General features: G+C 37.2%; 5 protein-coding genes and 2 pseudogenes across 5 annotated transcripts; all 7 read right to left on the bottom strand.

Annotated features, from left to right (window-relative positions):
* Positions 1 to 20,926: 20,926 nt before the first annotated feature.
* LOC148918729 (protein ACCELERATED CELL DEATH 6-like) lies at positions 20,927 to 23,304 on the bottom strand. Its single transcript, XM_089047667.1, is given in 4 exon segments — positions 20,927 to 21,502; positions 21,504 to 21,731; positions 21,895 to 22,418; positions 22,529 to 23,304. Coding segments are annotated over 4 exon segments (1,821 nt in total). The 5' UTR covers positions 23,172 to 23,304; the 3' UTR covers positions 20,927 to 21,076.
* Positions 23,305 to 25,041: 1,737 nt separating this feature from the next.
* On the bottom strand, positions 25,042 to 27,256 carry LOC148918728 (protein ACCELERATED CELL DEATH 6-like; annotated as a pseudogene).
* Positions 27,257 to 39,610: 12,354 nt separating this feature from the next.
* Positions 39,611 to 42,413, bottom strand: LOC103325913 (protein ACCELERATED CELL DEATH 6-like). Its single transcript, XM_089047676.1, has 3 exons — positions 41,636 to 42,413; positions 40,997 to 41,517; positions 39,611 to 40,409 (listed from the first exon to the last, which is right to left on the bottom strand). Exons 1-3 carry the CDS (start codon positions 42,279 to 42,281, stop codon positions 39,804 to 39,806), a joined length of 1,773 nt encoding a protein of 590 aa, XP_088903802.1. The 5' UTR covers positions 42,282 to 42,413; the 3' UTR covers positions 39,611 to 39,803.
* Positions 42,414 to 44,476: 2,063 nt separating this feature from the next.
* On the bottom strand, positions 44,477 to 47,567 carry LOC148918727 (uncharacterized). The gene is made up of 3 exons (XM_089048686.1): positions 47,501 to 47,567; positions 46,832 to 47,186; positions 44,477 to 44,552 (listed from the first exon to the last, which is right to left on the bottom strand). Exons 1-3 carry the CDS (start codon positions 47,565 to 47,567, stop codon positions 44,477 to 44,479), a joined length of 498 nt encoding a protein of 165 aa, XP_088904812.1.
* A 2,735-nt stretch (positions 47,568 to 50,302) lies between these two features.
* LOC148918726 (protein ACCELERATED CELL DEATH 6-like) lies at positions 50,303 to 53,151 on the bottom strand. Its single transcript, XM_089049247.1, has 3 exons — positions 52,367 to 53,151; positions 51,149 to 51,669; positions 50,303 to 51,057 (listed from the first exon to the last, which is right to left on the bottom strand). The coding sequence occupies exons 1-3, from the start codon at positions 52,983 to 52,985 to the stop codon at positions 50,401 to 50,403; spliced, it is 1,797 nt and encodes a 598-aa protein (XP_088905373.1). The 5' UTR covers positions 52,986 to 53,151; the 3' UTR covers positions 50,303 to 50,400.
* A 4,305-nt stretch (positions 53,152 to 57,456) lies between these two features.
* LOC148918725 (protein ACCELERATED CELL DEATH 6-like) lies at positions 57,457 to 59,152 on the bottom strand (annotated as a pseudogene).
* Positions 59,153 to 64,115: 4,963 nt separating this feature from the next.
* LOC103325922 (protein ACCELERATED CELL DEATH 6-like) lies at positions 64,116 to 68,751 on the bottom strand. Its single transcript, XM_089049489.1, has 4 exons — positions 67,549 to 68,751; positions 65,350 to 65,870; positions 64,922 to 65,243; positions 64,116 to 64,475 (listed from the first exon to the last, which is right to left on the bottom strand). The coding sequence occupies exons 1-4, from the start codon at positions 68,369 to 68,371 to the stop codon at positions 64,180 to 64,182; spliced, it is 1,962 nt and encodes a 653-aa protein (XP_088905615.1). The 5' UTR covers positions 68,372 to 68,751; the 3' UTR covers positions 64,116 to 64,179.
* Positions 68,752 to 72,089: the final 3,338 nt, after the last annotated feature.

Here is a 72,089-nt window from a genome sequence, read left to right as displayed (position 1 = left end):
AAATGACCAAAATGGCGACGCTAACACAAATTCTGGGGCCTAACTCGTGGCTGCGCTGTATCTGCCTCATTGCCCTTCTTGAGGATCAAGCCACACGTAGTTCTCTCCTCTGTTCTTGACCTGCATTTTTCGTTAATTTGTAGCTGGTTTACTTAGCAGTAGAACCTATTCTAGGGTGACATTTACAGTATCCGGGACTCCGTTTTATGATCCGTCAAATACTATACGATCCTGGAAATACCTAGATTAACCTTCTTGGACCTAACAACGATCCAACGGCTCAAACCTGCTGAACCCGAAACTCACATACTAGGCGAGATCAGTTCGGGTTCAAGCGTAACGAAATAAAATTCACGAATTCCTACGCGCTCGTGGCGACCAAGGATCACTTTGGGACTGAATTGGGTCTCGACCAATCTGGGACCTACCCAAAAGTGGCGGAAGAGGCTGAAAACGCGATCTCAAAGGCCGAGCCCTAGGTTCGAAATTAACCCTCTCACGCTAGAAATTCCTCAAATCCTACTCAACCATCAGCTAGATCATGAAAAATAGCTAGAAATTCATACCTCACACGACCGGATTGGTGGCCGGAGGAGGGAGAAATTGCTGGCCAAAGTTATCAAAAACGGTCGAAATCATGGTTTTCCGGCGGTTCGGCGGCGGCGGGAAGGTGGCCGGGTTAGGTCGGAGTAGCGCCGGTGGTCTAGGTCGGTCCGATGAGTCGGGGTGGCCTGTGGCGGTGGCTGGGAGGAGAGGACCGTCGGACGAGCAGGGGAGGAGATCGCGGCGGGAGAGAGAAACGAGGGTTTTAAGAAAAATCCTGATTTCCCAAAATTACCATTTTGCCTTTGAGCGTATTTTGACCGTAATTTCTTCGTTATAATTCCGATTCGAGCATAATACGTGTCTACGGACTCGTTTCGTCGCGCTCTACGCAACGGTGTAAGTGAAACAGTCAAATTCTTTCTCGGTCAAAAAGTCAACCTTTTCCTGAATAAAATATTTTAAGGGCATTTTAGTCTTTTCCTCTAATAAATTAATAATTAAATATTAATTTTTGGTTTGGGTTGTTACAATCTTCCCCCCTTATAAAATTTCGTCCTCGAAATTTACTTTCCCTCTAACGGAGGGTAAAGTACTAAGCCTATACATTGCAGGGGTTCTCAAGCTGTCCCTCTAGTACTGTACTCACTACTTGCCTCTCAATAACTGTATCTATAGGGTAATCAATAAAATCTGAGGACCATACATTTATATCTGAATACCTGAGCTGGCTTAAGGAAATATAAAACTCTGAAAAGATTTGCTAATTTCTTGAATTTCGATAGACTTAAAAATCTGCGCCTTAATCGATAATCGACTAAAACCCTTTTTCCCTTTGAGTATCTGACACTGGCTAATGTTGGGCACAAAAGACTAATTTGCCCTTCTTAATTGTAATTAACTGAAATGCAAGTCACGATTTCTACGAAAATTAGTGAGTCTCCCATGAGCATTCCCAAAAATATTCGGCCTGTAAAACAAGGATATATATTTATATAACTCATCTGCCAGCATGCATTAAATCATATCCAAATAATCAAGCATCATAATATTTTGGCCTCAGGCCACAACAATTCAAATAAATCAATCTGCTAATAAAATTCATCCCAACTTCTTGATCAACAAAGATACTCTGGCAATTCAACATGCTAACTTATGCATTCTTATTCATGCATGACTTATCAATTAATAATTCTGCTGAAAAAAAATACTGAATATATATAACTCATCATGTTCTGTAATCCTGGCTGGACTCGGAGACATCAGTCAACTTTGATCCGCAATTACAGCTCCATCTGGATAAGCTGTAATATTCGTGGGGCAAAATATGCTAGAAATACTTGAACTGTTTAATATCATAACCAACAATAAAAATTACAGTCAACAATTTAAGTAACATAAAATAAGATAAATTAAAGAACCCTGGATGAAAATAAAATGAAATAAACAAACTTTGAATAAACTTGCATCGAACTCATTTAAAATTCATAAGTAACCATGCGTGTATATATATACATATATAGATGTAATGCTTAAGAAAATAATGGTAACTGTATAAAATCCTCTCCACCTAGGCGTACCCCCATATCTGATCCGTCAATTCCTGATATTCCGTCAATTCCTGTTATCCGTCAATTCCTCTGGCGGTCTCGGTGACACAAAGTCAACCCGAGCCAGCGAGACTCGAGGGACCGTAGTCGGCTGATCCGCAAACTAGCAGTCTCGGAGACAACCTCTCAATCAGAGCCACAACTGGCACCACACGGTCAGCGTCCCGAACTCGTGGGGCAAAATAACTGTCTCAAGGCAATGGGGGGGTACCCTCACGGTGGGTTTGAAAGCCATAATCTGCTATTTTCACAACTTTCAATAAATTGGTTTTCAACTGAGCTTAAAATATAATCATATATACATAAATATATACATATATTTATATGTACCAAAATCTGATGAAAACCAAAAAAAATTAAATTTCCTCCTTTTCAACTCCTGAATATATGCATCAACTACTTTATACTCTGACAACACAATGAGTTACCTAAACAAATATAAATAGGTGATAAAGAACAGATAATTAAATACTCACTTTGCTAACTTCAATTCTCGACATAGGTGTGTATATACAATAACATATATAACAAAAAATTTATATGAAAACCTCAACAAATTTTTCAAATCCTTCTGGATATCTGTTTTCCCAGTCACACCAATGCAATAAAATAAAATAACAATTGAAATAACAATTGGAAAAAAAACAACCTAATCATTGTCCAGCAATTTCAGAAAATACGGATGCATATGTAATGCAGTGTCTACAGGAAGTTAACCTAATGCTCTGATACCAATTGAAACGACTGATCCAATTTCCACTTTGGAATCCGGGTGAAACTTTTAGAACTAACACTTGGTGTGTGGGTCAAAAATGACCAAAATGACGAAAACGCTAACACAAATTGGGGCCTAACTCGTGGCTGCGTCAGTAGGCTGCCTCGCCCTTCTTGAGGATCAAGCCACACGTAGTTCTCTCCTCTGTTCTTGACTGCAGGTTCGTTAATTTGTAACTGGTTTACTTAACCGTAGAACCTATTCTAGGGCTGACATTTCTGGAGTATCCGGGACTTCGTTTTACGATCCGTCAAATACTATACGATCCTGGAAATACCTAGATTAACCTACTTGGACCTAACAATGATCCAACGGCTCAAACCTGCTGAACCCGAAACTCACATACTAGGCGAGATCCGTTCGGGGTTCAAACGGTAACCGAAATAAAATCCACGAATTCCTACGTGCTCGTGACGACCCAAGGATCACTCTGGGACTGAATGGGGTCTCGACCAATCTGCCCACGCGCCGTCACACGCCGGTGTGGGTGCCCTAAGCGATAACGCCTCGCCAAGAAACTCAACAACTAGGCTCAAGACTCCTATCCTAGGTATAACACCCTATTTGGAGTCACTTTTGTTCTGGGACCTACCCCAAAAAGTGGCCGGAAGAGGCTGAAAACGCGATCTCAAAATCGGTCGAACCCTAGGTTCGAAATTAACCTTCTCACGCTAGAAATTCCTCAAATCCTACTCAACCATCAGCTAGATCATGAAAAATAGCTAGAAATTCATACCTCACACGACCGGATTGGTGGCCGGAGGAGGGAGAAATCGTTGGCCAAAGTTCTGTCAAAAATCGGTCGGAAATCATGGTTTTTCCGGCGGTTCGAGGCGGTGGCGGGAAGGTGGCCGGGCTAGGTCGGCGGAGTGACGCCGGTGGTCTGGGTCAGTCCGATGGGTCGGGGTGGCTGTGGAGTGGTGGGAGGAGAGGACCGATCGGACAGAACAAGGGGAGGAGATCGCGACGGGAGAGAGAGAAACTGAGGGTTTTGAAGAAAAATCCTGATTTCCCAAAATTACCATTTTGCCCTTGAGCGTATTTTGACCGTAATTTCTTCGTTATAATTCCGATTCGAGCCTAATACGTGTCTACGGACTCATTTCGTCGCGCTCTACGCAACGGTGTAAGTGAAACGGTCAAATTCTTTCTCGGTCAAAAAGTCAACCTTTTCCTGAATAAAATATTTTAAGGGCATTTTAGTCTTTTCCTCTAATAAATTAATAATTAAATATTAATTTTTGGTTTGGGTTGTTACAAATTATGTGAATTGCATGAAATTATCTTATGCATGCTACCAGTTGGTGATATTAAATGTGCTTTATCCATGTTGAAATTTTTGGGAAATGTTCAATTTATAGGAGAGACTCTGCCAAAATTTTGGTAGAAAGTCTCGGCCTTTAGTTAGTGGGCCCGACATTGGTGTGATGTCGGAATTTCCACAGGATTCATTCTAGGTTCAGAGGAATTCGGGTCCTGTCACAGTCACTTTCGATAAAATACTAGGTTGCCGATTTCAAAAAGAAAAAGGATACTAGGTTGTCTCTCTTGCACGATATATCCTAAACTTTGCTGTGTATTTTTTATTCAAATAAACAAGAGAAAAAAAAAAGGGAGCTTTAGTTTTCATGTACAATATAGTTTACTATTTAGGTAAACAGGAACTCAATTTTAGCTAATTAGGATAAAGCCAAAAGCCAAAATATAGTACATGCTTTTACCAAAATATAATTAAAGAACATTAAAATTACAACAGATGCCATTATGTGATTTTCAAATTTCAATCTTTAGTTTCAAATTTACAAAACATGCCATTATCCCATTCGTGGGACTGACTATTCGTCTTCACTCTTGTATCAACATTGTGCAATTCAAATAGTTGTTCTTGACTCTTCAAAATAGCAATTACTTCTTGTAATTCTACAGTCTCTAGACTTTTAGTGTTTTCAATCACCAAACAAATAGGATCATATATCTTGCTAAGACTAATCAAAACTTGTTGAACGAGCCTCTCATTCAAGAGAATTTCACCAAATGTTTTCATTTGATTAATCAGATCATTCAGTCTAGTAAGCTAAGCAGACAAGGACTCATTATCATGCATTCTAGTATATTCAAATTCGCGTATGAGATTTTGGAGTTTTACCGATCTAACAAGATCTCCACCATGGTATTCTCCATATAATTGTTCCCAAGCTACTTTGGCAGAATCTGCGTTGGCGATGTGTGGGAAAATTTGATCGGAGACTGCATTTTGTATGATACCCAAAGCTTTTGCATCCTTTATGAGAATTGCAGCTATCTTCTCATCTTCTTCTTCTTCTGAGGTTTCCTCAGATGCATTCTTCTTCTTCTTCGAATTAGAGATTGTAATCCCATTCTCTACCAGATTCCATAGCCCATATCATTTGAATATGATCACCATCTTAATCCTCTAGAAGCCATAGTTCTCACAGGAGAAAATCGGAGTTCTCACCTCTGAGCTTCCAGATCCGGCCATTTATAGTATCAAATTTACTTAAAAACAAGCTATTTTCAGATTTAAAAGTAATCGAGCTCAAGCAGCCTCGTGAGCCTTGAACGAGCTTCAAAATACCCCGATCGTTTTCCTTCACAGTTTGAACACCCAGATTCAGATGATTGAACCTGGCTCTTAGGCCATGTTAGTGTTTTTGAGTGTGTGAACTGAGGATGACAAAGGAGAGAAGAAGAGAGAAAATCAAAGAATGACAAAACTGCTCTACTATACGTGTAGCAGAGGAATGTTCATACTAATTCAGTCTCTATCTCACGAACTTGGAGTGAGAAATATATCCGTTAGGCACAGTAGCTGGATCCCTTACATCACAAGGTGAGATGACATATGTGAACCTTCTATTGAACCCTGAACGTTACACTGGCTATATTGGTCCATCACCGAGAAGGATATGGGATGCTGTGTATTCTGAAAATTGCCTGAAATGTGAGTTCAACCTTTTCTTATATCTTTGTGGACAATTTGACTGCTCGTAACATTTTATGTTTAAAATGTTTTATATCTTACTTTCATATTGAGGTTATCTATCGCCAGTCCAACTCCTACAATAGGGGTTAATGAGACACTTAAATCTGAGGCTAGGTTGCATATCAATATGTTTTACTCAATGTTTTTTGTTTGTTATTCTGCAGTTTCATCTCAGGACATTTGCCAGGAGAAAAAAGTGTTATACAAATTAATATCTGGTCTTCACTCCTCAATTTCGATCCACATAGCTGCTGATTATCTTCTTGATAAGACTACTAATCTGGTTCTCCTTCTGCCTCATATCATGTGACTATTTTTCTTTCCCCTGTGCGCTTTAATTTCTTTTCTAAATGATGCAGTCGAGTAGTTACCAATGAAAGTAGAAAGTTTAAAAGCTTTCTGCCATACTAGTGTTGATTATCTGTAACCTGTGCATTGGTCATCCATTAGTGGGTTGGATAATAACACTTCTTGAAATTTGAAAAAAAACCTTTTTATTCTTGTGTGAGTTTAGATGCGCTTTAGTACGTTGGGTGCAAGTTTTTGTTAACCCTTGTGCTTAGCAGTGGACTGCAGTCCAATACAAGAGTATCATTAGTGAGAAATTGATGACCAAGTCCTGATGTGGGCCTCAGGAAAGTTTGTTTTTTTAACTCTTTAAAGATGATTTGACCAAAGATTTCATCCAAATTAAAGTAGCACTCAGTAAGTGTATGTTAGCTACTGTCTTGTTTGGTACTCGATTTTTTCAATCCCAATTGGGTGGACTTCATTGGAACCTAACCTACACTTTGGGGTAAGTGCATTCCATGTTTTCCCTTAACTACTGAGCAAATGAGCAGACCCTCAACTTTTTTTCTTCTTCTCTGATGTATGTTTTATATCCACAAAGATCAGAGAATTAAAATTTATTCATCAAGAGCGGTGAGCACATATTGAATGATCTAGAATTGATAATTGGATGGTTCATGCACGTAATTTGTGAACTAGAAGAACTACCCTGTCTTTACTTAAGATGCGCAGCATTTGACCTTCCTGCATACAAATTTCAGTGGGGTCAAAATCTGGAGCTGATGCATGATCGCGTTTTGAAATATCCTGATCGTGTCCAAAATTTGTACTTCACATTCCTCTTTGTTCTCCGTGCAGTGACTAAAGTAAGGATGCTTTTGCATGCCCTTCCTTGCTTTGACAACCCAAATTCCAATTCTTCTGCTAAAACTGTACTGATTGTTGTTGGTGAGTTCTTAAATGTTTTTTAGGCAACAGATTACTTGGAGCAGGCTGAGTATGACACTTTGGTAATCATGAGGAAGACCTGAAAACGCAGTCTTTGATGACAACATCGGTTGAATAGTACCGATTCAATTTGAGTGTGAGGTGGAAATCGGATTTGGCGTCCACCCCTAATTTTAACCATAACTTAACACTGCTATGTTATGTAAAACAAAAAATTTGGGCCAAAGCATCTGATGTCAAAGGGAAAATGCACAAGTCGTTTGAGTAATACTTCGGAAGAACTATAACCCTCCGTTTGGATGAGGGAAAATAACTTGAAATTTAACTTCCTTTGTTTCTCAACTTAAGCGCGGAATTTATGAAATGACGTGTGGAAAAAATCGTGGAAATTGGAGCATCAAATTCTTGAGTTTAATTTTCACCAAAATATGTGTCATTTTACAATTTCAGTAGTGTCATTTACAAAATTCGACATACATAACTCCAAAAAGTGAAATCATCAATTGACAATTATTGAAATGATGGAAATCTAAATTATGTCATTTTAGAATTCTATGTAATTTTCAATTCATTCATCCAAATATAGGGTAAAGAAATGTAAAACAAGAAAAGCACAATAAACAAAAGTTCACATAACTTATGAATTGAAATCAAAAGGCAGAGAATGGTGAAACATTCAAAATACTAGAAAATGTCATTGGTTAATTCAAACATTAAGAATTGAAATTATTAATTAAATGAGGATAATATGGTAAATTCACATTTTTTTTCTTCATATTTAAAAAAAATAAAAATAAAAACAAAATTAGATAATAAGTCCTATTTTTATGGAACATAATTACCCATGTTATTTTTTCTTAATTCTAAAAATAAAATAAAAAATAAAAAAGAAAACCGCATGTGCCAATGGGCTAGTATATATAAAGCAAAAGGTGGAGAATGGTTACATTCAAAATGCTAGAAAATGCCTTTGATTAGTGCAAACATCAAGAATTGAAATTATTAATCAAATGAGGATAATATGGTAAATTCACATTTTTTCATATTTAAAAAAAATCATATAATGGATCATATTTTTATGGAACACTGCTACCCATTATTTTTTTTAATTCAAATTTAAAAATTATAAAAATAAACATAAAAGCTTCTTGCAGGCACAGAAGTGCGTCTGAGAGAGGCTAGTGATCGAAAAACTAGTAAGAAACACTTAATAAAACTAATCAGAAAACAAAAACACAAAAACCAAAAAGACTTATAAGTTACACGGTTTACACTGAGCGGTTGTTTCTCCATTTTCAATATGTAGTCCAAATCACGTGCACCGAAACAAGTGCCAACCCGAGCCAACCAATTACTTTGAGAACATTATCAAGCGGAGGTTGACGATAAAGGGGTTTTTCTAAGTGTAAGCATTCAGGCGTTTGGCGTCATTGCTATCGTGGCGAGAAAAATGCTACCACACTACTACAAAATCGAAATAGACGACGGAAACCACCGTCGTGTAAAAGGTTTTGCGGTCGTGAAATCATTGCCGTCTATTTGGGTTTCAAACTACGACGGCTTTTCACGTCGTTGTTTATCGATAAAGATGACGGGTTTTAAAGAAAATCGTCGTTGTTTAGAGGTAAAGATCGTTAATTATAGGAGGAAAGGCGATTGTTTTTAATAAAACCGCGTGTATTGTATGTGAAGATGGCGATTTTTATGAAAACCGTCGTGGATTGTTTATAAAGACGTCATCTTTACATACAATAGACGACCTTTTTCTATAAAAGCGTCATCTTTACATACAATAGACGGTTTTTATAAAAGCGTCATCTTTACATACAATCGGCGGCGGTTTTTATAAAAAGCGTCATCTTTACGTACAATAGACGGCGGTTTTTATAAAAAGCGTCATCTTTACGTACAATAGACGCGGTTTTTATAAAAAGCGTCATCTTTACGTACAATAGGCGATTTTTATAAAAGCGTCATCTTTACGTACAATAGGCGACGGTTTTTATAAAAGCGTCATCTTTACATACAATAGGCGGCGGTTTTTTATAAAAGTGTCATCTTTACGTATAATAGGACGGTTTTATAAAAAGCGTCATCTTTACATACAATACGGCGGTTTTTATAAAAAGCGTCCTATTTACATACAATGAGACGCGGTTTTTATAAAAAGAGTCATCTTTACGTACAATAATGCTTTTTGATTTCCTATGATGCTATACAACAATTTTAACTAGAAAACCAACCATAATGCTTTATCAAAAATAGTTTCTTTCTAAAACTTGAAGATTCAATAGTTATTACATAGTTAACCAATCTTTATTCTACAACAAACATAATTCCTAACAAGACCTACGTACTCCTAATCCAAGCATTCCTCATCCAAACATAGAAATGATGCACAACTGAAGTCTCCTCCATCATCCCTGTAAATAAATCAAAATGACAAAGAGAGAAAAAAAAAAGCTAAGATTATAAACATAAAAAATTAGGTGGAAGAGAAATTTTACCATTGGTCCATATTTCCATAGAAAACTTGTAAAATGAGCATAAAAAAGACCATCGAGAACCTGCAAATTTTCAACAAAAAAAAACATATGTCTCACATAGAAAACCTGCAAAAGAAAAAGTTATAAATCTGCAAGCTTCCTCCTCATCTCCTGATAACCAAATCAGAAAATCTAAAAAGAAACTAGAAAAAAAAAATATATGTAAACAAATCAGACAAATCAAGAAAGACAAAATCTGAAATTAGGGATACAAAGAACATACCAAAACCGCAAAGAGACTAATCCAGAATTCACTAGCAAGATATAGAAGGGTATTAAGAGATTAGGTGACTTTTAAATCAACCTTTCAACCAACTTTGATTCTCAAATACAGAACATCCCTCTACATCTTATGGATTTGCTAAGACCTCAATCTCTCAACTCCTTCATTGATACGATCTTTTGATGATTTTGTAGAGAGTTTTATGAGGGTGTTTTAAAGAGTGCATGAGGGTTTCAAGGAGGGAGAGATAAGGTTTTCAGAGACGGGGGAAAATCTGAAAATTTGACAAGCGCGAATTCACTTAAGTAGACTTTTTTTAGCGTGTTTTAAAAGACGGCGCTTATTAATGAGAGATAAGATTTTCAAAGCGGGTGAAAATTTGAAAATTTATCGGCCGAATTCATTAGCGGCCATTTTTAGCGTTTTAAAAGGCGCTTTTTTAAAAAAATTTGTCATCTTTACATATAATATCGACGGTTTTTATAAAAGCGTCATCTTTACATATAATAGAGCGGCGGTTTTTATAAAAGCGTCATCTTCGATACAATAGACGACGGTTTTTATAAAAGCGTCATCTTTACGTACAATAGGCAGCGGTTTTATAAAAAGCGTCATCTTTACATACAATAGATATTTTTTTCCACTACACTTCTTGACCCTATATGAATACAATGACTGAATTTGATCTTCAATTTAAAATATTTACACTAGTGGATACCACAAAATCTTATGTTATATTTAACGAAAGTATAAATAAACTCTTAATTGTTAGTGAATATTTTTTTTTATGGCATTTGCATTTTAAGAAACTAGTTTCAACGATCCAACCGTCAAATTTGTTTGTTTATACTTCGAGATCATCTACACCAAAAATCGAAAAAAATAAACATTCAGAGATAAAGTAACGAGACAAAAAATTTGTGATTTATAAATGAAAAATCATGATTTAACGGTTATTTTAACTCCGATTTTGATGATTGTTTACCGCTACACTCCTTGACCCAATATGAATACAATGATTGAATTTGATCTTCAATTTAAAATATTTACACTAGTGGATACCACAAAATCTTATGTCATATTTAACGAAAGTATAAATAAACTCTTAATTGTTAGTGAATATATTGTTTTGATGGCATACTCATTCTAAGAAACTAGTTTCAATGATCCAACCGTCAAACATGTTTGTTTATGCTTGAGATCATATCGCCAAAAATCGGAAAAAATAAACATTCAGAGATCAAGTAGCGAGACAAAAAATTTCATGATTATAAATGAAAAATCATGATTTAGGTTATTTTAACTCGATTTTGATGATTTTTACCGCTACACTCCTTGACCCAATATGAATACAATGATTGAATTTGATCTTCAATTTAAAATATTTACACTAGTGGATAACACAAAATCTTATGTCATATTTAATGAAAGTATAAATAAACTCTTCATTGTTGGTGAATATATTGTTTTGATGGCATACGCATTCTAAGAAACTAGTTTCAATGATCCAACCGTCAAAAGTGTTTGTTTATACTTCGAGATCATATACGCCAAATGTAACACCCCGACTCCGTTATTTTTCCTATTTAATTTAATTAAGGGAAAATATTAAATTACTCCTGGGTTAAGGGTGATTTTGGTCACTTTCTTATCCGGGAAGACTTTGGGACCGTGAGTGGTGTGGTTGCGTAGGTGTCTTGAGGCCTGAAAGAGCTTTGGCGATCAAAACTTGTTCGGTGGCGAGCAGTAAATTTTCGAAGGGTTTAGTAAAAATCTGATTTTTCACATTTACCCTCACTCTCTCTCTCCCTCCCGCGCACTCTCTCTCCCTCCCGTTTCTCTCTCTCCCGATTCTCTCTTTCTCTCTCTTGAATCTACTCACCTTGAAGCTCGATCATAACCCACCCCATTTCGAAAACCCGATTCCGGACGGGTTCGGTTTTTCACCCGATTTTCATCAAGTTTTCCGTCGAGTGTGGTATGTTTTCGAATCCTTTCGTATGCTCTAGCTGATTTTGGGGTAGGTTTGGATCGAATTTGAAGTTTGGAACCGAATTTGAAACCTAGGTTTTGCGGTTTCAATTTGAAATTCCGGCCACTTTCCGAATTGGATGTTGCCGTAGTTGAAAAAGTTGCTCCATTCTTCGAGTAGTATCTAGGATTGGAAGGGTGAGCGTTGGTTTGGAGATTTTCCGCCGCCGAAATCTCTCTACACACCGCTGCCGGCGCGTGGGCAAGGTGGGTGAAGTTGTTTTTCGTCCTGTTGAGATCCTTAGGTTGTCACGAGTGCGTAGGATTTCGCGGATCTCAATTTGGATATCGTTTGACTATCGAACGGATTTCGCATATTGTGCGTTATCCGTTCGATAAGTTCACCGTTGGATCGTTTCCAAATTGAAGTATGTTGATGTAGGTACTCTTAGAAACCTATAGGAATTGCGGATCGTGAATTGGAGCCCGGATGTTCGATTCAATAATGTGAAGTTTAGGAAAACGTGATCACCGTGCGATTGGGAAGCGAATAATCAGGACCTTAGGATGTTCCTTTGGGCGTGGCGCACCGGGAACTTGGGATTTAAGTAATTCCTTTCGTGAATTTCCGTTTGGAACGTTAATCAAGGATTTGTATCTTGGAATAGGTACTTGGTTGATCACTAGTGGAACATATGCATGGTTTTTAATTATAAAAGTTTTGTGCATATACTTTAAATGATGGTGACTTTGATTTAATAAGTCTTTGGTCGATGATTTGAATATGTTTATATATCTTGGATATATATTTTGAATATGAACATATATATTTGAGTATGATGATTATGTTGATATGGATTTTGGGATGGCTATCTATATTGTCTATGTATAGAGTATGAGAGGTTGTTGTGGTGAGATTGTGGAAAGATAGGAGTTTGATGGATGGTTGTGAGATGTATAAGTATGGTAGGTGAGTACCATTCCCTAGTTACTAGGCTTCCCACACACGTCGTTTGGGAAGGCCATGGGGTCTCACACATGGCGTTATGTGTGTGAGACACTTTCCAGTGCGTTGGCGGTGCGCGTATGGGAGAGTATATCATCACACACGTCGTTGGCAAGGTGGGGTGATGATACTGCTGTAGGACTTGATATGAGATTTGTGAGCTACACGGGTTGGACTACTCATCCACGGAGCGGGTTAGTGTTCGAAATCCTGCGTGCTAGCTAACAATCCCAGTTGGATTGTCTCTACATTAGTTTGGAGAGGAGTATATTGTATATTAGAGTCTTAGCTATATATATATATTTATATATGGGTATTTATGTTGAGAGTTGCATATATTTTGGGAAATGAGTTGTGAGCTTGAGATGTGGAGATGTTTTGGACTTTGGGATTTTTGTGCTTGAGTTTTGGTTTCAATTGTGCATGCTAGAGCATTATTTTTACATGGTGGGGTTACTATGTTGCTTTAAAGTGAAACTTTATTTCATCCACTCACATCTTTCTTTTGCGCCCCTTTGCTCCAAGGCATTCGAGCAAGTCACGAGCTCGAACTTATAATAGGTTATAAATTCTTTCTACTCCTGTTGTTGTAAACAAATTACAGCTACTACTTGAGGCCGGAGGCCATTTTGTGTTGAATTGTAGTATGTTAAAAGCATCTTTTGGATTGTATATTGATGTAAATTATTGCATTGTTTATTGTTGGTTTGAGCATTTAGACAAAATTTTGGTAGAATGTCTTGGTTTTAGTAAGTGGGCATCGGTATGATGTCGGCACCAAACGGATCCGCCTTTTGGGAAAATTCGGGCGGGTCACCAAAAATCGGAAAAAATAAACATTCGAAATAAAGTAACGGACAAAAAATTTCGACGGTTATAATTGAAAAATCATGATTTAACGGTTATTTTAACTCCGATTTTGATGATTTTTTACCGCTACACTCCTTGACCCTATATGAATACAATGATTGAATTTGATCTTCAATTTAAAATATTTACACTAGTGGATACCACAAAATCTTATGTTATATTTAACGAAAGTATAAATAAACTCTTAATTGTTAGTGAATATATTGTTTTGATAGCATACGCATTCTAAGAAACTAGTTTCAACGATCCAACCGTCGAACTTGTTTGTTTATACTTTGAGATCATCTACACCAAAAATCGAAAAAAATAAACATTCAAAGATAAAGTTACGGGACAAAAAATTTCGACGGTTATAAATGAAAAATCATGATTTAACGGTTATTATAACAAACCATCATCTTTACATATAATAGACGACCATTTTTTATAAAAAAGCGTCATCTTTATATATAATAGACGACCCTTTTTTTAAAAAATTGTCATCTTTATATATAATAGACGACGGTTTTATAAAAAGCGTCATCTTTACATATAATAGACGACGGTTTTTTTATAAAAAGCGTCATCTTTACATATAATAGACGACGGTTTTTTCGGTTTTTATAAAAAGCGTCATCTTTACATACAATAGACGACGGTTTTTGGTTTTTATAAAAGCGTCATCTTTACATACAATAGAGCGGTTTTTGTTTTTATAAAAGCTTCATCTTTACATATAATAGACGAGCGGTTTTATAAAATCGTCATCTTTACATATAATAGTTTTATAAAATCGTCATCTTTACATATAATAGCGGTTTTAAAAAATCATCTTTACATAATAGACGGTTTTAAAAAATCGTCATCTTTACATATAATAGAGCGGTTTTTAATAAAAATCGTCGTCTTTATATAATAGACTACGGTTTTATAAAATCGTCATCTTTACATATAATAGACGACGGTTTTTATAAAAATCATCATCTTTACACATAATAGACGACGGTTTTTATAAAAATTGTCATCTTTACATATAATAGACGACGTTTTTTTATTTTTATAAAAAGCGTCATCTTTACATATAGTATGACGTATGATAACAAAATCAAAGAAATAAATTGATAAAAAAAATTCGTATTAAGACGACGGTTTAAATATAAGGTATGACGTATAAAGGGAATAAATACGACGTTAAATTTTATAATACGTCGTTAAATGAAAAACAAACGTGGTGAGATTTAAAGATACCGTCGTAGAACTATACAAGAAAGACGTCGATATATTTTTATTTTCCGTCGTTGTACATTAATATAATACGGCAATATTTTGTATTTTACCGCCGTGGATTTATTTGTAATTATATGGCGCCTTATACGAAAACTTGGTCGTGTTATTTTCTGCATAAAAACGGCGGCTTTTTGAAATCGTCGTCTTTACTTTCTACGTCGGTCGATTCATAACTTCTGCCGTTCTTTATTTGCTTTGATTTTACACTGCGGAAATCCTGTTTCAAATAGACGTCGGTTTTTAATTAGGTACGTCGTTGTTTATGAACAACCATTTGAATCTCCATTTTTTAGGTGTCTAAGGTGTTATTACACGGCGGTTTTATAGAACCGTCGTCTTTTAAAAACAACGACGGTTTTCACTTAGACCGTCGTTTTTTTCTCGTAAATCTTTGTCACTTTTTGTAGTAGTGCGACATCCCTTCGATGGAATACTGAATGAGATTTTCAGGTGTGGCTATTTCGATTGATGAGATACGTATTGGATTTGATTCGTTATAGATTGCAATAATTGCGAGTATAAAGGTTACCTGGTTGAAAAACTGAAATACTTTGAAAAATGTATCTTCCGATAGAACTGGATTTCCGTCGCTTTTAAATCCACCCGGAGGAGTTAAAGCTGCTGCAAAAGTGACGGTTGCGATAAGCGTCGTCACCACTAGTTTGGCATCTCGTCTTTTCAAGGCTTGATTGGAAGTAGAATGCGGGCTTCGCTTCTTGTGTTCAATGGCCGATGTGTCCGGGCGTATCCTTCTCTGAAGTTTCCGGTTTGTTGAAATCATGGCTGATTTTTTGTTGGAAAAATGGACCACCTACGCAGGACCCCAATTGGTGCAAAACCGGACTGTCAATAGTTCCCTAAACAATACACAGAGAGAGATAGAGTAAACTTGTCAAAGATTATTAATAGATCCTTTTCAAAACAGGAAAAAGAAAAATAATAGATCAATTTCAATTCCAATAACATTATTTTTTTAATTTGTCCGAAGTTGATCCACATTCAAACCATTTCAAACTAAATACAAGTTTATGACTCCTTAAAACGTGATTAGAGCATCCTTATGCTTTGTTTTGTTAGTGATTCTTAAACTTTATTTTGGTGCAAATTAGTCCCTTTAGAGCATCTCCACCCACAAGGGCTAAGTCTAGGGTAAGGGCAAGCAAGGGCTGCCACTATTCATGTGAATAGTGTTAGCCTTGCAATTTGTGGTTCCACCCATGAGGGCTAAGTCTAGGGCAAGTCTAAGGCAATTACTATTCACTTAAATTTATTTTTTAATTTTTATTCTTAAACCATTGATTTTGATAAGCTTTTCGGATAAGATTTTCAATTCCCAAGTGTTAATATTTATCGTAAAATCCTCACCTAAAAATCAAGATAACATTTTTGGATAAAATTTTGAAATTAAATTGGTGTGGAAAGTGAATAATATTGGTAGGAATGTATAGAAAAAATTTCCAGAATTTTTTGATATTTTTTTTAAAATTTTTTGATATTTTTTTCAATTTTTTAGCCAAAAATTGGACAACCATTGGATTGTGCAAGATTTTTTGATCGGAGGCTCCAGAAGAAGCCACATGGCTTGTAATCATTGGGCAATGTGGGCTGGTGGGTCCAACAGTAAAAAAATTTGAAAATCACTGCGACGTTATCGACTTGAGCCCGAGTTTTGGTGCCTGGCAAGATTAGCCTGGGCTTGCCCAGTGGTGGGACCCACCATTTGCCCGGGCTCATTCTGTCTTATTGGAGCTGGAAATGGGCTGCCAGGGGGCCTTTTGCCCAGGTTTGGTGCAGCGGTGGACATGCTCTTATATGCAAGGATCAAAATACTGAGCTATACTTCTGACCAAAGTAACCCAAAAAAAAAACCACTGTTTATTTCTTATATAAATTTTTATGTGTGTGTGCACCTGTATTGCGTACCTGTTCGTCACTATTTTGACCAAGAAAAATATAAATGGCTTTTGAGAACTTTTTATTGACAGCAGCCTTGTCCACTCTATGGTCGGCCGTCAAAATGGAGATAATTTCTACTTTCTTGTTAATAACAGCGACATGCAAAGGAGTGTTTCCGTCTTCATCAGCTTCATTAATAAGTCCCGCAAGTTTAGGCATCCTTAATATGTACTTAACCACCTTGCTTTGTCCACCTAAAATTGCAGAATGAAGAACCGTTTGACCTTTTGAATTAAGCAAATCGCAAGTATCAGAAGATGTTGCAAAAAGGAGATTGTGGTTTGTATAAGAAGATGTTGTGCTTCTTTGTTTGGGACAATTTTCATATAGTTTGTTTGAGCATCTAAAATTCCTAAGAAAGTTGTTGTGCATATATTTGAGATAAATCATCAAGTGTTCCATGTTTACTTGGTGATTTATCAAACACTTTAACCATTCATATTGCATTCATTTGCATTGATCGATGACTCATGTGGTTGAGGGCACTAAGACCGTGGTGACGGTTTTCCTCTGGCGAGCTTGAAGCAATCGTGGTCAGTATTGCGTTCAATATAAGGAATGTTGAAGATCATCCCGTGACTGAAGCTGAGTTACAAAGAAGTCGGTAAACATTATCTAGAATGTGTCTAGGATAAGTGTGTGAGTACTTCTTGTAATCATCTTTTTATAGTGGATTTGCCTTGGACTGTCAGGTCCCGTGGATTTTCCACAGAGGTGGGGTTTTACCACGTAAAATAACTTCGTGTTTTTATCTGTTTTACGTTACATCTGTAGAGGATTGATACATCTTATCAATCCCTTTGGCGTGGTTTTATATATTATTGTATTACTCTTCACTACTCAAAACGCAGACTTTACTCTTTCACTCTTTTAGTGTTTTAAGCCATCCTATAGATATTTTCAGAAGCCTCTCGCTGCTGCGTGGTTAAGCATAGAAGATAAGACATCATTGACAATTATGAATAGATATGGAGATATAGGGTCCCCTTGGCGAATTCCCCTTGACGGCTTGAAACCACCCTCTGTCTTTCCATTGATTATCACATAGAACTCCACTAAAGAAACACAGTTCATCACCTTTTGCACCCAAGTCTCTTCAAAACCCATTTTCAACAACACTGCCTGGAGGAAATCCCACTCGATTCTATCGTAAGCTTTATTCATATCTAGCTTCAGCCCCATTTCAAAAATTCTAATAGCTCTTCTAATCTTCAGAGAGTGAAAGGCCTTAAGTGCAATAAAAATATTATCTTGAACTTGCCTTCCAGGAATAAATGCACATTGTTGGGGAGAAATGATTGCATTTAAGTAGGGCTGAAGGTGATTAGCGAGAATCTTCGAGATTACCCTAACCAACTTTGGGCTCAGAACCTTTGGAACAAGAGCAATCTCTGTTACATTCATAACAGAAATATTTTTGTTCTCTGAGAAAAATCTTTTAACCAGCCCACACATATCCTCCCCAATAATGCTCCAATACTTTTGGTAAAAGATACTGGAGAAACCATCAGGCCCTGGGGATTTTAGGACCCCATTTGAAAAACAACATGTCTAATGTCCTCATAATTTATTGGGGCCTTTAATATCCTTTGTGATGATTGGAGAGACAAATGATAAGATATCACCCCACTCTCTTTGACCTTCAGAGTAAACAAATTTTGCAAGTTAGTGTTACGAACCTGAGCATTGTTACACTCCCAGTCTCCATTTTGGTTTTTTATCCGGGCAATCTGATTTCTCCTCTTTTTATGAACCGTACTATTGTGGAAAAAGGTTGTATTTGCATCTCCTTCTTTGAGCCACTTGGTTTTCGCCCTCTGCTTCCAATACAATTCCTCATGCCTCCAAACATCATTGAGCTTGTTCCTTACTTGCCCAATTTCCCCATAGTTTGCATCCCAATTCAGCTGAAGTTGATCAAGCTCTACCAACAAGGAATTTGCAATTTTTCGATTATTTAAGAATTTCCCATCACTCCACTTTTGCAAATCCACACGACACCCCTTAATTTTCCTTCCCCACACATGCATTCTAGTTCCATGAAATTTCCTACGCCAGCTTCTGTCAATCACTTCTCTACACTCCGGATCAGAAGTCCAAGAAGCCTCAAACTTAAAAGGCTTACAACCTCTTCTTATTCGAGATTCTGTCTCCACAAGAATGGGACAATGGTCAGAGCCCATGACAGGCAGATGAGTAATGGAAGAATTTGGCCACTCTTCTTGCCATTGGGTATTAATTATAATAATATGATCTCCTTAATGTTACTCTCAAAAATCAATATATCAATTCATTAATTCATTACTCTAAAATGTCCCTTTTATCTACTTCTTTGTTTTGTATGGTTTCCCGCTTGAACATAGAATCCATTGCATGCGTACTGTCAATGAGCTGTACATTTCTAATTAGTCTAAGTCAATTATTTGATTCTGCAAGATTATAGGAACATAATTACTTTCCTAGAATAGTTTCCTAGGCTCTATATATATAACCTTCCTATTGTTATATATCAATATGAATGAAATATTATTTTTTACCCAATTTGATATGGTACCAGAGCAGTCGATCATGACTGTCTCTTGACCTAACCCTAGCAATCGCTTGCGCAACAGCATCCGTCAACAAACCCAGCACCAGAAAATCACTCAATCGTTCCCTTGCCTTCTTTTTCCCAAAACCTCTATTTCTTATTGCAAACCAGCCTAAATTCCATCTATATTCCATCAGTTTGTCTTATTGTCCTCCTTCGTCAAATCCGTTTGTCAAACCAGCCTGTATTTCATCTCACAACCCAGCACCAGTCTGTCAAACTAGTTTGTCACGGCATTCAACAAATATTCAAATCTCACAAACCAACTCAAATCACCTTTTTCCTTCGACCCAATATTTTTGTGTCCTTTTCTCATAAGTTACCTAGAGTAACGTTTACAGTTTTCTTTTTGCCTCTTTTTTCTCTCATCACTTGTAAGCCAATATCATGGCCAACGATGATGGGTCAGCAAACACCAATCAATCCTTGGTGTCAGGAGGCTCCAAAACTGCCACACAAATCGTCACTTTGCAGAGTGACACCTCCAACTTTTCCGCAGGCATCAAATTCTTGAGTTTAATTTCCACCAAAATATGTGTCATTTCACAATTTCCATAGTGTCATTTAAAAAATTCGACATACATAACTCCAAATAGTGAAATCATCAATTAACAATTATTGAAATGATGGAAATCTAAATTCTGTCCTTTTAAAATTCTATGTAATTTTCAATTCATTCATCCAAATGGAGGGTAAAGAAATGTAAAACTATAAAAGCACAATAAATAAAAGTTCACATAACTTTTATATATATATATATATATATATAAATCAAAGGTGTAGAATGATGAAACATTCAAAATGCTAGAAAATTCCTTTGATTAATGCAAACATTATGAATTGAAATTATTAATTAAATGAGGATAATATGGTAAATTCATATTTTTTCATATTTAAAAAAATTTATTAAATTTTTAAAAAAAATCATATAATGGATCCTATTTTTAAGGAACACAACTATGTGAATATCTTTTTTAATTCAAATTTAAAAATTATAAAAATAAACATAAAAGCTTCTTTCAGGCATAGAAGTGCGTGCGGAGAGGCTAGTGATCAGAAAACTAATAAGAAACACTTAGTGCCAGTTTGACATTGTTTATTTGGGGTGATAAGTGATTTTTAAAAAAAAAATTGAGAAGCCCAACCCGTTTGGTAAACTGTGAGAAAATCACTTATTGTTAAAAATTGTTGTGAGAGAAAGCTATAAGAGAAATCAGCTAATGAGGTGATTTCATTTTCTGATTATGCTGGAATCAGTTTCGAAGAGGCGCTGTGTTTAATGATTATGCGGCAATTATATCAATACCAACAACACTTTTAACAAAAATTTTACCAAACGCCAAACTGCTTTCTCTCACAGCTGATTTCTCTCACAACAAATCTGACAGAGATTATTTTCACAACACAGTAATGCCAAACTAGCCCTTAATAAAACTAATTAGAAAACAAAAACACAAAAACCAAAAAGACTTATAAGTTACACGATTGACAGCCCTGCCGGTTGTTTCCCCCTCAATTTTCGATGCATAGTCCAAAGCACGTGCATCGAAACAAGTGTCACCCCAAACCCACCAATTACATTGAGAACAATATCCAAAGGAGGTTCACCTGTAAAGGGTTTTGTTCTAATTGAAAGCATTCTGCGGCGTGTGGGCGTCACTGCCAATGTGGCCGTGAAAAATGCTACCAGCAACCCTCCGATGGAATACCGAATGAGACTTTCAGGTGTGGCTATTTCGATTGACGAGATACGTATTGGATTTGATTCGTTATAGATTGCAATAATTGCGAGCATAAAGCTTAACTGGTTGAAAAGCTGAAATACTTTGAAAAATGTGTCATCCGATAGAACTGACTTTCCGTCGCTTTTAAATCCACCCGGAGGGGTTAAAGCTGCTGCAAAGTGCCACGGTTGCGATAAGCGTCGTCACCACTAGTTTGGTATCTCGTCTTTTCAAGGCCTGATTGGAAGCAGATTGCGGGCTTCGCCTCTTGTGTAAAATGGCCGATGTGCCGGGCGTATCCTTCTCTGAAGTTTCTGGTTTGTTGAAATCATGGCTGATTTTTTGTTGGAAAAATGGACCACCTACGCAGGACCCCAACTGGTGCAAAACCGGACTGTCAATAGTTCCCTAAACAATACACAGAGAGAGATAGAGTAAACTTGTCAAAGATTATTAATAGATCCTTTTCAAAACAGAAAAAAGAAAAATAATAGATCAATTTCAATTCCAATAACATTATTTGTACTGTGTTTATTTACCTCATTTGTATTAGTGCACCTGTTTTGCGTACCTGTTCGTCACTATTTTGACCAAGAAAAATATCAATGGCTTTTGAGAACTTTTTATTGACAGCAGCCTTGTCCACTCTATGGTCGGCCGTCAAAATGGAGATAATTTCTACTTTCTTGTTAATAACAGCGATATGCAAAGGAGTGTTTCCGTCTTCATCAGCTTCATTAATAAGTCCCGTAAGTTTAGGCGTCCTTAATATGTACTTAACCACCTTGCTTTGTCCACCTAAAATTGCAGAATGAAGAACCGTTTGACCTTTTGAATTAAGCAAATCGCAAGTATCAGGTTGATAGTGAAATAACACTTCCATCACTTTGGTGTGGCCTGCATAGGCTGCAACATGGAGAGCTGACATTTTTGATGATAAGTCCATGATATAAGAAGCAGAACTATCAGATTCCATCAGTAGTTGAGTAGCTTCAACGTTCCCTGTGAATGCTGCGTAGTGCAAGGCAGTCCATCCAATAGCATCAACTTCTTTGATTAGGTCACGGTTTTTGGACACCATAATCTCGACAACGCCTACCATGTTGACATAGGAAAAGCTAAAGAGGTGAGAAGTAGCGAAAATTTCTACCCAAATAAAATTATAAAATCAACACATTTCATCATGTGATGTCATGTTCATGTACCTTTGTCTTTCAGTTGTTCTTGAGTCACTGCAGCATGCAAAGCTGTCACTCCATTAGTCCCCAGGAAAGAAGGAGAAACGCCAGACTCATATGCCTTTAGAATACTATGAACAATGCTTGGAGTGCCTTTTCTAACAGCTAGGAACAAGGGCGACTCATTTGCGTTATTAGTGAAACAACACAATTGAGGATCGGCTTCCATTAACCGAGTCACAACTTCATCGTGATTGTATCGAACAGCAAGATGCAATGTTGTGTCGTTATCCGAGTTTTTCACTCGGAGTAACTTGTTTTGAGATTCACCATCAGCTGGTCCGCTCTCCTCGTCACCTCTTTCCATGTGATGAAGCGTTATCCTTGCATGTTCAATGAGGAACTCAACTACTTCAACACATCCTACTTTGGCAGCAACGTGCAGTGGAGTGTCACCCTTCTTGTTGGTCGCCCAAAACAGTGAAGATCCATATTCAAGTGGGATGTCATTGAAGAATTTTATTTGCTTGAATTCAGCTGCAATGTGAAGAACATTGTTGTCTTTGGGTGTTTTCTTATAAAGAACATCTGGTAATTCATCACCATCTTTAATCCTTCTGAACAAACCCACATCGCCGGATGTTGCCGCCTCATATACCAAACGATCCATGGCTTTGAACTCTCTGAAACTTGCTTAATGTAGCACAGAAGCAGCAATGCCTTGAAGAGGATTGTGTTGTGAACCGTGCTTAGCATTCGAGGCATAAATAATTCTGAACAGGCTTGTGCTAATTACCCGTCACAAGCAAAGTCCCTTTTGGCGCCGTGGATTAGTCAATAAAGGTTCTCGATCAGGCCCCTAGTTTTGGCTTAAGGTACATATTATATATTTAGTTGTTGCTATATGTTTTGTCTTTGTTCACTGCAGTCAATCTTTATATATACTTGTTGAAAATTTGGATCTGCCCGTTTCCACTCTAACAACACCGACATACTTTACCTAGGTGTGGGGTTTTATCACAAAAGGCCTATAGTTAGAGTGTGGTAATTCTATTTAAACCCATTTGTTTTCTTTCACTCCACCGATGTGGATTCCAACACTCCTCACGTGTGATCACACGTGAAGATCCACACATCGGCAATTGAAACTCAGGTCGGCTCAATGGAACATTCATTGGCATTTTCAAGAGTCCGACTTGTTTCTTTTTTTATTTTTTTATTTTTTTATTTTATTTATTTATTTTTATTTTTATGACAAGCGTCGTTAACACGCCTTGGCTCATACCATGTTGAAAATTTGGATCACTCTAACAACACCGATACACTTTACCACCCGCCTAATCCGTGTGGGGTTTTATCACAAAAGGCCTCGGTATTAGTTAGAGTGTGGTAATTCTATTTAAACCCATTTGTTTTCTTTCACTCCACCGATGTGGGATTCCAACAATACTTACTGTTTAATACCCCAGGCCGCCCCTATGTCTAATTAGGGATGACGATACTTCAATGCATTCATTTGAATAAATAAAGACCCTCACGAGAGCAAGTACATGGCCTCAAGCGCGCAGCCACCATTCGCTGCTAAAAACGTTGATGGAATCGTGAGAAATTGAGTGTATATTCAAGTTGAACGATGTAACTTCTGATTTAATGTCTAAGAAAAACTCAAAACTAATTTAAAATAGATGGAACGAGCTTCATTTGCTATGTGTGTACAAATAAGGAGTCAAAGATGGACAAGTCTTCAAATTGGCAACTAGCTTTTGGTATGGTTTGATTCTCTTTCCAAATTGGCAAGTTGGCAAGTTGGCAACTAGATCCTAATCTCATCTCCTCCGTTGGTTTAAAAAATCTTTAAATGCTTTACATGGTTTTTGAAGACTGAATTATCTTTTTATTACTTACACCAAATAAACAATAAACAAACAGTATTTAGTAGACTTATTTTTGTAGACTTCTTTAAATGCTCAAGTCGTTGGCTCGTTTCTGTGTACGGACTCATATTGTGTATGGACTTGAGTCCTCTTCTGTATTAAACTTAATACTTAATTATCTACGTTGACTGACTACAAGGAAAAGATACAAGAGATCTAAAAGTGCTAGCTAGACTTGGATGTGGAGCCAATAAAGGAGAACCAGGAAGAAAGATTTACGCACCAAAGCCTGTAAATTTTCAAACTTCTTAATCGAGTTGCTTCTTTTCGATATGGGAGTGCCTATATTAAATCAACCATTCTAGGGGGATACTCGTTTATATCTCCATTGAAAAGCAAATATATATATATATATATATATATTAAAAAATTTATATTAGTTATTCTAGAAGAGAAGGATATGAGGGAAGATGGTGCTATTCCCTTGCCATATGATGACAAAAATCCAATTGAAAAATTGTTAGTTCTCCTCGCAATGAGCTGAATGTTTTTCCAAATATTAATGCCCCGCCAAAGCTTTGACAATAGAGGACAGCATTGAAGTGCTTTTCCTTTTTCATGATTAAGCACAGTTGGGCAAAGACAAACTTTGATCCCAACGCATCCTCATATACAGAGAATAATGTTGGGAAAAAAGAATGACACAGGGATTATGAAAGCAAGTACCAGCACCAATTCAAATACTACACCGAGAAAAGCATCGAGTAGAGTTGTGCGTATAAAGGGAAAATGTTTAAACGAAACTCTCTTTATCTGGCTTTTTGGCACCATTGCAAGCCTGCCCGAAAAAATGGCTGCCAGCAAACCCTCCGATGGAATACCGAATGAGACTTGCAGGTGTGGGTATTTCGATGGACAAGAAACGTATTGGAGTTAATTCATTATAAATTGCAAGAATTGCGAGTATGAAGGATAACATGTTGAAAATCATAAAAACTCTGAAAGATGAATTTTTGAACAAAACCAGCGTGCCGTCGGTTTAAAATCCTCCAGGAGGGGTTAATGTGGCTGCAAAAGTGACGGTTGCGATAAGTGTCGTCACCACTAGTTTGGTATCATGTCTTTTCAAGGTCTGATTTGAAGTAGCTTGCCGGTTTTGCCTCTTGGTGTGTTCAATGGCTGGTGTGCCGGGCGTATCCTTCTCTGATGGTTCCAGTCTGTTGAATTCATCTCTGATTTTTTGTTGGAAAAATGGACCACCCACGGAGGACCCCAAGTGTTGCAAAAACGGAGTGTTAATACTTTATCCTACAACATGGGGGGAGAGAGTACTGTATCTAGTACACAGAAGATGTCAAAACGTATTAATATGCTTTCTAACCTAACTGCACTGGGTAATAAAACACAATAGATCAATTTCAGTTAGTTATAGGATAGGACGCACCAACAACTTACATATCCAAGTGTCTTCACATCCCTCGTTAATCGAAAACTTCCTAGAAGGAGTTGTTTTTATTTGTCTCGAATTTGTATGTGCACTTTGCGTACCTGTTCTTCAATATTTTGTCCAAGAAAAATATCAATGGCTTTTGACAATTTTCTATTGACAGCAGTAGTGTCCACTCTAACGTCGGCCGTCAAAATGGTGATAACTTCAAATTTTTTGTAGATAACCGCAATATGCAAAGGAGTGTTTCCGTCTTCATCAACTTTATTAATAAGTCCCGTAAGTTTAGGCGTCCTTAATATGTACTCAACCACATCTCTTTGTCCACCTAAAACTGCAGAATGAAGAGCCGTTTGGCCTTTTGAATTAAGCAAATCGCAAGTATCAGGTTGATATCGAATTAACTCTTTCATCACTTCGGTGTGGCCTGCATAAGCTGCAACATGGAGAGCTGACATTTTTGATAAGTCCAGGATATAAGAAGCAGAACTATCAGATTTCATCAGTAGTTGAGTAGCTTTAACGTTCCCTGTGAATGCTGCGTAGTGCAAGGGAGTCCATCCAATAGCATCAACTTCTTTGATTAGGTCACGGTTTTTGGACACCAGAATCTCAACAACGCCTACCATGTTGATATAGGAAAAACTAAAGAGGTGAGAGATAGTGAAAATTTCCACCAAAATAAAATCCTCGTAATATAAAATCAACACATTTCATCAGGTGATGCCATGTTCACGTACCTTTGTCTTTGAGTTGTTCTTTGAGTCACTGCGGCATGCAAAGCTGTCAATCCTTTTGTCCCCTGAAAAGAAGGAGAAACGCCATACTCGTACGCCTTCAGAATACATTGAACAATTCTTGGAGTACCTTTTCTAACAGCTAGGGACAAGGGCGACTCATTCGCGTTATTAGTGAAACAACACAATTGAGGATCAGCTTCCATTAACCGAATCACAACTTCATCGTGATTGTATCGAACAACAAGATGCAACGTTGTGTCATTATCCGAGTTTTTCACTCGGAGTAACTTGTTTTGAGATTCAACATCAGCTGGTCCGCTCTCCTCGTCACCTTTTTCCATGTGATGAAGCGTTTTCCTTGCATGTTCAATGAGGAACTCAACTACTTCAACACATCCTACTTTAGCAGCAACGTGCAATGGAGTGTCACCCTTCTTGTTGGTGGCCCAAAACAGCTGACCAAATTGATTTGGATTGACATTTTCGAAGAAATCTATTTGCTTGAATTCAGCGGAAATATGAAGAATATTGTTGTCTTTAGGCGTTTTCTGATGGAGAAGATCAATTGATACACCACCATCTCTAATTATTTGTCTCAAGAAACCAACATCACCTGATGTTGCCGCCTCATACAGAGAAGGATCCATGTGGCTAACTAGCTTTGATCTCTCTCTCTCTCTCTCAAAGTAGTGGGCAAAACACCTATTAATTATTGCAATACAAGCTGTGTATTGCTTACGGCTGTTCTCTCTTTAATTTATTCTCTCTTATCAGCCATGATCAGAATCTCACACAGGACCTGAATCGTCGTCTTCTCAACAAAAAGCATTTATACAAAGAATGATAATTACTCGAGTACCCGAAAAAGTCGTCCATTTCAGATTCTATGCTCTGCGTATATATGCTTATTAGTATCGAACTGAGAGTGCCTTGTTATACTAGAAAAGCAAAGTCTCCACCACACAAAATCAATGACAGAACTAATTCTTTTCGTAAAGAATTTTCCAGTTGCATGGCGAGGAAAGTACATGTATACTGTGGGAACTGAATTTTAACAAAACCCTATGTCAAATATTTCTTTTTATTTGGGGATTATTTGATTTGGGAATTCTTACCTTGAATTAGGGATTTGATCCTTATCAAATCCCTAATCGATTTAAATCTCCTAAAATTAGGAAAAATAATTCCTTTCCCAACAATGATTATTTTTCTCCAAACCCTAGCCCTACGAGGCTCTATAAATACAAGGCTATGCAAGACATTAGGTAAGTCATTCTAAGCTCTCAAACTACTGCAGAAATTCCCCTCCTTGCTGCCATCTCCCTCTCTCTCTTATACAAGGCTCCGGCCACAGCACACGGCTCCAGCTACTCGGTTCTCTCCTTGCGAGAGCTTCGTACCATTTTTAGCTATTATTTCTCTACAAATCAATCGAACTAACTTAGGCATCGGAGGGTCTTTGGCCAACACTCCCCCGGGTGTGGTTCTTTTACTCCGATTGGTTTTGCAGGGAGAAAGAGTTCGAGGAAGGAGAAAAGGGAATCTATTGATTAAATATTCTAAGGGGCGAAAATCACTCCCACATATACCATCCATCTAAGATTAACGAATATAAGAAGTGAAACAAATCATTACTAGGACTACCACTTTGATAATCCAGTCTATAACAACCCGGTCCTAAATAAATTGGTAATTATTGATTTATTCAGATAAAAGACCATTTCGCCCTTAGAATATTTTATTAGATTTAGAGTTGACTTTTTGACTATGAAGGAATTTAGGAATTTCAACTGTATCATTGCGTAGAGCATGGTGAGACTTGAGAATAGAGACTTGCGAATGAAACTGTACCAACCCCCCATGGAACACAGCCCCCACCAACTACCATATATATTGGCATCGGGTTTGTTAGGTCTACATGATAACCAAATTCTCTTGAAAAAAATCTGTTTTCTTCCCTAGCTAACAATATTATCAATCAAATTTTTTTTTAATTTATTCTAAATGGGAAATTGACATTCAAACGTTTTTCCGAGAGGACATATTTCTCCTCGAAAGTAGTCAAACAATTCAGACGAAAGGAGAATGAGGACCGCCCGAATTTCAAACCGGGCGGATCCCGTCTTGGTGCCGACATCTCACCGATGCCGGGCCCACTTACTAAAACCCAAGACAATCTACCAAAATTTTGGCAGAGTCTCCCCTGTAAAATGCTCAAACCAACAATAAACAACCTGCAATAATTTACAACAATATACAATCCAACTGCCAGCATGCTTTTAACATACTACAATCCAACACAAAATGGCCTCCGGCCTCAAGTAGTAGCCTAACATGGGCAATAACAGAGCGTCTACAGAATTTGTTTACAACAAACAGGGGAGTAGAAAGAATTTATACAGACCCTATTAACAGACGACAAGTTCGGAGCTCGTGACTTGCTCGAATGCCTTCAGGAGCAACTCTGTCTGGGGGGCGCAAAACAGAAAGATGTGAGTGGACAGAAATAAAATTTCACTTTAAAACAACATAGTAACCCCACCATGTAAAAATAATGCTCTAGCATGCAGTTTCACAATTCAGAAACCAAAACTCAAACACAAAAATCCCAAAGTCCAAAACATAAATTTCACTTTAAAACAACATAGTAACCCCACCATGTAAAAATAATGCTCTAGCATGCAGTTTCACAATTCAGAAACCAAAACTCAAACACAAAAATCCCAAAGTCCAAAACATCTCCACATCTCAAGCTCATAACTCATTTCCCAAAATATATGCAACTCTCAACAACCCGTAAATACCCATATATAAATATATATATATATATAGCTAGGACTCTAGTATAGTATATATATACTCCTCTCCATACTAATGTACCGGGGAGACAATCCAACCGGGGGATTGTTAGCTGGTACGCAGGATTTCCGAACACTAACCCGCGTCCAGGGATGAGTAGTCCAACCGGGGGACGGAACTCCATAGCTCACACGCCGGCACTGCCAACGACACGTGTAGCTCACAAATCTCATAACAAGTCCTACGCGCGCAGACAGTATCATCACCCCACCGGCACTGCCAACGACGTGTGTGATGATACTCAAGCAATATACATACTCTCCTCATACGCCGGCACTGCCAACGACACGTATGGAAAGTGTCTCACACACCGGCACTGCCAACGCCATGTGTGAGACCCGTAATCTCATGGCCTTCCCACCCCACCGGCACTGCCAACGACGTGTGTGGGAAGCCTAGTAACTAGGGAATGGTACTCACCTACCATACTCATATATCTCACAACCATCCATCAAACTCCTATCTTTCCACAAACTCACCACAACAACCTCTCATACTCTATACATAGACAATATAGATAGCCATCCCAAAATCCATATCAACATAATCATCATACTCAAATATATATGTCTATACTCAAAATATATAACCAAGACATATAAACATATTCAAATCATCAACCAAAGACTTATTAAATCAAAGTCACCATCATTTAAAGTATATGCACAAAACTTTCATAATTAAAACCATGCATATGCTTAAAACAAAGTCCACTCACAAGTAATCCCAAGATGCCCGGCCCCGTGAGGGTCCCGCCTGCTGCGAGTGATCAACCGAAGTACCTATTCCAAGATACAAATCCTTGATTAACAGCACGTACTTCCAAAACGGAAATTCACTAAAGGAAAAACTTAAATCCCCAAGTTCCCGGTGCGCTCACGTCCAAAGGAACATCCTAAGGTCCTACTGATTGGAATTCGCTTCCCAATCGCACGGTGATCGCGATTTCCTAAACTTCACGTTATTGAATCGGAACATCCGGGCTCCAATTCACGATCCGCGAATTCCTACAGGTTTCTAAGAGTACCTAAATCAACATACTTCAACTTGGAAACGATCCAACGGTCAGAACTTATCGAACCCGGATAACGCACAATATGCGAAATCCGTTCGATAGTCAAACGATATCCAAATTGAGATCCGCGAAATCCTACGCACTCGTGACAGCCTAAGGATCTCAACAGACGAAAAACAACTTCACCCACCTTGCCCACGCGCGCCACACGCGCCGGCAAGGCGCGGGTGTGTAGAGAGATTTCCGGCGACGGAAAATCTCCAAACCAACGCTCACCCTTCCAATCCTAGATACTACTCGAAGAATGGAGCAACTTTTTCAACTACGGCAACATCCAATTCGGACGGCAAGTGGCCGGAATTTCAAATTGAAATCCGGCCAAAACCTAGGTTTCCAATTCGGTTCCAAACTTCAAATTCGATCTAATCCTAACCCAAAATCAGCTAGAACACGTAAAAAGGATGAGAAACCTCACCTTACCCGTCGGAAATGGTGGCTGGAGGAGAGAGATCGAGCGGCTGGAAGTTCCAATGGCCCGCCACGATTCTCGCATTTTCCGCGAGTCCCGAGGGTTTCGGTGTCTTGGCGGGAAGAGAGAGGGAGAGGTCATGCGGTTCGAATCGGACAGTCTCGCTTGGACGGGGTGGTGAGGTGGCGGCTGTGTGGTGGTTTCCGATCGGTGAACAGTGACGGGAAGGAGAAAAATCGCAAGGAGAAGAAGAAGACGCGGGAGGAAGAAAGAGAAAGTGAGGGTAAATGTGAAAAATCAGATTTTTACCCCAACTTACTCCGAAATAATTACGGTTCTGCCACCGAACAAGTTTTGATCGCCAAAGCTTCGTTAAATCTCCGATTCAGCCTACCACTGTCTACGGTTTCGTCTTAGTACCACCTACGCAACCACACCACTCACGGTCCCAAAATCTTCCCGGATGCGAAAGTGACCAAAATTACCCTTAACCCAGGAGTAAATTAATATTTTCCCTTAATTAAATTAAATAGGAAAATAAACGGAGTCGGGGTGTTACAGAGAACCCCTCGGAAATGTTCAAGCAATTTCGACGGAATAAGAAGCCCCTCGGAAATAGTCAAACAGTTCCGACGGAAAGAGAAAGCCCTCGGCAATAATCATCCTATTTCCGTCAAACGTACTTTTGGTTGTTAATAAAGTTGGCGCCAAGTCTTCCCACCAAATAAATTACATTTCCGACGACAATTGAGACTGTTTCCGAGGGTATTTCCTTTGTCGGAAAAAAATTTCAGGCTCGTGACATATTTCCAACTGACATTATTTTTTGGTCGGAAAAAACACTTTTACCGAGGAAATTTCGGGGCCCTCGGATAATGTTGGTCGGTAATGACCCTTTTTTTTGTAGTGTGAGTCTGTAGACATGTAGTGTGCTCGAATTGGAGTTGTAACGAAGAAGATACGATCAAAATACTCTCAGTGGCATAACTGTAATTTTGGTGAAAAGGGTTTGTTAAAAATTTGACTCTCTCTCTCTCTCGGCAGCCTCTCTCTCTCTCTCTCTTTTGAAACTCGACACCGCCACTGCGACGGACCGATGCTAAAGGACCGGCTCAGCCCGGCGTCACGACTGCCCTTCCCGACATCACCGCCGCTCCATTGTTGGAAAATGTGGTTTTAGGCGGTTTCGCTCAAACTTGGCCGACTTCGATCTCTCTCCTCCGGTAGCCATTTTTGGCGATCAAGGTATGAAAATTCATCTTTTCTTCATAATTTAGCTGATGGTTGGGTAGGATTGCATCAATTTTGAGCTTAGATTGTCTGATTTTCGAATTGGATTTTGGCCAGTTTTGATATCTCGATTCCAGCCACAAAAGTGCTTATGTAATCAAGCAAGAAAAGTTGAAAACTACCAGCTGCCCTGTATCCAACTAAGTCTCTAAAAGCTTTGTAACTTTCCTCCTCTATTCAAATAAATTTACCTTGTTACTCTTTCAAAAAGTTTTCCATTCCAGATCAAGCTATTGTCCTAAACACTAAACCAACTATTTCCTAAACCTTTCCATCCCAAAAACCAACACTTTTAAGTCCTCCCGGCATGGTGAAAGCTGCTGCAAATGTGACAGTTGCAATAAGCATTGCTACTACTAGATTGGTATTGAATACTTTTGAGGCCGCCTGCGTAGAAGTAGCTTCCAACTTTTTTCTATTGTCCATAATTGCTCATGTGCTAGATGTATTTTTCTGATTTGGATTCCGAAGTTGTTTGGGCTCATTAGTGGATAAGTTCGCTTAATAATGTATGATTTTGTTGGGACATTGTGGATGCTCTAAACAAGTATGAAACAAAACCAAAAAGCACTTATATGTTATAACTAAACCAATAACAAACACTTATGATAAGCGCTTATAAATCACGCGGTTACTGACTCGTCTCTCCCTGAGCTTTTGACATACAAACGTAACGACGGGGATGAGAGCAAATGCTATAACAAAAACTTGGAAGATATTGAGAAAAATATCAACTGGACTTGGTCCAATTGGAATAATTTGAAGCGGACCTTTGCTGTGGCCTTTGGGCTTCACCGCAGCCGCGATCAAACAAACGCTACCAGCAACCCTCCAATGGCTACTTCGATTGACAAGAACGTATTGGATTTGATTCGTTATAGATCGCAAGAACCGCCGAACGGCGATACCGATTGAAAAGCTGAAATACTTTGTAATAATAATTTTCGAATAAAACCGAGTCCCGTCGGTTTTAAATCCTTCCGGAAGTCTTTTCAAGGCTGATTTGAACTAGCTTGCGCCGGTTTTGCCACTTATGTCCAATGGCGGCCGGTGTGCAGGCCGTATCCTTCTCTGAAGGTTCTAGTTTGTTGAAATCATTGCTATTTTTTGTTGGAAAAATGTACCACCCACGGAGGACCCCAACTGCTGCAACACTGGACATCTGTGATAATTTCCGAGATAGAGAGAGAGAGAGTGAGTACACCATATGACAGACTACCTGAATTTTTGAACCCGAGATTTAACCTCGGAGACCCCGCATCACCCCACGCCAGTTCACTCCTTAAATCTATGTCCTCTTTTACCATAGAGGATTAAGGGCATGAGACTTCTGCGAAATTTGTAGTCTCCCCTGTAAATTGAACATTTTCCAAAATTTTCACATGCATAAAACACATTCTATAACCCAACCGGCAGCACACACAATATAATCTCATGCAATTTACACAAATGGCCTCCGGCCTTCAAATGATTCTAGCAGAACTGCCCACAAAGTTTTTAAAATAACTTAATGCATCAAACATGCATATAACAAATTCAAAATCTATTCATGCCCACCTTCACTCACTCAGTCCACAGGACAAGCCTCAATTCAACCAAGTTTCGGACCAACAACGGTCCGAACTAATCGCAATAAGACCACCTAAGTGGGGTCTAATCTGTGGCTGCACCTAGTAACTTCAGTCGCCTCGTACCCTACTAAGGGATCAAGCCACACGTAGCTCTTTCAGATCTATCCTGGCTCCTAATATCAAATAAACCATTATAGCCATACAAATTCATACATTCTAGGATTTATCCATCACAACACACCAAACACAATCATAATATCTCCTCATACGCCGGGACGCACCGCCACGTATGGAGTCTCAACACGCGGCTAATCCAAAGACGCGTGTGACCTCACACCGGGCCCGCTACATTCTCACCACTCACACAATCATATCTCCCCTCATACGCCGACGCACCAGTGCCACGTGATGGGTCACAACACGCCGGCTAATCCAAAGACGCTGCGACTCACACCGAGCCCGACTACATTCTCATCACCCTCATACAATCATATCTCCTTCATACGCCGGACGCACCCAACCACGTGTATGGTCCTCAACACGCCGGCTAATCCAAAGACGCGCGTGCGACTCACACCGGGCCCGCTACATTCTCACTAGCCTCATACAATCATATCTCCTCATAAGTCGGGACGCACCCGGCCACGATGGGTCTGTCAACACGCCGGCTAATCCAAAGACGCGCTCGACCACACCGGGCCTCGCTACATTCTCACCACCCTCACACAATCATATCTCCTCATACGTCGGGACGCACCCGCCACGCATGGGGTCTGTCAACACGCCGGCTAATCCAAAGACGCATGTAAACCATTTAACTCAACAACGCTCAAGACCTGTCACTAAGGTCATTCTAACCCTCCTGGGATGGTAGAACTACAACGAAAGTCTAGCGGTCAACCTAGGGTCAAACTACCCAAACTTGGTCAAACAGGCCCGCGGGGCCCACGACCTCCAAATTATGATCTGAAAGTTCCTATAGGTTCTACAAGGTCTATGACACACATCCTGCAAGTTTGGTCCAGATCGGACGGTCGGATCGCTCACGATCGGACGGTCGGATCGCTCACGATCGCACGATCGGAAGATCACTAAAACCCTAACCCTAGGGTTGGCATTTTCGGAGTATCCGGGACTCCATTTTATGATCCGTTGAATCCTATACGATCCTGGAAATACCTAGATCAACATATTATAACTTCAGGACCATCCCACGGTCCAAACCTAGCGAACCCGGAAAATACGCAATATGCGATATCCGTTCGGGACTCTAACGGTACCCAAAATCAGATCCGAGCACACCTACGCGCTCGTGACATCGAGAGGATCATAGTGGGACAAAATGCCCTCAGCTACAGTGCCCACGCGCCGCCACACTCCCTGTGGGTGTCCAAAGCGATATCGCATCGCCGGAAAACTTCCAAATCGAGAGCCAAGACTCCTACCCTAGGTAATACCCCTAATTTGGAGTCACTTTTGTTCTTGGGCATACCCCAAAAACTGACCGGAAGTAGCCGGAATCTCATCCCGAAATCCGGCCGAAATCCAATTCGAAGATCAGACATCCTATGCTCAAAATCGATGCAATCCTACCCAACCATCAGCTAGATCATGAAAAATAGGTAGAAATCCATACCTTATACGTCCAATTTGGTGAAGAAATGAGAGAGAACGAGCGATTTGAAAATTCGGAAAAAACCGCGGAGTTTCTGCAGCTTTCGACGAAACTCGCACTTGGCGACGAGCTTGGCTGGGGTTAAGCGAAGACCAGCCGGTCATTTTGGGACCAACACCACCTCGAATGGTGGCCGGAGGAAGCAGTGGTGGCGGAAAAACCGCCGCTGCTGTTTTGACAGGAGGACCGAGGTGCGCAGGAGAGAGAGAGAGAGAGACGGGGCGTTCCGTCTTTTAACCAAAAACCTATTTCAAAATATTTATGATTTTGCCACTGGTGATGATTTCCCGTAACTTCTTCATTACAGCTCCGATTCGAGCCCACTACGTGTCTACGAACTCATCTCCCGTGCTCTACGTAACGGTACAACCTGAATTCTCAAATTCCTTTCGGATAAGAAAATAACTAAAATACCCCTATCCCACGGGTAAATTCTTAATTACACTTAAACAATCATTAGATGGATAGGGCCATACGGAAAATATTTATTTTTTTCTTCTTCTTTGTTTTGTATGGTTTCCCGCTTGAACATAGAATCCATTGCATGCGTACCTGTTCTTCAATACATTGACCAAGAAAAATATCAGAGGCTTTTGAGAGTTCTTTATTGATATATAGCAGTCGCGTCCACTCTCGTGTCAGAAGTCAAAATGGAGATAATTTCAACCTTTTTGTAGAGGAGTATTTCCGTCTTCATCAGCTTCATTAATAAGTCCCGCAAGCTTAGGCGTCCTTAATATGTACTCAACCACACCTCTTTGTCCACCTAAAACTGCAGCATGAAGAGCCGTTTGGCCTTTTGAGTTAAGCAAATCACAAGTATCAGGCCGACATCGAATTAGCTGCGCCATCACTTTGGTGTGGCCTGCATGGGTTGCGACATGGAATTAGCTCCGCCATCACTTAGATTGTGCTTCACGTTCCTCTTTGTTCTCCGTGCAGTGACTAAAGTAAGTATTCTTTTGCATGCCCTTCCTTGCTTTAACAACCCAAATTCCAATTCCTACTGTTAAAACTGTACTGATTGTTGTTGGTGGGTTCTTAAATGTTTTTTAGGCAGCAGATTACTTGGAGCAGGCTGAGTATGACACTGGTAATCATCAGGAAGACCTGAAAACGCAGTCTTTGATGAGGCAGCTACTCTACAATCCTAAACTCCAAGAGTCATGTCCTCTACCATTTGATGAAGCAAAGCTCTGGAAAGGTCAAGCGGACCCCCACTAAAGCAACAGATTCAAAACCAATTCAGAAACATTAGGTTTGTCTCTCAGCATTTGCTTCACTAGTAATTAGTTTATACTGGATGAAGCATGAGCACCTTGATGTGGAAAAAGTACTTAATTTCATCCACAAACTGCAGTGCATCAATGGGATTGTGTGGGCTTCGAGAAGTGTCGGCTTTGGGGAAAGCTTCAGGTTCTTGGTCTTGGTGTTTCATTAAAGATCCTCTTCTGTTGATGGCCAAAATCATCCAAATCAACCTGTGAGTTCTTGCGGCTCTTTTTTAATTTCTCTCTCCCTGTATTTTCTTACTGTTCTAAAAACTAGACCAGATTGGTTGTTTCTAAACGCATTAACCAAAAACTTGCCTGCCGGTTTGGTTTATCTCCATGGCTACTAAGAAATTTGAGGAAAAGAAAAGGAAAAAAGAAAACTAAGAAAACAAATCAAAGCAAGACAATAAAATTTTCAAAACTAAGGAACAGCGTTTCATGCGCATGGTTGGATCAACTTCGAAAGTCATGGATACTGGATAGCTTAATTCATCCCATTTATTCAATTAACTGCCATAACAGGTCAATCGGGTGATGAGGGTTATAGGTCAATCAATTAACTGACATGCATTCATCCCATTTTTCTCTCGTGTGCAACGCTGCCCGGAGATTCCGGTTTCAAGAAATCGGAAGTGATGTTTTGTTGGAAAAATGGGATACCAACTGAAAGCCCCAGGTGATGCAAAACCTGACGATCAAGTAAACTTGTGCTTTCCTAAAAACATATCGAGAAAAAGTAGATATTATAAGCGCACATTGGAAAATCGACTATGCTTTGTAACATTATTATTAAATAGGGTACAAAAACACATCGCAAATGATTATTTAGTATTGCAAATGGTTATTTAGTTTAGGGACATTTCCATGTTATGCTTGAAATTTCGTCATAAAACAAAAACCTCAAGCATTGAAAGAGAAAATGAAAATATATGCACTTTTTTCTATACAAATGTGTAAGCGAAACCTTTTTGATGGGTAACATCTCATGGAATTTGTTATGATTGAATAATAAAAAATAGGGTAAATTTTTCATGGCTATCAACTATACCACGAGTTCAATTTTTGTCCATAAACTCCATCATGGACAAAAATAGGTTCTTATCCTCCTTAAATTTATAAACATATGTTGTTAACGTACTGGTTCTATTTAGTGGCCAATTTTTTAGGGGCAATTTTAAGACCATAAATTTGGGTGCAAATAGGTCTTTCCCTGTTCTTTCTTCTTTTGGTTTTAGTTTTATTTAATTATTTTTTTCTTATTTAATTTATTTTGTTAGTTCAATTCTTTTTTTATAAATATTTGGAATGAATTTACAAGTTTACCCATTAACTTAACGGATAATTTGAAAAAATTTCCAAGTTCACCCTAGGGCCAAATTATGATCAAACTTTACTCAACATATCCTAGAGCTAGTAGAAATTTTTTTTTTCTTCTTTTTTGTTGTTGTTGGATAGAGCCAGTAGAAGTTGAAAGAGAAAATGAAAATATGTGTCTTTATATCTATACAAATACGTGTCCGTACTGCATACCTGTTCTCCAAAATTGTCACCAAGAAAAAAGTCATTGGCCTGTGAGAATTCCTCATTAATAGCAATCTTGTCCACTCTTTTTTAAGATTCTCATTTCCTTCCGCACTAAAACCGTCATTATTAGTTTTGTGTCTGCTTTCATGAGAGGAAATTCCCTATTTTTAAAGTTTTACGTAAGTTGTTATAATTTTTGCAATTGTTAGAGCATCTCCAACAGTCTTTTCAATATCTTTAGAATGTTAAAATAGGTGAGTCACATCATCAAAATCTGTTTCAACAGCCTTGTCAAACTTAGTATGTTGCTGGGGCACATGTTTTCCTATTTTTCACATGTTTTTCATATTTTTCATTCTTTTCCATAACATTGTATTAATTGAGTTAAAGAGTCTGCTGGGGCACAAAATATTAAAGTAGTAAACAAAAGGCTATTTGATAACTATTTCAATTTTAGTTTTTAGTTTTCATTTTGTGCTAGAGTATAGAGGAAAATGAGAGTTAGAATGGGAGTGAGGATGAGATTGAGAGAAAGGATTAGAGGAGAGGATGGGAGGGATGAGTAAAAAAAGTGAAAATAAAAACTTAAAAGGGAAGACAATCTCAAATAGATTTTAGTTTTTTAGTTTTAGTTTTAACTTTTGTTACTCTTCCCTCCCATCCTCTCCTCTCATCTTCTCTCTCATTCTCACTTCCATTCTCCCTCATTTTTATCTATACTCTAGCACAAAAAATGAAAACTACAAACTAAAATTTAAATGATTATCAAACTGGCCAAAAGCTTTTTAAATTGCCACGTAAGTCAACAAACTTCAATTTAAAAAGTTTGGTTTGCTACTACTGTTGAAGATGCTCTTAGCGAATGAAATATTGAGAAGATCATTATTTTCCTTTTTACATTTCATTCTTTTTCTTTTTATATATAGTTAATGAATGAAATATTAACAAGATCATTAATATCGTTAGTCCATGCCTATACATTCCATTATTCGAAGAATATTTTTATTTTTTGTGAGATTACTCGAAGAAATATCAGTAATTAGCAATCGACAATTTTTATATCAACAGTCAACTACGATCAAGGGGCTTGAGTAGTTAGAGCATTTACCCATGCACCTGAGGTTCTAGGTTCGATTCCTCATCCCTCAATATTATTTGTATTGAAAAACACGACAATAATATACTATCTTTTTGGATCCTTGTGCTAATTAAATACAAATACAAAAGATTAGGTGCCCCAAACAAATAAAAACCTAGAACCAATTATGCTGAATTATGAATTACCTAACTTATAAAAATACTTTGGAAAAATTATACAGCACTGTAAAACAAAAAAGAAGCACAACAAATAAAAGTTGACATAACTTATGATAAGGAAACCAATAAGAAACACTTATATTAAAACTAATTAGTAAAACTAAAACAAAAAAACCAAAAAGACTTATCATGAACTTCTAAGGGCCTGTTTGGGAGAGAAGCATCTCCTACATGTTTCATCATATAATCACACTAAGTGATTTAAGCAATTTTTAAGATAAACATCTCCCGTGTGTTTCTCCACAAATCACTTAAAGGAACGACGTGCCATGTGTTTCTCCCTCAATTTTTGAATTATAGTCGTATACGCTGCGATCAAAGCAAGTAGCAGCCCCACCATACCAATTATACACAGAAGAAAAGCAAAGGGGTTTTTACGTGGAGCCATTCTTTGGTGTTTGGGCGTCACTGCCATCATGGCCGACGTAAATGCTACCAGCAACGCTACGATGGAATACTGAATGAGAACTGCAGGTGTGGTTATTTGGATTGACAGTAAACGTGTTAGAGTTGATTCGTTACAGATCGCAAGCATTGCGATCATGAAGGATCCGAAGTTGAAAATCTGAAATACTTGGAAAAATGGATCTTCCGATAGAACCAGCTTTCCGTCGCTTTTAAATCCACCTGGAGGGGTTATAGCTGCTGTAAAAGTGACGGTTGCGATAAGCGTTGTCACCACTAGATTGAAATTAGATAGCGACTTTTGCCTCTTGTGTTCAATGGCCGATATGCGGGGCGTATCCTTCTCTGAAGTTTCCGGTTTGTTGAAATCATTGTTAATTTTTTGTTGGAGAAATGGATCACCCACGCAGGACCCGAACTGGTGCAAATCCGTACTGTCAATAGTTCCCTAAACAATACAGAGAGAGAGAGTAAACTTGTCAAAGATTATTAACTGATCCTTTTCAAAGCAGAAAAAAGAAAAATAGTAGATCAATTTCAATTCCAATACTATTATTTGTACTATATTTATTTACCTTATTTGTATTAGCGAGGTGATCAGTTAATATTGTACAAATACTCGGCTGTCTAAGATCTAGAAGTTGAAAGAAAAAAAAACCAAATAACTTTTGATACAGTGATATTTATCCTCCTCAAGATTTGGAAAAGTTGCAATTTTCACCTCCCCAAATTAATCCAATAAATAAAAATGTGGGAGATCAGGCGAAACTGAGTTTTTAAAATTTGTCTGAAGTTGATCCATATTCAAACCATTTCAAACTAAATACAAGTTTGTGACTCCTTAAAACGTGATTAAAGCATCCATATTCTTCGCTTTGTAAGTGATTCTTAAACTTGATTTTGGTGCAAATTAGTCCCTTTATATGCAAGGATCAAAATACTGCGCTATACTTCTGACCAAAGTAACCAAAAAAAAAAAAACACTGGTTATTTCTTATATAAATTTTTATGTGTGTGTGCACCTGTATTGCGTACCTGTTCTTCACTATTTTGACCAAGAAAAATATCAATGGCTTTTGAGAACTTTTTATGGACATCATCCTTGTCCACTCTGTGGTCGGCCGTCAAAATGGAGATAATTTCTACTTTCTCGTACTTAACAGCGATATGCAAAGGAGTGTTTCCGTCTTCATCAGCTTCATTAATAAGTCCCGCAAGTTTAGGCGTCCTTAATATGTACTTAACCACCTTGCCTTGTCCACCTAAAATTGCAGAATGAAGAACCGTTTGACCTTTTGAATTAAGCAAATCGCAAGTATCAGGTTGATATCGAATTAACTCTTCCATCACTTCGGTGTGGCCTGCATAGGCTGCAACGTGGAGAGCTGACATTTTTGATGATAAGTCCATGATATAAGAAGCAGAACTATCAGATTCCATCAGTAGTTGAGTAGCTTCAACGTTCCCTGTGAATGCTGCGTAGTGCAAGGGAGTCCATCCAATAGCATCAACTTCTTTGATTAGGTCACTGTTTTTGGACACCAGAATCTCGACAACGCCCACCATGTTGATATAGGAAAAACTAAAGAGGTGAGAGGTAGTGAAAATTTCCACCAAAATAAAATCCTCGCAATATAAAATCAACACATTTCATCAGGTGATGCCATGTTCACGTACCTTTGTCTTTCAGTTGTTCTTGAGTCACTGCAGCATGCAAAGCTGTCAATCCGTTTGTCCCCTGAAAAGAAGGAGAAACGCCAGACTCATACGCCTTCAGAATACAATGAACAATGCTTGGAGTGCCTTTTCTAACAGCTAGGAACAAGGGCGACTCATTTGCCTTATTAGTGAAACAACACAATTGAGGATCGGCTTCCATTAACCGAATCACAACTTCATCGTGATTGTATCGAACAGCAAGATGCAACGTTGTGTCGTTATCCGAGTTTTTCACTCGGAGTAACTTGTTTTGAGATTCACCAGCAGCTGGTCCTCTCTCCTCATCACCTCTTTCCATGTGATGAAGCGATTTCCTTGCGTGTTCAATGAGGAACTCAACTACTTCAACACATCCTACTTTGGCAGCAACGTGCAGTGGAGTGTCACCCTTCTTGTTGGTGGCCCAAAACAGTGAAGATCCATATTCAAGTGGGATGTCATTGAAGAATTTTATTTGCTTGAATTCAGCTGCAATGTGAAGAACATTGTTGTCTTTGGGTGTTTTCTTAAAAAGAACATCTGGTAATTCATCACCATCTTTAATCCTTCTGAACAAAACCACATCGCCGGATGTTGCCGCCTCATATACCAAACGATCCATGGCTTTGAACTCTCTGAAACTTGCTTAATGTAGCACAGGAAGCAGCAATGCCTTGAAGAGGATTGCCTTGAAGAGGATTGTGTTGTGAACCGTGCTTAGCAATTCGAGGTATAAATAATTCTGACCAGGCTTAGTGCTAATTAGTTACCTGTCAAGAAAACAGTATTCTAATATATAATATATTTTATTTCTACTAAATGTGAACTACACAAATCCCTTTGATGAAAAGTTAGTTCAGAGGTTTTTCTCTCTTGATACATATAAAGGAGTTGTGTTGTTGTACACTCTTTGCACACACCTACCTTTACCGACTAAAGTAAAAGCTGATATTATCTACAATCTTTATATACCTACTTTTTAGTATAAGCGATAGTCTAAACTAGAGGGGAGTGGGATTTCTCACACATACACACACAAATGATGTTATGGGGGTTCAAACCTGAGACCTCTTAGGCATTTTCCACTGTGTTAGACTCCATTGGTAATAATGGGTAAATATACTTTTTTACTTAGACAGTCTGGTACAGTAATGAAATGGTATTTAATTATAATTATGTTGAAACTCATCAAGAGTCAACTACCTTAAACAAAAGTATCCGATATTTCTCCCAAAAAAAATACAGTACTGGTTTATTTTTATTATTAATCAATTACCTACAAATACATACTTGACAATAGTTTAAAACACTTAGAAACACTCAATATGATTTATTTAACCCGACATGGAGACCCCGCATCACTTTCACTCTTAAATCTATGTCCTCGCTTAAGAGAGGACTTAGGGATATAAATTGAACATTTCAAAATTTTCACTTAAAACATTTTATAACCCAACCGGCAGCATGCACAATAAAATCTCATGCAATTTACATAAATCCTCCGCCTTCAAATGATTCTAGCAAGACCCCACAAAGTTCTTATAACTTAATGCATCAAACATGCATATAACAACTTCAAAATCTAAAAACGCACACCTTTACTTGCTCAGCATTTTGGGACCAACAACGAGGTCCAACCCAAACTCAATAAGACCACCTGTGGGGTCTAACTGTGGCTGCACCTAGTAACACATTGGGATCAAGCCACACGTAGCTCTTTCAGATCGATCCTGCTCCTAATATCAAATAAACCATTGCATACAAATACATACATTCTAAATTTATCCATCACAACCCATCAAACACAATCACAGTATCACCCTCATACGACGGACGTGCTGCTTGTTGCATGCCGTAAACTCCCCATTTAATTTCACTAATTTATATCTTAAGCTCACGGTCTCCGTTTCACTCAACAACGCTCGAGACCTGTCACTAAGGTCATTCTAGCCCTCCTGGGATGGTAGAACTACAAGGAAAGTCTAGCGGTCAACCCAGGGTCAAACTACCCAAACTTAAACGATTCAAAGTTCCTATAGGTTCTACTGTGCTCTAGGACACTTTGGTCTCGGACGGGGATCGCTCACGATCGCACGATCGGACGGTCGCTAAAACCCTAACCCTAAGGTTGGCATTTTCGAGTATCCGGACTCCATTTACGATCCGTCGAATCTACACGATAATACCTAGATCAACATATTATTACTTCAGACCATCCAACGGTCCAAACCTAGCGAACCCTAAAATACGCGATATGCGGATCCAAAATGATCCGAGCACACCCACGCACTCGTGACATCGAGAGGATCACAACAAAAATGCAAAAAAGGTAATACACCTAATTTGGAGTCACTTTGTTCTGGACATACCCGACCGAAGTGGCGAATCGCGATTGCAAACCGAATTTCAAAGATCGAAAGTTACTTAGCTCAAAATTTATGAAATCCTACCCAACCATCAGCTAGAGCAAATTTCATACCTTGATTGCCAAAATGGCGGCTTTTTCAAAACGGCGCTTTCTCCTCGCTTTCTTTTTTTTGGTAACTTTGGTGGTCGGACGAGAGCATTTTCCAACCAAATATTTACGATTATGCCACTGAGCTTCATTTGACCATATCTCTCTCGTTACAACTCCGATTCGAGCTCACTACGTGTCTACGGACTCATCTCCTATTACCCTTATCCCACGGGTAATTTTTCAATTCCACTTAAATTAATTAAACATTGAATAAATTTGGGGTCGGGGTGTTACACAATATATTTATTTAAACATATACTTTGTCTAATTAGGGATAAAGATACTTCAATATATTCATTTCAATCAACAAAGACCCTCATGAGAGCAAGTGCATCACCATGTGATTCAGACATTGGCCCAAGCGCCACCATGTTGCTAAAAACGTTGAAGGAGTCATGAGAGAGATTTTCTATTTAAACCCCGCACTTCTTTTTGTTCACCCAAATACTTAAATCATTAAGCTGTAAGTTTTAGGGAGACTTTGGAAAAACACAAAGGAGAGACAAATTTTGTAAAAGAAGCAAAAATGGACAAAATTGCCCTTATTTATTTTTGGATTTCCTAAGGAATCCTTTACATTTGCATGTCTTTGATTTGAAAGTTAAGAGGTTTTTCCTGTCTTTTTTGAAAAAGCTTTGGCTTTTTCTAAAAGTGAAATTTTTTTTTTAATAAAACCTAAATTTACTTAAGTTTTATTATTGTGTAAAAAACAAAAAAGGTCATTCAACTTATTAATTAACCCTAGTACATCTATACACCCCACCACTCTTCATATTAAGTTTTGGAAACCTCCTTCCAACTTCCTGTTTACAAGCTCTCTCTCTCTCTCTCTCAACAATACTCAAGTGTTATAATTCCAGTTACAGTTCTTGGAGATATGTAAAACTATTCTCTTTCTCTAGAAAATGTTAAATTTTGGATTTGAGATTTCATTTGTTTGTGTTTTTTTTTTGCTGGGAACAAAGAAAATTGTGGGGTTTAAATATAAATTCTCTTTTAGTTCTTATTTTTTCAGTTTGGGGTGTGTTTAAGGGTAGTTTGGGAAGATAGTGAGGTTTTCTTAGAAATTGTGAAAATTTAAATTAAAAGTTGGGGTGAACTTAGGACATTAGGGGTGAACTAAGAGAAGTGTGGGGTTTAAATAGAAAATCTCATGAGAAATTGAGTGTATATTCAAGTTGAACGATGTAACATTTTGTTTTATAGTATTTAAGAAAAACTCAAAACTAATTTACAATCAATGGAGCACAAATGGAACGAGTTTCATTTTAAGCTCATCATGGGTCTTCGCAAATTGAATGAGCTCTATCTGTGTATTTGACCCCTGCAAAGTTTATGGAGACTCATAGGGATGTAGTCCTCAACTTTAATCACTTGTTGTTATGTGTTTGGAAAATGCTAGCAACCTTCTCTCCAACATTCTCTTTTGAATCTTATATTTTTTTCTTCATGACATGTGTTACTTTCCTTACACTTAAAACAATGTAACTAATGCATCAAACAAGCTAACATTTGTTTTTCAAGTTTATCCTTCTTAAATGTTTTGTCCTTCAATTGCATTTTTTTTATACCACTAAATAAAGTTAAAGAGCATTTTCAGTAACAACTAAAAATATTTTTAAAAAACCCCAAATAATCAGATTTCAAAGGAAGTTCAATTTTTTTTAATATATTTTTTATATCTCTTATTGCTTTTGGAGTCTGATTATTTGAAGAAAAAAAAATCCTAAAATTCTGGCATACCAAATTTTCGATTTAAACCAATTTCTCTCCTTACTCCCTTTGGAGTCTTTCAGAAAACCAAAAATAAAACTAATGCCTTTTCTTATTTAATTTTTAGTCTTATTTGAATGCCTTGTTGCCTTTAGAGTCTTTAAAAAAACGTTTTTTTCTTAATTAATTTTAAACAAGGAAGTAAAAAGTTTGTAAAAAAAATTAGATAAATTAAAAAAAAAATTAAAATCAATATATTTAATAAAGGTAAATTTGGAAAACAAATGATAGCTTGTTTGATGCATTAATTACATTGTTTTAAATATAAGGAAAGGGACACATGTCCTGAGGAAAAGGGTAAAGGTTCAAAAGAGAAAATTGGAATCATAAAGAGGAAGAAGAAAGAGAAAGAGAGAAAGAGAAAGAGAAAGAGAAAGAGAGAGAGAGAAAGAGAAAGAGAAAGAGGAAAGGAGGAAGAAGAAAGAGAAAAAAGAAAGAAAAGGAGAGAAAGAAAATGATAAAAGATAAAAAAAAAATAGAAAGAGACACAAAGGAAGAAAAAGTAAAGATAAGGGAGAGAGAAAAGAAAGAAGAAGTGGCTTTAGCATCTAAGGTCGGGTGTTGGTTGATGGGCTTTAGTTGTTGGGCCACCAAAATATATTTACATTATTTATTTTTTATTTGATTTTGGGGCTCGGTCCGGTTTTTAGAGATGTCAAATCGGAATTGGAATTGGTTAGAATCAATCTAGTTTCTTTTGTCAAGAATCGGTCCGATGTGTTGCTGGAAAAATGGAACACCACTAGAGCGTCACAGGTTGAACAAAAGCGGACTATTGAAGGCATCCTAAATAAACATATATATGGAGAATTATGGTCTTAGTCAACAAAAATATAATGCAATAATATGCTAGGAAGACCATATATTTGTAGCGTACATACCCGTCCAAAATTATCGCATACAAGCCAAGAAAAATATCGGCAGCCTTCGAGAAATTTTTATTGATGGCAGTCTTATCAACTCTACGATCAGATGCCAAGAGTTCAACAATTTCCAAATGAGGGTAAGCTGCAGCGAGATGCAAAGGAGTGTTGCCATCTTTATCTGCTTCGTTTATAAGCCCATCAAGCTTATTCGTCTGCAATATGAACTCAACAACATTTATTTGTCCACCTAAAACGACAGCGTGCAGAATCGTTTGGCCTTTGGCATTCAGCAAATCACATGCATCGGGCCGATATCGAATCATCACTTCCAAAACTATGGCACGTCCTACATAGGCGGTGACGTGGAGAGCTGACAATAATCCAGATTTGTCCAAGAGGTAAGCAGCAGAGCTATCACATTGCATCAACAATCAAGTTGCTTCAAGGTTTCCCCAAAACGCTGCGTGGTGTAAGGGCGTCCACCCAAGTGCGTCCACTTCTTTGATCATCTTGGGATTTTTGGATAACATTGTGTTCACAATATCTAGCATGTTGATATACAAAAATTAGTGAGGAGTTGAGAAGAGTCGTATTAAAAAATATATATATTGATTACAGTTTGACCCCTTCTTTTGCACTCTGCAATAGGTGTTTTCTGACACTCGAGATCAATTGATAACTCACCGTCTCTAATTCTTCTCAAGAAATCAACATCACCCGATTTTGCTGCCGCATAGACGGAAGGATCCATGGCTTTAAACTCTCTCTCTCTCTGCGGAACATATATATGTGGAATTTCAGAAACAAACAACTATAAATGGTTGACTTTCTAAAATTAAAAAAAGTACATCGTTCATGGTATGTTCGATCGCACACTAGAGGTTTACCATGCATAATAACAGCTGTCCGAAAATTGACCACATTGGCTTAACTAATTATATAGGGTTTGGTCGATGTTTGGTTTTATCGAATTTGTTTTTTACGGAACATTTGGGATTGGTCTACACTGTCTTGCATGCATATGGATTTTGAAATGAGTTGTGATGTGTTTATTTAGTTTTCTCTTTATGGTGTTGGTTACTTTTCAACCAATTAACATGTGATTCTCCTCTCAAGGAATTTGAAAAGAAACCAGTCTTCAATTCGTATCGTAATATTTTCATGTTTTCATTTGTTTGTGTAAGAAAAGGAAATGTAACAAATAGTTTCTGTTGGTTCTTGATATTCTTCAATACGAAAATCAGTATTGAAACAGATTCATTAATTGAGACTGTCTTATCTCACAAGCAAAACCAGAATTATACTTATTAGCCTAATTTTGTTTTTCTGTCTTTGTATTTTAGATAGCTGTTGTGATCCTGCTTTTGTGTGGCTGTTTTTCGAAATGCTTGATAGCTTCTTTGACTACAGGTTAGTGTTTCATCCATTTTTCAAAAGATTGCATGCATGGTGGCTGTAGCTTATTGATTGCCAAATATTATGACATTTGAAAATTCTCATTTCTATGGTTCTGTCAATATCATGGTGCATTTGCTTATAATTTAAAATTGTATAAATGCATGTTTTTTCTCCTTTCCAGTTATCAATCTGTTGCTTGGGGTTTTAAATTTCTGTGCATAATGCGTAAAAGGACTAGAGATAGCAAACGAAATCAGATGATGCAAGAAGCTCATAGTTTTGCCATTTCAAATGGTATAGAAATCTCTTATGAAAGTGTTTGTCTTGCCGATGATAAACATAAAACCAGAGAAGAAAATGTGTGAGATTCTGACAATTTACTAATTATCGGTTTGAAGAAGAAAAAAGCCCAAGGCAGTTCCAAAATTGCCTCTCCTACTTCCACATCAGAGTTTATGCTCTTTCCTTTTCAATTCATTCATCTCATTAATGTACACATTATATACATAATATTTCATTGTTCACAACTTATTTCCCCACTCAATTTCTCTATATTAAGTGGTAGTTGATTGCATTGAATTTGGGCAAAGTTTCCTTTCTCATAATTGTCTTCAATTATGATTCAATTTTAAAGAAAATTTATCAACTCTTCTTTTAAAATATGATTTTTCTCAAACGTCTTTTAGAATGCAATTTGGTTTCAAAACCCGCAGCATTGGCGCGGGTGCCTTTGCTAGTGAAGACTATTATTCATAGTGAAAATTGTTGATGACTTATATGTTGGCTTGAGGAAAGCTTCCTTCTTTTTTCTTTTTCTTTTTTAAATTCATAGTGAAAATTGTTGACAACAACATAGACTTATAAAAAAAGACCAAACTGCATCAACTTAGCAGTGACTAGTTCAACTGTGAATTTGGAGGTGAAAGTAATCTCTTCTAAATTTATCTTGCAAAACGTGGTACAACTGAAATTTCCATACACAGACTAAGCTTTGCACTCTCAACACCAGCTGCTCACACTCACAAACACAAGCAAAAATAGCAAAATGAAAATGGAGGAGGAAAACAGAGGAGAGACAAAAGCTCTCGGCTTTTTCACTGCTGCTCTACATATTAGATTGTGTTTTAGAAAGGCTTTTCTCTTTTCGGGTTTACATAAGCGCCGTCAAATTTTACGGTCTTGCAGGCAGATCTTTCCTTCCCTCTTCATTCTTGCTAAATGTGGATTATAGTTCCATGACGAAAACATAAAAGCATAAAACAACATAGAAAATAACAACCAGAGCATACTCTCAGTAGGACAACCCTTGCCTTTATTATCCTGCACTGCCATGAAGCCTGAAAAAAATGTAAAGACAAGTCCTCCAACAGAACACCGAAGGACAAGTGCAACCCTTTGGATTGCTAAGAAACTTTCCTCTAGTAATTCATTGTAAATCACAAAGGCTGATAGAAAGAAGGAGACAATGTTGGAACACATAAACACTTTAAAATATGCACTTCCGTCTAAAACCGTTTTCCCGTCACTTTTAAGTCCTCCAGGAATGGTGAAACCTGCCGCGAACGTTACAGTTGAGATAAATGTTGCTACCAGCAGTGTCGTATCGCGTCATTCCATCTCACAATCTGAATAGAATTGAGGCGTCTCTCTTGTTTTTGTGATTTTGGCCGATGTATTGTTCACCGGAGCTTCTGGTTTCTCAAAATCACGCCTGATTTGTTGTTGGAAAAGTGGCACACTGACAGAGTACCCCAGGCGATTCCACAAATTTAAAGTAGAAGTATCAAACAGCCGCCAAAACATAGAGAAATTGTGTAACCTTGTTCACTTAGATGGCGATCCTTAAATATGACAACATTTATAGCCTATTGCCCGTCACATTTTAGTCATTATTAATTTAGCATCGATGAAAGAGGACATAATTGCTTTATAGCCTTTTTTCTGTTGTTCATAATTGCTGATGATTTATTTTTCCGATTTGGATATTCCAAGGTTGTTTGGGCTCATTAGTAGATGAGTTCGCTTAATAATATATGATTTTGGTGGGATATTGTGGATGCTCTAAAAAAGTATGAAACAAAAACACAAAACACCATAAAAAGTTGACAAAACTTATGTTGAGGAAACCAATAACAGACACTTATAACTAATAAACCAATAATAACAAACACTTATGATAAGCGCTTCTAAATTACTCGGTTGCTGACTTGTCTCTCCCTGAGCTTTTGATATACAAACGTAACGACGGGGATGAGAGCAAATGCTATAACAAAAAGTTGGAAGATATTGACAAAAATATCAACTGGACTTGGTCCAATGGGAATAATTTGAAGTGGACCTCTGCTGTGGCATTTGGGCGTCACTGCAGCTGCGACCGAAACAAACGCTACCAGCAACCCTCCAATGGAATACTGAATGAGTCTTGCAGGTGTGGCTACTTCGATTGACAGAAAACGTATTGGATTTGATTCGTTATAGATCGCAAGAATTGCCAGAACGAAGGATACCTGGTTGAAAAGCTGAAATACTTTGTAATAATAATTTTCAAATAAAACCGGAGTCCCGTCAGTTTTAAATCCTCCCGGAGGTGTTAAAGCGGCTGCAAAAGTGACGGTTGCAATAAGTGTCGTTACCACTAGCTTCGTATCAAGTCTTTTCAAGGCCTGATTTGAACTAGCTTGCGCCTCCTCTTGCCTCTTATGTCCAATGGAGGCTCGTGTGCAGGGCGTATCCTTCTTTGAAGGTTTTACTTCGTTGAAATCTTTCCTGATTTTTTGTTGGAAAAATGTACCACCCACGGAGGACCCCAACTGTTGCAACACTGGACATCTGTTGATAATTTCCTAGAGAGAGAGAGAGAGAGTGAGTACACCATAGAACATGTCAAAATGAATGATTCCCTTTTTTATGTGTGTGCGCATCTGTTTTGCGTACCTGTTCTTCAATACATTGACCAAGAAAAATATCAATGGCTTTTGAGAGTTTTTTATTGATAGCAGTCCTGTCCACTCTAGGGTCAGACGTCAAAATGTCAATAATTTCGATCTTTTTGTAAATTACCGCCATATGCAGAGGAGTGTTTCCGTCTTTGTCAGCTTCATTAATAAGTCCTGCAAGCTTAGGCGTCCTTAATATGTACTTAACCACACCTCTTTGTCCACCTAAAACTGCAGCATGAAGAGCCGTTTGGCCTTTTGAGTTAAGCAAATCACAAGTATCGGGTCGACATCGAATTAGCTCCGCCATCACTTTGGTGTGGCCTGCATAGGCTGCGACATGGAGAGCTGACATTTTAGATTCGTCCAGCATGTAACAAGTTGAGCTATCACATTTCAACAGTAGTTGAGTAGCTTCAACGTGCCCTGTAAATGCTGCGTAGTGCAAGGGGGTCCATCCAATAGCATCAACTTCTCTGATTATGTCATGATTTTTGGACATCATCATCTTGACAACGCCTACCATGTTTCATGTATAAAAATTATTGGACCCAAATGGAGTTATAGTCAACAAAAACAATCCTTGTTATATAAAAGTAACAGATTTCGTAGTGTTAGTCCCATATAAAACTGCAGCATGAAGAGCTGTTTAGGCCCTTCTATTAAGAGATCCATCAAATAAAAATTATTTGAGGGACACCGTTTAGGGTCCCTTACGATTTTTTTTTCAACGATCCAAACCATCTATGTTTTAAGTCTACATTCATAGATTATCCTTGCAAAAAATTAGAAAAATTGGAAACCGTTTCGATATCCAATTGTGTCTTACAAAATCAATGAACATGATGCTTCAGGAAAGTACTAAAATTTCAATAATTCAATTGAGTGAACAAATGATATCGGATTCAAGTAATTTTTTTTTTGTAGAGATGATCTTTGAATGAGTATCTACAAAATAGACGGTATGAATTAGTGAAATACAATACGGAATGGGCCTTACAAGGGTGTCCCTCAAATAAACTAATTTGAAGGATCCCTCAATAAAAGCTTTCTGTATGTATATACATATACACACGTGTGTGTTCATTTAAATACCTACGTAGTAAGTCCACCTTTATTTTTCCTATTAATATAATATGACACCACACAGCATACCCATATACTAATGAATCGAGCTCGAAAGCTCTTACAATTTGGTGATGTCATGTCTGCGTACCTTTGTCTATGAGTTTTTCTTGAGTCACTGCCACATGCAAAGCTGTCAGTCCTTTAGTCCCCTGGAAAGAAGGAGAAATGTTGGAATCGTAAGCCTGTAGAATACAATGAGCAATGCTTGGAGATCTTTTTCTAACAGCAAGGAACAAGGGCGACTCCTCTGCTTTATTTGTACTACAACACAATTGAGGATCAGCTTCCATTAACAGAATCACAACTTCCTCATGATTATATCGAACAGCAAGATGCAACGCTGTGTCGTTATCCGAGTTAGTCACTCGGAGTAACTTGTTATGAGATTCACCTCTTTCCATGTGATGAAGCTTTTTCTTCGCATGTTGAATGAGCAACTTTACTATTTCATGACAGCCTACTCTTGAAGCAACGTGCAGAGGAGTGTCATCTTTCTTGTTGGTGGCCCAAAACAGCTGATCAAATTGATCTGCATCGACATTTTCGAAGAAATCTATTTGCTTGAATTCAGCTGAAATATGAAGAATATTGTTGTCTTTAGGCGTTTTCTGTTGGAGAAGACCAACTGATGCACCGCCATCTCTAATTTTCTCCCTTAAGAAACCAACATCACCTGATGTTGCCGCCTCATACAGAGAAGGATCCATGGCTATGGCTAGCTAGCTTTGATCTCTCTCTCTCTCTCTCTCTCTCTCTCTCTCTCTCTCTCTCTCTCTCAAAGTAGTGGGCACAGCACCTATTAATTATTGCAATACAAGTTGTGAATTGCTTACGGCGGTTCTCTCTTTCATTTATTCTCTCTTACCAACCATGATCAGAATCCGAGTCGTCGTCTTGTCAACAAAAAGCATTTATACAGAGATCGATCCTTACTCGAGTACCCGAAAAAGTTCCATTTCAGATTCTATGCTCTTCGTCTTAAAGATATTCTATGCTCTGCGTATATATATGCTTATTAATATCGAACTGAGAGTGGCGAAGATGGTTGAATATATAGGTGGACAATGCACAAGGTTTTTTCCATTTTATTTACTCGTTCTGTCACGATCAAACAATTCCCTGGTATACTAGAAAAGCAAAGTCTCCACCACACAAAATCAATGACAGAACTAATTCTTTTAGTAAAGAGATTTCCATTAACAGAATTCGGGACCGGCTTTCATTAACAGAAGCACCACTTTACGATGACCGCATCGGAAAGCAACATGCATGGCTGTATCCTTTTGCGAATTAGTCTTTTCAAGTAGTCGTTTAAAATTATGAGTTTCACCATCAGCTAGTCCACTTTCCTCATCAGCTCCTTCAACTGATAGCGGTTGATTCGCCACTTGAATGAGCAACTTTACCATTTCATGACAGCCTACTGAAGCAACGTGCAGAGGAGTGTCACCCTTCTTGTTGGTGGCCCAAAACAGCTGACCAAATCGATCTGGATCGACATTTTCGAAGAAATCTATTTGCTTGAATTTAGCGGAAATATGAAGAATATTATTGTCTTTAGGCCTTTTCTGATGGAAAGATCAATTGATGCACCACCATCTCTAATTATTTTTCTCTCAAGAAACCAACATCACCTGATGTTGCCGCCTAATACAGAGAAGGATCCATGGCTAGCTAGCCTCTCTCTCTCTCGCTCTCTCTCTCGTAATACAAGTTGTGTATTGCTTACGGCGGTTCTCTCTTTAATTTACTCTCTCTTACCAGCCATGATCAGAATCTCACACAGGAACTGAGTCGTCGTCTTGTCAACAAAAGGCATTTATAAAAAGATCGATTCTTACTCGAGTACCTGAAAAAGTCTTCCATTTCAGATTCTATGCTCTGCGTATATATGCTTATTAATATCGAACTGAGAGTGCCGAAGATGGTTGAATATATAGGTGGACAATGCACAAGGCTTTTTCCCTTTTATTTACTCGTTCTGTCACAATCAAACAATTCCCTGGTATACTAGAAAAGCAAAGTCTCCACCGACCACACAAAATCAATCACCGAACTAATTCTTTTGCTAAAGAGATTTCCAGTTGTCGATGGCAAGGAAAGTACATGTATGTATGTATACCATCCATCTAAGATTAACGAATATAAGAAATGAAACAAATCATTGCTCTCACTTCCGATAATCCAGTCACATGACAATGGACGGCATGTATACTTTGCATGGATTTCAATCTGAAATTGGATTGTAAAATCCATAACTTCTGAAGCAAATTATTATTTCAAAATTTTGAAAAATAAATTAAATAAGTAATAATACTAACAAACAAGAAATTTGTAATAATAGAGATCTTGAACAAAGGTGCTCAATGGGGAAATGGTTTTTGTTTTGGGAATATTTGTTCTGTTTTGTAAAAATTGATTTATGTTGGTAGCACGGAGTGTTACTTATACGAGTGGAGGAGGCATGACAGATCTACTAAGGCTCATGGTCCATGGATTGAATACACTCCCCCTAATTATCGATCTTTAATTACTTGGGCTACACGGTACAATAAACAAAATATAGTATTTAGTAGACTTGTGTTCTGTAATTCAGTCAACTACACCAAAACCAGCAACCGAGTAGAGGGACTTATATCCTTAGGAACACTTATTTAAAATGTACTTGCTTAGGTGACCTAAATTGTAAAGAGCAATGGCACGTTAACGTTACATTAGGAACACAACTGAGGCACGGCTTCCACTAACAAAATCACCACCACTCTAGCATGTCCATTATGCAACGCAGTATTCAGGAATCGGGTTAAACAGGATTCAGAGTCAAGCATTCCAATTAAGTTGTTTACTAACTGTTAGAAATCATAATGAAAACAAAAAAGAATTCTCATTCAAACTGTTTACTATTGTTAAGAATCGGAATGAAAACAAGTTTAATTACCAAAATGCCTTGGAAACACAAATTCAAATTGTTCAACTACTTACACAATTTTTCAAGTGATAAAATTTTTTGTTTTAAACAAAAATAATAAATACATAGAACAAAGGACAAATGTTCTCTAATCGTTTTTTTTTTTGTTTTTTTTGTTGAAGTTCTCTAATCTAATAATAAGCCTTTTTTTTAACCCAAAAAAAAAACCATCTTTTCATATAGTAAGAATAATAGAAAATTAGTTAAATACCAATTCAATATATGTAAAAATAACCGTGTTTTATAAGTTTAATTATTACTTCCTAGTATTTCTAAATATATAGAATTAAGTTAAATATATTTATGTTCAAAGAAAATGGGAGCAACCTTTTTTTTTTTTTTTTGGTTTTTTGGTGTTTTCACAAAATATATGATGGCAATTTGGATAGAAAAATGTCCATTTTGATTCATCCATACCCAATACCACCTTCACCATCCGGAATGCCATTTCCCCTATACCAGGAGTAAAAGTCATGATTACATGTGGGCTCCACATCACTTTTCATTCCCAACATGCAAGTAAAACAAAGGAGTGGTCAGGAATGGGAATGACTCTTATACCTCTCATTCCCTTTCCAGATAAGTAAACATGCCCTTAGAGTTATGATCTAGCCAACAAATCAGTATATCAAAACAATTGTTATGTCCCTAATTTGATTTAGGGTTAAATCCGTTGAGTATTGAGTTGGGGCAAATTTTCTGAAATTTTTCTGGGTTTTGCTTGAAAATAGTACTAGGTAAGGAGCGTTGCTCTTTTTCGTGATTACATAGACAATAAGAATAGCATTCAAGTTGGGGGGTTGGAGATTTGGAATTGGAAAGCTAATTCTATTCTTAATTTATTGTGAAAAGCTTCTCTACCTTTGTAATGCTGATAGCTCAAAGTGAATTCTTAGGTTTTCAAATGGCTCATTTTGAAAAAAATGGAATATCTGCCTTTGAAAATGGCTCATTTTGAAAATGACACCTTGCCAGGAAAGAATCCACATGGCTATAGTTGAAGTACTTAATTAATATTGAACTCTTTCGCTTGATTCAAATTGTCTTGCAGTCAACTTGAGTAAATTAATAGACAAGAAGTTTCTAAGCGATCAACACAAAACTTCCTCGTCGCTGACTTCTATGAAACTTGCTCAACTTGTCATCCAACTACTGTTTAGTTAATAGGCCACTTCAGAAACTTCTCAATAATTTTAACGCTAAATGAAAGATATTATAAAGAGCGCGAAGTTTGGGAAAACTTTGAAAACTAGCCAAGTTATGGGCATGTTAAAGACTTTTAGCCCATCTTTCGATTTGAAAGATAGGCTAAAAGCCTTTTCATGTGTTGAGGAAAATATTATTTTTCCAAATTTCCCAGAGTATAGAGAGGTTTCGTGTTCACATAGAAATATTTGGGGGGATGAAGCATTGTTAAATCTAAATAGTAAGGGAAGGTAGGGAATCACTTTTCTTAACAACGATAATGTACTCTAAATCAACCTAAGGGAGAGGAACTTGAACTAGGGTATAAAGTGGAGGACTCACTCACTGTCCCGGCCAACTAGCCTAACTCGAACCAGTTTGAGCATCACAAGAACATGAAGGGAAGATTGTTCAATCTAGGCTTTAATTTTATAGAATAATACAGAATTAAAAATACAGTACAAGACTAACAGAACTCAGTTTACTGAACTGAAGTGGAGCTAGCATATAAATAATATGTTATATTACGCGATCCCGGAGGCAGATATTAGTTTCTTTACCGGTTCTTGGATAACACCTAGAGAAAAAAAAGCAGAAAAAACATGTAGTAGAACCAGTCGCCAAGACGAGGCCAAACCGAAAGTTCATCCAGTTGTTGTCTTTGGCCGCCGTTGCCATCGCGGCCGCAACGAATGCGATAATCAATGAGGAAACGGACCACTGAATCAGTTGTGCTGCTACTTTGATTCGAACGACTTTTCGCTCCAATATATCATTGTAAATCGTGAGAGCTGACACCATGAAGGAGAACCAGTTGCAGATTAAATACACTGAATAAGCTGGTTTTCCTTGTAAAACTGGCCTTCCGTCTGGTCTTGTGCCTCCTGGAACCGTGATAGCAGCCGCAAATGAGATGCCTAGGATTAGTGTCGCTATCAGCAGCCTGGTGTCGCGTCTCTGCAGGGGCTGCTCCTCCGCGTTAACTTGTGGCTTTTCTTTCTTGGCTGTAACGTTAACAGCCAGGGTCAGCATCTGCGACTGCGGCGTGTCGTTTGAGGCCTCTCTTTCCCAAGTTTCCGATCTCCAAAATGGAAATTGACACCCTGTTGAAAAGATTGCACGCCAATGGACTTTCCCAGGAGCTTTGAAAGCTTAGTAGTAACATGGCATATGCCCTACAACACAAAGAAATTACATTATTCTTTAATGAAAACATTGTAAATTACTACAAAGAAAGTTAAGTACTCCTTTTTCTTTACTAAACTCTTAAACTAAAAGTAGATATAGAAAATACCACCTTGAGTAAAGGGATTAGATATAATATAAATTGTGGGGTACCTGTTCTTCAAGTTTGCCGCTATGAAAAATGTCGGCTGCCTTTAAGAGTTGACGATTGAAAGCAGTGTTATCCAGTCTCCCGTCTGCTGCCAAAAGTTTCATGATTTTATAATCTTGGTTAATAGCAGCTAGATGCAAAGCGGTGTTACCATCTTGGTCTTTTTCATGTATTATTCCCGCAAGATTAGGCTCCTTCAATATATATTTGACAACAGTTTCTTGTCCAGCTAAAACTGCAATATGCAGAGCCGTTTGACCTTTGTGGTTGACCAAATCGCAAATATCAGGGTGACGCCTAATAAGCTTTTCCATTACTTCTTTGTGACCTGCAAAGGCCGCCACGTGAAGAGCTGACATTCCAGATTTGTCCAACATGTAAGAAGCCAGAGACATCGTCTTTCTCCAACAGTAGTTTGGTTGCTTCAAGGTTCCCTTTTAATGCTGCGTAGTGTAAGGGAGTCCATCCAATTGCATCAGCTTCTTTAATTGCATCACCATTTTTGCGGATCATAAGCTTCAAAGTTTCTAGCATGCATAATAAAGATTAAAATATAGTTAGATAGCTTACAATATGGACTTCAATTAAAATATCATAAAGAAGATACACATACGTGGATTATATGTTTGATTTTAGAAAATATGTATTTTTTCATGTCTTAGACAAGTATACGAAAAACGAAAATATTTTAAAAAATACATAATCAACCAACAGTTGATACTGTATCAAAATAAAGCATATAGATAAGGTCACTAGTCTTACTTATGGCTAATTCACTTTTGTGAGTTACCACGGCATGCAAAGCTGTGACACCATTGACACCTTGGAAAGAAGACTCGGGACAGTGCTTTAAAATCATATTGGCAGTCTGCATATAGTCCTTAGACGTAGCCAAGAACAACGGCGACTCGTTCACCATGTTAGTTAGAACAAGTCAATTCAGGATTGGCTGCGATTAGTAAGTGGGCCACTCTTTGGTTGCCATACCGGAGGGCAACATGCAATGCTGTCTCCTTTTCCATATTAGTCCTTTCGAGTAACTCTTTATGAGCTTCGCCGCCGATTTCCAAATCGGCTCCTCCAGTGGGCGGCGGCTTCTTTGCATGTTCAATAAGGAACTCTACGATCTCATCGGAGCCAACTCTGGCCGCAACATGCAGGGGAGTGTTGCCCTTGTTGTTAGGGGCCCAAAACAGTGGACGACATTGATGATCATCAAGTGGGGTACTTATGAAGAAAGCTATTTGCTTGAATTCAGCAGCAATGTGGAGGACATTGTTGCCTTTAGGCGTTTTCTGAAGAAAAAATCCAGTAGCCTTCTTCTTAACTATTTTCAATAGACCAACATCACCCGATCTGGCCGCCTCATACAGTGAAGGATCCATTTCAACCTTTTTTTCTGCACTCAACTTTCTCTAATGCTCTGTGAATGACTTAATTAGTGTTGATCCTCCATGTCTACTTATATAGGAAGCGATGATGACACATTCAGTGCCAATTGCTCAACATGTACAATATTCTAATATGTAACATTTTAACGGGGTGTAGATGTAGACAGTGCCACCATTGTGTCAACCATTTTAATAAATCTGACAATATATTATTGCCAATTGCCTGTGAATAAAAAAAATATCACACTTGCAAAAAATATCAAGTTGGTGTCATTTACCTTTTTTATATTTAGTCAACTATACATGCATGCAGGTTTCGTGACATGTTGTACGGAGATTCAAAGATGACCAAGTCTTTAAATTGGCAACTAGCTTCTAGGGATGATTTTTTATTTTTATTTTTTTGTTCTCCCGAGAGCCCGAAGCCTACCGTGATCTCGAAGCTGGATGGGCCCGATCTTAATCGGCTCCGAATGGCCTGCTCGAGCGCGAGATGGCTGCACTGAAATGGTGAGAAGAGAATTGAGTTATGATTAAGTAGTTGAATTGAGCGAGAAGGACTAGAGAGAGAGAGAGAGAGAGAGAGCTGGAGGGAGTGGGCAGTGCCTAAGGCGGCACCATGAGGACGAAGGGTGGGGGTGGGTGGTGGCTCTTCCGTGTGAGACTTTTTTTTAACTTAGTTTTATATTCAAAATATAATAATTGGATATTAAGTCCAGCTGTAAAAAAAACTTAAATTGTTTTTTAAAAATGAACATCACATATTTTGAATGGAAGTATAACAAACTGAGATGGTAGTATAGTACTACTCTATAATATTTCTACTAGGAGTTCATTCTCTCTCCACTTATTTAGGAGCTAGATATATAGGGAACATGGTTGGAGGTGAGTTTTATCACTTCTTCCCTAAAGTTTATTTAAGGAGGTAGTTTAGAAATTGTTCCATTGTGGATTAAGGAATTGGAATTGGAATTGGATCAACTAGGAGTCCATTCTCTCTCCTCATATTTAGGAGCTCCTAAAGATCTCCTTTATTTTAGGAGCTCCTAGAGAATCTCCTTATTTTAGGAGCTGGATATATAGGGAGCATAGTTAGAGGTGAGTTTTATCATTTCCTCCCTTAGGCCCCTTTTGTTTCATGGGAAAGGAGGTCTGGGGATGGGAAATCAATTGTTTTCCTATGTTTGGTAAGTCCATACATGAGAAATCGTTGCCTTGCACATATGAAAGTAGGGGGAAAGTCAAGCCCTTCTCCTCCCGTTGAGTTTTGTTTTCCTCATCGTAGGAAAGTTTGGAAAAATGAGTCAACATTAAATACATATTTTTCATGACCATATTATCCTTATTAACAATTTAGAATTACAATATAGCATTAAATGCATTCTTTACAATATAGCATTAAATGCATTCTTTTTTTTTTATTTGATCATATGGGTATAATTGGAAAATTAAATAAACTTTGTTTTACATTCCTATACAAACCAAACATGTGAAAGGAAATAAAGTGGTATTTTTTGGTTACTTTCCCAACATTACCAACCATGAAAAATGCATCTCCATTTCCCATCCCTTGGAAAATGGCATGGGAAGTGAATTTACCCTCAAATTCATTCTATGAACCAAACGGGGCCTAAAGTTTATCTAAGGAGGTGGTTTAAGGAGTCCATTGTGGAATCAAGGAATTGGAATTGGATCAACTACTCCCCTAGTTAATCCCATACTTTCCCTAACGGATCCATGCATGATTTTGAGTGTAATTGATTACAGATTTTAACGTGGAACTCACATAATTTTTTATTTTGAGTGTATTTGATTATGGATTTTAATGCAAGGAAAGTGAGAATATGAACTCACTTCAATTATGCGTTAATAAACACAGGAGAAGTAGGAATTAGAATAATTTAAACACCCATTCTTGATTAGTATACTTGTCATTAAAGACTTAAACCGCATGGAACAATAAACAAATAGATTTTTTTTTGTTACATTGGAAGAAAGAAACTTCACTAGGGTTCAATCCTGGGTGCAATGGTGGGGAGGGGGAATCCACCACCACTGTGGTGGGAACCCATTGCCAACAAATAGATTTTTGTAATTAAGTTAATTACACCAAAACCAGCAACGTAGTATACAGACTCGGTTTGGTTTTTGGAATGCATCATATCAAAATTAGAAGATTCCAATTCCAATTCGAAAAGTTTCGGAATGAAGATTATCTTCCAATTCCATTTTGGAAATTTTTGGAATTACATCAATTTCGATATGGAAAAAAATTTCGGAACTTACATGTTTCGATTGGAAAATGCAAAATTTTAAACATGCCCAACTATTTGAAATGTTAAAATTGGCTCAAAATTGAAAACACATACCCAAAGCCCGGAAAACTATTAATATGCTAGTACTTAGATGTTGTTATAATATTTATGAAAGAAAAAAAAAACCTCATCTATGTTTATTTGGTCATTAATTCATATTTAGTTGAACATGGAGTTAGTCATGTAGTCTAAGCTTGAAACTCTAATGTATTTTGAGATTATGAATTTTTAGAACTTTTAGTTACATTCCAATTCCAATCCAATTCTTTTCGGAATTTTTTGATTTTGGAATCAATTTATAAATTTAATTTGGCACCTAATCAAATAATTACCAAAATTTAACACTTGCTAAGTTCCTCTTCATATACGTGGACTTGGTTTTGAAGAGCCACTTGAAGAACCTTGACTTTCTTTGGAATATTCTTGGACTTGGTTTTGAAGAACCACTTGTTTTTCTTTGAATAGAACATCGGTACTTCTATCGAAATGTATAACAATTAAATAAAAAACTCATCTTATTAAATAATGATAATCTAAATTCCCAGTGGTTTTGACCGAACTATTCTTTTTTTTGTCCAAGATCATTATCTATATATAGCAAAAGATAGAGAATTGTGAAACGTTCAAAATATCATAAAATACTCTTAGTTAATTTAAATATTAAGAATTAAAATTATTAATTAAATAAGGATAATATGGTAAATTCATATTTTTTTTCATATTTAAAAACAAATTAAAATTAAAAACAAATCAGATAATAGGTCCTACTTTTATACAACACAATTACCCATGTTATCTTTTATTAATTTTAAAAATAAAATATAAAGTAAAAAAGAAAACCAATTGGCATATGCGTGAATATGTGTGTATTATTTATCTAAGAACTACCACAAAGAATAGTAACGCTATTTCTGAAATCAAATTCCACTACTTTTTTTAATCAATATATACACACCGCTACTTTTGAGCCAATTCGATTAAAGATAACGCTAAAAAAAGATATGATCTTCTTGTGAGCGGCACTTTTGAAAACTGCACGGAACCAAAGCCAGATGGATCCAAGGCCCTAAACAAAAAGGCCTATCAAAACTAAGCCCCATCAAAATTGCGGGGTCATGAACCATTTGCGGCTAGTCGTACAGGCACAATTCTAAGCTTAAAGACTATAGACAAGCATATATACCCACAAATTAAGCACACCAAAATGCCCACCGGACTGTGTTTGGGCAGCACTAGAAGCATGCCAGAAGCAAAAGCTACGAGCATTCCTCCAATTGAATACTGAATGAGAATTGAAGGTGCAGCTACAAGAACACCTGACACAGTTGCCACCATGAAATGATGAAACACCACTAGGATTGACAAGAAGAAGGAGAAGGCATCAAATAGCAAGAACAGTTGGAATGATGCCTCTCCGTACAACACCGCCATGCCGTCACTTTTAAGTCCTCCCGGCATGGTGAAAGCTGCGGCAAATGTGACGGTTGCAATAAGCATTGCTACTACTAGATTGGTATCGAATACTTTTGAGGCCTCCTCTGAAGAAGTAGCTTCCAACTTTTCTATGTTTTTTCCTATAATGGCTGATGTGGTTGGTGTATCTTTGTGCTTTGGAGATTCCGAATTCATGAAAATGAAATCATGGGAAATTTGTTGTTGGAATAATGGCACGCCAATGGACTTCCCCAGGTGACTTTACAAGCTGAATACGAATGAGATCCTAAAACATAGAAGTAAAACCATGAAACACGGTCAGAGAATAATGCTAGTTAGTCACCAAATTTGTTCATCAAAAGACATTCACTTGAAATAAAATTAGAAAAATAAAAACCTTGAAGAAAAAAGAAAAGAAAATATCCCAACAACCCAACCCAACGCATAGCCGAACGCCACCCCCAACGCCATCCCTCGGTCTTCTTCTTCCTCTGCCTACCATCAACAATCATTAGTCACAAGTAAGTCAAACCTCATAGCCCAATCAATTGTTGCAACCAGGAAACTTCATCATCATTGTTAATCAATTAAATAATTATCTAATCTTAATATTTGTTGGGGCTTATTAGATCCACAACCGAGAACCAACATGCTATGTACCCACAATCATACTTTTCTATATCAATTTCATGCGGGTCAATTTGCAGGATGTTTGTGATACACCCAACTCCCATTACAACCTTTTTCGCATCTTATGGCAATCTGTAATGGGTCTTGGGGTAGCCACCGAAAGGTTGAGAAGCAAATATGACTATGATTAGATAGGAAGGGGGTGAGGTAGGCGATTTCTCGTCTCTTGTTTTCTCCCTTTTTTCTTTTCTTAATTTTATTTTAAAGGGTAAAAATTAGGTTTCAATACCAGCTGTAAAATGAAGTGTGAATTGTTTGAAAATGTACCACATGTCATATTTTAAATAGAAGTATTACTAACTGACGTAGGTGATATCTTATCATTCTATAATTTCTCTATTGGAAAAAGCTGTCATACAGTAAATGCAAGTGCAACTCAACGCTAAAATTTAATAAATACTCAGTAATTTCATATTCATATTACTAAACAAATTTATAATTATAATTTACCAAATGTTCAGCTGTTGTATTTCACAACTCATTATTATCACAACATATCTGAAAATGATTATTCTCACCACACCACAATATCACACACACAGGATCCAAAAAGAAAACAACACGGATGACTTAATAGCTCGGTCAAATAACGTAGTTCCGGAGCTCACGGATCCTTATCCCCCGCATTATTTGCCGTAGAGACCTATAAATGGGGATTAAAACTATTGCGTAAACAAATATGGCAAATATTAAACCGAGCACGAAATCAAGGGGTGTGCCAAACAAATATTTAAACAGACTTTCATTGTGGCGTTTTGGCTTCAACGATGTCAGTATTAGGGGTGGGCATCTTAAACCGCAAAAAATGCTATTTTCATACCGTTTCATCCCACCAATTGAGTAATGGTAGCTATCAAGATTTTGATACCGAATACCGACTTGCATTGGCTCTCTGTCTCTCGCTTGCCTTTCAATTTCTCAAACGTTTTGTCATTTAATGGGTATTTTTGATAGGATAAGTTTAACTCTTTTGGTTTGTAAGCCATAATGCATGAGTTTTAACCATTTGGATTTGATGAATATGTTGATGGATAAATATTGATTTGGTTGGTTTGGATATTGAATATGTTGATTAGGATTTGGATATTGAATATGTTAATGGATATTGAATATTGAAAATGTTGATGGATATTGAATATGTTGAATCTTTGAATAGCATCACTTATTTTGGAATATTGAATGCATTTTTTAGTTGTATCGTACCGAAATAAGTATCGCAAGAACTGAGAAAACCGATTCAAATTTCCGATCGGTAGGCATACATGTTACCCCTAGTCAAAAAAAATGCCCCCCACACTGACTTGCAGAAATGGGTAGATAGGACAGCGGAGTTGTCTGAGAAAATGAAGGCTAATGTTAAAAACCCCACACACTTGGAAATATGCCGGCCTTCCGTCGGTTTTGAACCCTCCAGGAACATTGATAGACGCTGCAAATGTGACTGTTGCAATAAGCGTTGCTATCAATAGTTTGGTATCACGTCTTTTCAAGGCCCCATGTGTAATGGCTGGCGTATCAGCCTTATCTTTCTTCTCCGGAGATTGTACTTTCGTAAACTCATGAGTGATTTGTCGTTGAAAATATGGCACCCCAGCGGTCAAGGACCAAATCGGGTACTTCCTAACCTCGGCACTATTGGTCCTCTCCTAAAACATAGAGAAAGAACATACACTTGTAGTCTTAGTCATCGTATGATAATGAATTAACTGAGTAAGGAAAATTAAAAAGATAGATTGCTCAGCTTATTGATACCTTTTGTTCCATCTTGTCCTCGCTCAAAATGTCGGCAACCGTTAAGAATTTTTTATTGATAGCCGTTTTGTCCAACCTAGTGTCTGTTGACAAGATTTTTACCATTCCATGATTTCGGCAAATGGCAGCAAGATGCAAAGGAGTGTTCCCATCGTTATCTGCTTGATTTATAAGTCTCCCAAGCTTAGGCGTCTTCAGAACGTACTTTATAACGTTTATTTGTTTACCTACGACTGCAGCATGCAGAGCTGTTTGACCTTTGTGATTGACCAAATCACAAGTAGCAGGCTCACTTCCAATCAACTCTTCCAATATTTTGGTGTGCCCTGCATATGCGGCGATGTGGAGAGCTGACAACCCAAGTTTGTCCAAGATGTAACAAGCAGACTTCTCCTTTCCAATCAGCACTTGAGTTGCTTTAAGGTTACCTCTCAATGCTGCATAGTGTAAGGGAGTCCACCCAATGTCGTCTGCTTGTTTGATTATTTCATGATTTTTGGAAACCATAGTTGCCACGATGCCTAGCATGTTGATATAGAAAATTGGAAACTTACAAATGTTGAGTAGTAAAAATCCAAATATATATGTACTCGAGAGAGAGATTGTGTAAATAACTTTATTTGAGGGACACTCTTATAGCATGCAGGATCGGCCCTCAAATTTAGAGGATTATGTGCGAAATCTGAACTAGGACTCTCACATCATCTAACATGAAAATACTATATATATTTATAAATAAATAAAAATTGCCGTAAATTGACACCATAAACCAATAAAAGTAATTAACACAATTATTTTTCATGATGACATGCATAGGCTAGCGGTATTGTGTGGTAATTGGTCATGGTTTCAATGCTCCTTCGTGCCACTAATGGAGAATTTATTTTTATTTTTATTTTTATTATTTTTGTTTAAAAAAAAATAAGTATTTTAAAAAAAAACACACACACACTAAATCGCACATGCGGGAATTGAACCAAGACCCCTAACAAGTAAAGATTGGTGTTCAAACCAACTATAGGCACACAATTGTGTAACTATTTTCGTCACAACTAGATATATCTTAATGATTTTCAACTTGTTTAATTATTAGAAAAGTTGATATAGATTCAAATTTCTATTGAGAGTTGGGTTTAATCCTCATTTAGTGACTTTGATTCAAGTCCTTTGACTTTTGTGCCACATAGAAATACATTCCTTTTAAAATATTTTTTGATGTAATCTCTTTATTATTTTATTTTTAAAATCATTTTTTGTTCCAATGTTGCCTCTTAAGACTTGAATTGGGTAATAATCATTTATGTCATATAGCCTATTGCATAGGTATATATATATATATATATATATATATATATGTTTTTTCATATTTTCGACAATGTGTAATAGTATTTTATGTACCTTTTTCTTTTATAGGTAACATACAATTTTTTTTGTCTATTTTTGTGTCTGACTTATAGGTAATTTTCTAATTTATGTTCCTAACTTATAGGTAACATGATTTATCACTAAGTATTTTTCGTTGCTAATGATAACACTAGGTACATAATTTAATGTGAGTGCTTGTTTGTTCAATTGGTATAGTATGTGGGTCTTTACTTTTCATTGATTAAATTGTATTTTATCCATTTATTAGGAATAATATCAAGTAAAAAATTCAAATTTAAATTCTGGAATTCATACGATAAAATAATGCATTAAATTTAGATTTTCAATGTATTTTCCTTATTTACCTCAAAGGGTAAAATCAACACAACGAAAAAAGTAATAAATGTCAAAGGACCTACATCTAAAACCAAAAACACGAGGACTAAACCCAATGACAGCTAATCGTTTTGGATTTAGATCTAAGAAGCCCTTTAAATATTTTGCAAGGATGATTCTTGAGCTAAGACTTACAAAATAGACAGTTCATACCTTGTATTTTAATTTTTAATGATTCAAACAATTTATTTTTTAAATCTTCATTTATAGGTCATCTTTAAAATAAGTTAAACAAATTATAAACCACTAAAATATTTGATTGTGATTAAATAAATAGGCAAACACGGTGTCCTAAAAAGCCACTAAAACGGCTAGCATTAAGTAAACATATTGATGCAAAGTAGTACAATATAAAATCCGCCATATATAAAGTGTCCCTCAAATAATATGTACATGATAGCAAGGCATATTAGCTTAATTGATGTGTCTCGAAGTTACCTTGGTGGGTAAGGCGTCTGCGAGTGACAGCTGCATGCAAAGCTGTCACACCATTTGTCCCGTGAAAAGAAGGAGATCTATCAGAGGGAGACTCGTTTAGAATATAAAGAGCAATGCTTGGAGAGCCCGTTCTAACAGCTAGGAATAAAGGTGACTCGTTGGCGCTATTAGTAAAACAACATAATTCAGGATCGGCTTTCATTAACTGAGCCACCACCCCATCGCGACGATATCGAACAGCAACATGCAATGCTGTATCCTTTTCCGAATTTTTCATTCGGAGTAGTTTTTTATAAGGTTTAACACCATCTGGTCTGATTTCCTCATCAACTGGTCTGTTTGGTCTTATTTCCTCATCAGCTGGTCTGATTTCCTCATCAACTGGTCTGTTTTCCTCAGCAGATGATCTGCTTTCCTCATAAGGTTGTAAGATTTCCTCATCAGATGGCGTCGTTTCCTCAGCAGCTGGTGTGATTTCCTCCTCATTAATTGGTCCGTCTTCCAAATCAACTTCTTCAAGAGGTTTCATGTTAGCAATGATGAACTCCACTATTTCATCACATCCTACTCTTGCAGCAACATGGAGAGGAGTTTCGTTGTTCTTGTTGGTGTCCCAAAACCGTGGAGATTGAGGATGATGAAACTTGACTTCTTTAAAGAAATTCATTTGCTTGAATTCAGCCGCAATGTGAAGAACATTGTTGTCTTTAGGCGTTTTCTGACTTACAAGATCAATTGATACATCACCATTTCTAATTTTTTCCAAAAAACTAAGATCACCCTTTGTTGCTGCGTCATGCAGAAAACGATCCATGTATTCCATGGTATCCTTCTCTCTCTCTCTCTCTCTCTCTCTAATTTCCCGAAGTCTTCGAAATAACCAATTCCCTGGATGATTTATTATTCATGGAAGCCTTGTTCACTTATAGGAAGGGACCAACAAATCTGACAGATTAATTTATTGCCAAATGCCCAAGCAGGCAAATATTTTATTATTGTAAAATTAAAATTACAAGTAATCCAGTTAAACTATACGAGATGTGACATTTTGCAAACGAACTTTCTGAGCTATCGACTCAAAACTTCCTCGTGGCCAAATGTCGAAACATTATAAGAGAGAGAGAAAGAGAAAAAAAAAAAGAAAGAAAAGAGAGAAAGAAGATGAAAAAAGAGAGAGAGAAGCTCCGCACAAAGGAAGAAAAAGTAACCATAAGGGAGAGAGAAAGGAAAGAAAAAGTGGCTTTAGCCTTTAGGCTACCTTTACCAATTAAAGTAAAAGCTGATAATATCTACAATCTTTATATACTTACTTTTTAGTATAAGAGATAGTCTAAACTAGAGGGGAGAGAGATTTCTCACACATACACCCACAAATTATGCTATGGGGGTTCGAACTTGAGACCTCTTGTCTGCAAGTCAAGGTCTTTTTCTATTGTGTTAGACTCCGTTGGTAATAATTACCTGTCAAGAAAACAGTATTCTAACATGTAATATATTTTATTTCTACTAAATGTGAACTACGCCAAATCCCTTTGAATCATATGTAGTCTCAAAGCGAACACGAATGCTTTTCTCTTTGTGTTCACAAGCAAAGTCCCTTTGGCGCCGTGGATTAGTCAATAGAGGTTCTCGATCAGGCCCTTATTTTTAGGCTTTTAAGGTACATATTATATATTTAGTTGTTGCTATATGTTTATGAAAAGAATCAAGATGAAGTCGTTCAATACGGTTTTTTCTTTGTTCCCTGCAGTCAATCTTTATATATACTTACTTAGCAATAGTGTAAACTAGAGGCGATGGAGATTTCTCACACATACACACACAAATGATGCTACGGGAATTCAAACCTGAGACCTCTTGTCCGCAAGTCATGTCATTTTTCACTGTGCTAGACATGTCGGCAATAATGGGTAAATATACTTTTTTACTTAGAAAGTCTGGTACAGTAATGAAATGGTATTTAATTATAATTATGTTGAAACTCATCAAGGTCAACTACCTTAAACAAAAGTATCCGATATTTCTCCACACACAAAAATTACTGTACTGGTTTATTTTTATTATTAATCAATTACCTACAAATACATACTTTACAATATTTTAAAACACTTAGAAACACTCAGTATATTTATTTAAACAAATACATTGTCTCGTCAAAGCCGTCCTTGAGATTTTGAGGACCTTATGCAAAGCTTAAATTAGGGCCTCACATAATCTAATACAAAAATACTTATAACTAAAAGTCATCATCAATAAACATGTAATGACAGCAACAAACCTTACTATCCAAAAATCATTCACATTGGGTAGAATGACTTCAATGAGACTCGAACACAGACCCTTCTATTAAGGGATATGAGCTACAAAGCCAGCTCCGCCACACATACATTTGTGATAGTATGCAACACGCTAAAGTATAATATAAAGGAATATTTTTGTTTTTGGGGCCAAGCGCACAGCCACCATGTGCTGCTAAAAACGTTGAAGAAGTCGTGAGAAATTGAGTGTATATTCAAGTTGAACGATGTAACTTTTGTTTTAAAGTTTAAGAAAAACTCAAAACTAATTTACAATAGATGGAGCACAAATGGAACGAGCTTCATTTTAAAGCTTTGACCCCTGCCGAGTTTATCGAGTCTCACAGGGATGTAGTGCTCAACTTTAATCACTCGTTGCTATGTGTGTACATATAAGGAGTCAAAGATGAACAAGTCTTCAAATTGGCAACCAGCTTTTGGTATGGTTTGATTCTCTTTCCAATGTTAGAGATGATTACAGCTCCTAATCTCATCTCCTCCGTCGGTTAAAAAAATCTTTGAATCTTTAAATGGTTTTTAAAGACTGAATTACCTTTTTATTACTTAAACCACACGCGGTACAATAAACAAATACTATTTAGTAGACTTACTTTTGTAGACTTCTTTAAATGCTCAAGTCGTTGGCTCGTTTCTGTGCATGGGACTCATATTGTGTATGGACTTGAGTCCTCTTCTGTATTAAACTTAATTGTAAAGTCCATGCGTGGTGGTTGGCTAAAATAAAACCTCCACCTTTTCTATGTAAAGTGTCGTCAAGTGAACAACTAGGGAAGGAGAAAATATCCTACTACTCCACTAAATGAGAGTTGGTAAGAGACGCGTGGGAATGTATTTGTAAGAGCATCATAATGAGTTCTTTAAATCACCTCCTTAGTTAATATTATTATTATTATTTTAAATATTTATTTAATGATATCTTTAATTTTATCTTCTTTTTTTTGCATTTTATATTTTTAATCACCTTTCAACGTTGCATATATTTTTTTAACAATTTTATCATTGCTTCGTTATAATATTTTGCAGAACACCTTTTTTGTTTGTTTTGTTTTGTTTTTTTCGCTTTAGGTGTTTTGCAAAGCACAAGCAAATTTTTGCAAAACACACAAACACCCTTATTTGGTTTTCGATTATTTTCACTGTAGACATTTTGCAGCACAATAAACACCTTTTTTTAATACAAGTTTTATAGTTCTTTTCCCTGTAGGTATTTTGCAAAACACAAACACTGTTAAAACACAAAAACCATAAAATATTAAAATCACATAGTAATAATATAAATTCAAATTACTACTTTCCTATTCTCCCGCATGTAGTTTCCACAAGTGTGTTCAAGAAGATCTAATTGAAGTTGGGAATGAATCTCTTTATCTCAAATCAAGAATTAATATGAACAAAAAGAAGTTTGAATATGAACATTTTATTGCAAATCAAGAATTACATTTAAAAAGAAGTAAAGTATTATGACAAAAAGAAGTAAAACATTTATTACTCTCCAAATTAGGGAGTATGGTTGGAGTTGAATTTTTTTAAAGAGCTCCTAAAATAGCTTTTTTGTGTTTTTAGCTAAATTTTATCTAAGAAATAGGGAGTCTGATTGTGAATGCTCTGAGAGAATGAAGAGTCTCCACAAATAGGGCCAACTGCCTAGTGTAAAAAAGGGTGAGAGAGAAAGAGAGAGAGAGCAAGATTCCTCTTCCAATATTGTAAGGAGAAAACATAAGAATAGAGAAGACAGGTTTGAGGAGGATCAGTAAGCTAAGAGATACTCCTTAGAGCATACGACTCTAGCAGTACAAAACAGGTCATGCAAGGCGTGGGCTTCACCAAGCCTTGGCAGGCTCGAAGGCAAGAACATCTGAACTGTGATGTCAGTGATGACATCAGTAATAAAAAAATTTATATAAAAAAAATTAAAAAAAATAATGAAAAATTACCAAAATATTTAGAATATTTTTTATACAAATTTATAAATAAACCCAATCCTAAACATGTATTTATAAAAAAACTCAAACACTATTTAAACATAGAAACACACCCAAAATCAACAATTGTATATTTTTTGGGTGTGTTTATAAATGGGTTTTAAGTGTGTGTAATGATGGGTTTTGGGTATGTTTATAAAGTGTTTTGGGTGTTGGGTTTTTTTATAATTTCAGCCCCCATTTTGGGTGTTTTAGTGAAACCCCTTTTTTTTTATTATACATACCTAGCAATTTTTTAATT

The sequence above is a fragment of the Prunus mume genome, linkage group LG3 (genome assembly GCF_029339155.1).
Source record: "Prunus mume cultivar Tortuosa linkage group LG3, ASM2933915v1, whole genome shotgun sequence".
Taxonomy (NCBI): domain Eukaryota; kingdom Viridiplantae; phylum Streptophyta; class Magnoliopsida; order Rosales; family Rosaceae; genus Prunus; species Prunus mume.
Note: the sequence above shows the minus strand (reverse complement) of the source record. Positions and strands in the feature narration are given on the sequence as shown.

Coding starts and splice junctions, on each gene's coding strand:
- LOC103325913 (XM_089047676.1), bottom strand. CDS start 42,281: ATGGATCGTTTGGTATATGAGGCGGCAACATCCGGCGATGTGGTTTTG. Junction 41,518..41,635: donor ACAACTGAAAGACAAAGGTA/CGTGAACATGGC, acceptor ACATGGTGGGCG/TTGTCGAGATTCTGGTGTCC. Junction 40,410..40,996: donor GTCAAAATAGTGAAGAACAG/GTACGCAATACA, acceptor TGTATTGTTTAG/GGAACTATTGACAGTACGGA.
- LOC148918727 (XM_089048686.1), bottom strand. CDS start 47,567: ATGGATCCTTCCGTCTATGCGGCAGCAAAATCGGGTGATGTTGATTTC. Junction 47,187..47,500: donor CTTGAGAAGAATTAGAGACG/GTGAGTTATCAA, acceptor GATTATTGTCAG/CTCTCCACGTCACCGCCTAT. Junction 44,553..46,831: donor TATGCGATAATTTTGGACGG/GTATGTACGCTA, acceptor CAACGTTTTTAG/CAACATGGTGGCGCTTGGGC.
- LOC148918726 (XM_089049247.1), bottom strand. CDS start 52,985: ATGGATCCTTCTCTGTATGAGGCGGCAACATCAGGTGATGTTGGTTTC. Junction 51,670..52,366: donor AGAAAAACTCATAGACAAAG/GTACGCAGACAT, acceptor GAAACATGGTAG/GCGTTGTCAAGATGATGATG. Junction 51,058..51,148: donor GTCAATGTATTGAAGAACAG/GTACGCAAAACA, acceptor CTCTCTCTCTAG/GAAATTATCAACAGATGTCC.
- LOC103325922 (XM_089049489.1), bottom strand. CDS start 68,371: ATGGAATACATGGATCGTTTTCTGCATGACGCAGCAACAAAGGGTGAT. Junction 65,871..67,548: donor CAGACGCCTTACCCACCAAG/GTAACTTCGAGA, acceptor TCAACATGCTAG/GCATCGTGGCAACTATGGTT. Junction 64,476..64,921: donor TTTTCTCAGACAACTCCGCT/GTCCTATCTACC, acceptor AGCCAATGCAAG/TCGGTATTCGGTATCAAAAT.